The following is a 72089-nucleotide window of genomic DNA, read 5'->3' on the forward strand; positions in this document are numbered from 1 at the left end:
GTTGTTGGTATATAGGAATGCTACAGATTTGTGTACATTGATTATGTAGCCTGCGACTTTGCTAAATTTATTTATCAATTCCAGGATCTCTTGGCATAATCTATGGGGTTTTCTAGATATAAGATCATATTATCAGCAAAGAGCAATAGTTTGACCTCTGCTTTCCCTATTTGGATGCCCTCAATTTCCTTATCTTGCCTGATTGCTCTGGCTAGGACTTCCAGAACTATCTTGAATAGAAGTCCATACTACCCAAAGTGATTTATAGATTCAAGGCAATCCCCATCAAAATACCAATGTCATTTTTCTCAGATCTAGAAAAAATAAATCTACGCTTCATTTGGAACCAGAAAAAAGCCTGAATAGCCAAAGCTATCTTAAGCACAAGGAACAAATCTGAAAGCATCACTTTACCAGACTTTAAACTATATTACAAGGCTATAGTAACCAAAACAACATGGTACTGGGACAAAAATAGAGACATAGACCAATGGGTCAGAACAAAGAACCCAGATATAAAGCCATCCACAAATTGCCAGTTGATCTTTGACAAAGCAGACAACAATATTCACTGGGGGAAAGAATCCCTATTCAATAAATGGTGCTGGGAAAACTGGATAGTCACATGCAGAAGACTAAAACAAGATCTGCACATCTCACCACTCTCAAATTAATTCACAGTGGATAACAGACTTAAACCTAAAGCATGAAATGATAAAGATTTTAGAAGAAAATGTTGAAAAAATTCTTATAGATATCAGCCTAGGCAAAGAATTTATAAAGAAGACCCCAAGGGCAATCACAGCAACAAATAAATAAATAAATAGGACTTGATTAAATTAAAAGGCTTCTGCACAGTCAAGAAAACAATCAACAGAGCAAATAGACAGCCTACAGAATGGGAGAAAATACTCACAATGCTATACATCTGATAAAGGGCTAGTAATCAGAATCTACAAATATCTCAAGCAAATCAGCAAGAAAAAAAATCAAACAACTCCATTAAAAAGTGGGCAAAAGACACGAACAGAAGCTTTTCAAAAGAAGATAGACTAATGGCCAATATAAACATATGGAAAAATGCTCAAAATCACTAATCATCAGAGAAATGCAAATCAAAAACAAAATGAAATATCACCTAACTCCAGTGAGAACAGCTTTTATCCAAAAGTCCCCAAAACAATAGGTGTTGGTGTAGATGTGGTGAGAAAGGAACACTTATACACCATTGGTGGGACTGTAAATTAGTACAACATCTATGGAAAATAGTATGGAGATTCCTCAAAGAACTGAAAGTAGACCTACCATTTGATCCAGCAATCCCACTACTGGGTATTTACCCAAAGGAAAAGAAGTCATTTTATACAATGGACACTTGCACTAGAATGTTTATAGCAGCACAATTCACAATCACAAAGAAGTGGAACCAACACAAGTGCCCATCAACTCATGAGTGGATTAATAAAATGTGGTCTGTACATGCCATGGGGTACTACTCAGCCATAAAAAATGAATTAATACTTTTTACAACAATCTGGATGGAACTGGAGACTGTTCTCCCAAGTGAAATATCTCAAAAATGGAAAAACAAACACCACATGTGCTCACTATTAAATTGGAACCAACTGATCAGCACTCATGTGCACAGACGGAAGTAAAACTCAATGGAAATCATGCAGGTGGGAGGGGGGATGAGGGGATGGGTGAAATCACACCTAATGGGTACGATGTACACTATCTGGGTGATGGGCACACTTATAACTTTGACTCAAGCAGTACAAAAACAATCCATGTAACCGAAACATTTGTACCCCAATAATATTCTGAAATTTTAAAAAAGGGAAAAGAAGAAAATAGCAAGGCAAATACTAGAACCCCCTCTCCAAAATAAATAAGTAAAATAAAATCCCCTTCCACGGAAACATGTATTTTGTTTTTGATTCTGCAATTTAGGCACAGCTAGGCAGACACAACCTGACTGTCCTTGAGATATCTGGGACCTAAGCTGGGAATAACTGGAAGGCATAGGGGCTGGCAGGAACCTTTTCTCTCCTTTTTCATGCGGTCTCATGGCATATGTCTCAGTGCCATCTTGTCACTTTGTGTGTCCTCTCCAGAATGGTAACTTCTGGGTAGTCAGACTCCTTATATGGCAACTGGCTTCCCCCACAGTAAGCATCCTAAGAGACCTAGGCAGAGGCTGCAAGGCTTCTTGTGACTTAGCCTTGTAAATCCCAAAACATAACTTTTACTGCTTGCCATTGGTCGAGCAATTCACTAAGGTGAACCAAGACACAACAAATGAGGCATTAGACCCTGCCTCATGATGGAAGGAGTAGGAAAGAATTTTTGACCATCTTCAATTTACTACAAGATCATGCTTACGAATGCTTAATCTCATGCCCTACAAGTGACTTCTGTTATCAATTTAGTATTCGTTTGCCTGTGTGCCTTCTCTGAAAGTGGACTCCTACATGACTCTGTATGTAGGAATCTCTGCATTGGGATATAGGCTAGATTTTGTTTCTGTTTTCTTGGGATGTTGTAAGGGGTGCTGGGGGGCATGTGCTATAAATTCAGCAATTCTGCTGTGGGCTTTTGATTCTCCAACCCTAAAATTCTATTTCAACAATGAGGTTTCCTCAGGAGTTTTATCTATGACTAAGCACTAAAAAAATCCATGATGAGTGTTCTCAGTGGTTTTCATGGTGCTCAGAGTAACTATAATCACTTACATCACCTTATTTTTATTTCCCAGCTGTCCCATGAGGTCAGTACAGTAGAATTGCATTGTGCCTGCTTAGGCAAAATTAATTGATAATACTCTTATCCCCATTTTTCAGATGAGTTCAGAGGTTAGGTAACTCACCAAAGTCACTTAGCTAGCAACTGAAAAGCCAGTTTCAAATCCTAGTCAGCTTCGTAGCCAAACGCATGCCCTGAACTCCTTTAATTCATCTTAACTTTCTAGGTGAAAAAAATGAAAGGTCAGAAAGCCATCTGGCATATTTCATTTCTCAGAGTGGTTGCAACAGGCACAGAAACATGTATCCGATTCCCATATTATGGAGTGTTAACCTCTCATGAAGAGTGTTTTGTGTTGCCTATAGCAACAAAGTTTATTGCTGCTTCCACTTGCGGGAACTACTTCCACAAGCTTAACATCTTGAGTAATCTAAGAGCAGTGGGAACATTATTGAGCAGAGAAGGTTGGAGAAAATCCAGTGGATTTTCTAGCAAACTAAAAGATAAACTGAGAAAAACCGTACCCCAAATTTGGAACATGATTTCAAGCCATCATGAAGGTGTTTTTTTGGATTAATTAACACTTCCCTCTCATTAGATCTATGAAGAAGCTACAGATGTATCATTGGGCTGATTCTGGAACAGGTCCTCTTTATCTTGTCATTTATTTCTGCATTTGGCTTTGATTCGATCCAACATTCATATGCCACCAATCCTGTCCAAATCGAAGCTGGACTGGTCACGTCTCTATTGACAAGTCGAGTCATTGATATCAGGCAGTTTTCTGGCCTTCTGTTAGGAATTGCACAACATTCAGAGCAGAGACCTTCTGCTTTGTGCTGCATGGACTTCTCCAACTGTGTTTCTATTGCCCTCGTTCTTTCTGTCCCCATGTGCTCTTGCTTAAATCCATGCAGGGCTGGAGTGTAGCTCTCAGTGCAGCCACAATCTACAAAGATAATGAACTCTGCTGGGACCCACTACAAAATGCTTTCTAAAAAAAAATGTCAGCTGCCTCTGGATGTCTGTAAATGGCCTTGACCCATGAATGTCTGCCATTGCTAAGGTAGAATGAGTTTGGGTAGATATCTTGGGCTTTAAGAGAGAAAAGAAAAAATTTAATCCAGCGTGTTTCCTGGAAAACTTTCCCCAATTATTCATGAATCCTTTATCTTACTCTTTTGTTACTAGCTTCATTCAACAAACATTTTTTGAGTCTTCTATACAAGGACATGCAAGGTCAAATAGAAAATGGTTCCTGGATCTACTCTCTGGGAGCTTTCAGTGCAGTGGTGAGGCTTCTATACTCTTGCTTTTAGGTGTTTTGTTGTTGTTGTTGTTGCTGCTGCTGCTGCTGCTGCTGCTGCTGCTGCTGCTGCTGCTGCTGCTGCTGCTGCTGTTTTTCTTTTCCCATTTCTCTCTTAGCCTCTTCCTGTTGCCCATTTTTACAGAAGTTGCTTCACTTAGGTTTTGCTGTTAAATTATTAAATCACTCTAAATTTCAATTATTGTTCTTACAAGTTTTTCTACTTCTTCTTTTATAATTATTGTTTCATTATAATGTCTATTCTTTTCTCTTTTTAATCATTTTCAGGGTCTTTATTTTACATGCATCTTTAGACTTTTATTATTTCCGGTGGTCAGGCTGTATTCTTTTTCTTTGTTGCATTTGGTAACTGTCCCTTATGGTATTTTATCTCCTTGTGTAGTTAGTATTTTTTTTCCCAGAAAAAATAACAATTTTTTAATGAATTAATTATCCAGCATACCTCTATAATAGAGTAATTTTTTATTGTGAGCTTATCTTTAGCTTTTGTTTTCTCTATAAGAGTACCTGCCGTCTTCAGATTTCACATTGATTTTGCTAATACCCTAGGGTTTCCCAGGCCTTGGACCAGTTTTTATGTTAATTTCTCAACTTGGTTTTTCTATACCTACAGGTGGTAATAATGCAAACTTTACATCTACAAGGAATAGAGGCATAGGTTTTTGATTTTTCATAGGCGCCTTTTTTATTTACCTGCTTAAGGCCAAAACACACAGCAAGTATCCTTATTGATTCAGTGAGCCAGTGGACAAAGTAATTCTGTAGCCGTCTAGTGGACAGGAAATTTCTGAGGCTTCAAGGTCTATGCAGGTGGCTCAGTTTGAGCTCTCACTTTGCATGGGCCTGTGGCCACAGCTTCTGTGTATGTATGGTTATGAAAGTTCCTGTCTCAATCCCTGGGGCCTATATCTAGGTTGATGTTCTTGTGGGACACCATGATACCCATGTGTGTTTACTACTCTGGATTTCATTTTCCTCTTCTCACCTGGAATTTGGCTGTTTCTCTTTCTTTCAAGCCAAACTTTGGGTTGTTTTTATTTTTTAAATTTGGGGAGGAACAATGTTATATTGTATCCAGGCTTTCTGTGTACTCTAGCAGGAAAGCTTTCTTTTATTTAGTTCTTAGTATTTTAAAAACTTAATATTCTTAAAATATTGAGTACCTGTAATATTTCAGGCCCTGTGCCCATTTATATATTGTCATCACTCTGAGCCTTTGAACTTTTTCCTTAGAAACAACAAATTAAAAGGTAGGTTGTTAGGTATTAACAAATTAAATTACAAATTAAAAGGTATCATCATTTAAATATTACAAATTAAAAGGTATCATCTCCAGTGATACTGGAGATGGGTACAATGACACCAACAAATACAGCAAAGAGCTGATAACAGAAAATAGGTGAGAAAAAATCTATTAAAAACACACACAGGCCAGGCACGGTGGCTCACACCTGTAATCCTAGCACTCTGGGAGGCCGAGGTGGGCGGATCGCTCAAGGTCAGGAGTTCAAAACCAGCCTGAGAGAGACCCCATCTCTACAAAAAATAGAAAGAAATTAATTAACCAACTAAAAATATATATAGAAAAAATTAGCTGGGCATGGTGGCGCATGCCTGTAGTCCCAGCTACTTGGGAGGCTGAGGCAGGAGGATCGCTTGAGTCCAGGAGATTGAGGTTGCTGTGAGCTAGGATGATGCTACCACACTCACTCTAGCCTGGGCAACAAAGCGAGACTGTCTCAAAAAACAAAAACCAAAACATAAAAAACACAGACACTCAAAAACATGATGTTCTGGGGCCAAATAGTGTGAACAAATCAACTGACACACCTATAGCATATGATGACATCATTATTACATCATAGTATAATGGCTGATATTCACAAGGAGGTTCTTGTTGAAGAATCTTCCTCTAGTGAAAACCATAGCTGCCCTTGTCATTGGATATTGAAAGCATTTTGATATTGAGTGTCAGCCACCTGAGGACTGTGAGAGTTCACACAACTACAGGTATGGGGATGGGAATTGTGTGTGGCAGTGGTGGGGAAATGTGAGTGAGTCACCAGGGAGAACATGGGTGGGGGATGATCTGTTGATGATCATTCATTGGGCTTGGGTTGTGTTGGTCATATCTGTCCTGCAAATGAGTTGAGAACTAGATGCTTCCCATTATCTGGAAACTGGAATTGAGTGGGAGACCTAATGGGGCACCAGTTTTAAAATGGGAATAAATGAAATTGGAGGTGGGTAGGAATAATGTAAAGCGGAGCTGAAGATAGCCTCATGGATTCTAGGGAACATAGCAAAGCCACCATTAAAGTCCCAGGCTGCCTGCAAGCCCTGGCTGGTAGCTCAAAATAATAGGCAAGAAGCCCAGCTTCACCTGAGGCCAGAAGCAGCCTTGACAATTTGCAAGTGAATTTCTTCAGGCAACCGCAACAAGACAGGCAGAGGGGTCATGAGGGAAGGGAAGACTTCTAGAAGCCATAGGATTATTGATCTCAGAGGAGCAAAGGTGATACCTGCCAACGCATTGGCAGCCAGCTAAGACAGTGCCTTCCTTGGCTGGGCAAGGACCAGTTCCAGGCTGCTGCAGAAGACATCGGTGGTGCTATTCTGAGAATGAGAGAAATCTAGGGAGGATGCTGCACCCCTTACCACGAGAGAGATATTAAAAGCAGCCCTGAGACCTGAGTTGGTGACCAGGCTGCATTGGCTGCAGGTGAACTTTTAAAGTGGGTAACAATTGCTTCCAGCAACTTTCTTTTCTGCACCTCCTTCTGCTTCTTTGGATGCTTTCTTCCTATCCTTTGCTCAGTTCCCTCGCTCTCTCTCTGGCCATATTAAACTCTGTCCCACCCTCACCATCTCATTAAAATCCCCAATAGATGCCAAATTCAGTGTAAATTTCTCTGTGCTCATTTTATTTAACACCATGCTGAGATTGGCAATGGGACTGTAGTGGGTTGAGGGAGGGCGGGCAGTGAGGGTGTAGAGATTATTAAAATATTTTATGTATTTTTGAAAGGACAGAAGAGGTTTCTTCCACTAGCAATTGGAGAACTGAGACCTCATGGACATTATGGTCTTGAGTTAGCTTGGCTTTAGGTGAGGCTGCTTCCTTCCCCAAAACCTGTCCTGGTAGAGGAAATGAGAAACATAGCAGTGGGTAACTCTTCTTCCTGGTGAGGACAGGACTCAGAGACCACAGGATGTGTGTTCCCTCCCTCCACCTCCCTGCTCCAGGCCCCAGATGACATTAAATATTAATTATTTCCATTTATGTAAATGACTTCTATTTTTGTCTCTCACCTTATGAGGCAATAAAATTGATATACATACACTGTTGAATGTGTCAGATTAAATGTAGATTGTTTTGGATTTCATCTTGAAGCTCTGCCACTTAACAAAGTCAGCCACTTGAGAGGGTTCACCACGTGATAGTGGGAAGTAGGATGTGTGATTGGACAGGTCTGTTCCACTTACACCTGCCAAGTCATATATGTTCACCAATCCAAAATTATTTATGGTAGCCAAAAAAAAAAAAAAAAACCTGGAAACAACTGAAATATCTATCAACAGGTAAACGGATAAACAAATTGTGATATTTAACATGATGGAATACTATCTAATATTTAGCATTAGGAAGGAAAGAGCTACTGATATACACAACAGCATGGACAAATTGTAGAAACATTATGTTGAGTGATAGAAACTTTGCATAAGAGTGAATACAGTATGATTTCATTTAATGACTTTCTAGAATCCACAGAACTAATCTATGGTGGAAAAAAATTCAGAACAATGGTTGCCTCTGAGGGTTAAGGGTAGAGATTTACTGGGAAGTGGCATGGAGGGAACTTTCTGGGTAAGGGTCATATTCTTTATCTCGATAGGGGTTTTCTTTGTCTTGGTAGGGGTTTAGGTTACCTAGTTTTGTGCCTTTGTCAGAATTCATCAAATAGTATATTTAAAGTGTGTGTGTGTGTTTCATCATATATAAATTTAGTCTTAAGAGAAAAAATGCCATAAACAAGTATTGAACTTTAGTTAATGATATGCTGCAGATGTCTTTGGGGGAAAGTGAACTGATGTCTGCAACTCACTTCCATATGCATCTCAAAATAAGATAGGTAGTGAGATGGATAAAGGGACGGATATGTAATAAAGCAACTGTCACAAAATATTAATTATAGAATCTGATTTTGGGATATATGGGTGTTCACTGTAAAATTTCTTCAACTTTTCTGTATGTTGCAATTTTTTCATATTAAAGGGAGAAAAGTAAACCAATTTAAAATGATCATCACTCAGGGACAGTTTGTGTCTGGAATTCTGAACCCATCCCTGACTGAGCTGCCATCACTGCTAGGCTCAGTGTTTGTATGCATCTTCTGTCCCCTCTTGCCTTCTGTCATCCTTATAGTTCAGGTTATTCTTTTGAATCACCTAGGCAACCTCTTTAAGCCTATTTTTTATCATCAGGCTTGCCTGGGGTGGGGTCATCTGTCCTGTCTGCCCTTCTTCCAGTGAAGCTACAGATAACTTACAAATGTACAATTGTTGAACAGAAATTATTGGAAAGCTACCTATGATTACAAATATTTCATTGTAAACTACCTATGATTACACTTGATTGCACAAAGAGAGAGATGCAGAGACTTAGAGCTGATAAAGTTGCAAACGCTACTCCCACTTTCCCCCCTCCCCGTCCCCTCCCCTGAACTCTATTGCATTTATAATGACACCATCTCTCACATCCCCAAATTGTATTGTAAAACCAGAAAACATACATCCTCTGGAATTGACATCCCCATCTCACGACCTCATTTGGCCAGAAGCTCAGCTGTGATTTGCCTGGAGGTTCACATCCCCATAGTGGGCTGGGCTGACACCACATGACCTTCCCACCATTGCAATCTCTTGCACATGTACATTACGCAGAACACCAAGTGTAGGTCAAAAGAGGCATCCAGGGAAACATTGGGGGGAAAAAGCTTCCTTCCTTTTCCATGCTTATTAGTTTGAAAATAGAATGCTATATTTGATATTTTCCATTGCTGTCTTAAACCTTCTGTGCAGGGAGATGAGACCTAAATAAATGAACATACATGTAAATCTTTATTTTGAGGCATGGAATTCTAAGTTAGCTCCTGCCATAGCATGTAAAGTTGTTTTTACCAAACAATTTAGTTGAAATGGAGGACTCCAATTTATTTGATCTCATCTGGGCCAAAGTCACTTACAGAGAAGGCTGCTGGCCTACATCTCAGTTTTTAAGGCAATCAGAAAGCACTTGTGCTGACAGTTAAGATGTGGCCTGGAGTGCCTCTCTTTCTGAGGGTATGAGTTAGCCTTGAAAGGAAAACCAGGTTTCAACAAGGAGAGCCAAATGCCTTTGTGTTGCTTAAGATCTGAGAATAGACATGAAACTCTGTTTCTGTGACTGGGCTGCTTTAGATCATTCATTCTACAAGTATTTATCAAGCATCTACTATGTACCAGGCATAGTTCTTGGATGCTCAGGTCCTTGTATGTGGTCCCTCATATGGCTCTTTCATTTCTGTGTAGTTCAGCTCTTCTGCGAGGCTTCAGTACTGTAGGCTGGGTATTGTTTTATTCACTCCAGCAGTTGTTTTTTTAACCTCTGTTGTTCCACTGGGTGATTTATCAGGCCTCTCATGGTTGGTTAAATGTAGATATCTGTGACTGTGACCAGAGCATAGAAATAGCCTGACTGACAGACCCTGGGAAGGTGGCAGGAACAGCAGCTGTGAGCTTGAGCTCCTGCTAGTTTGCAGCTGCTAACCCTCCTACTTGAAAAGCCAGGTGGGGCATGGTGGTGCCAATCCAAAAGACACCTGGATCTGGGAAGTGATGAACTTTCTTTGCTGTGACCTTGGATTTTGAATACTTACAATTGGTCAGTCAGCTGGCTTTACCACACTCATATATTGCTGGCTTACTCAGGTGGTGAGCAGTCTCCTTTATGTCTGCTAACTTGGATAAAATGCCCAAAGTTGACTTGTTGACTGCAATTGGCAAAGGCGGTGAGACTACAGCCCTGTGTTTAAGCCTGGGGTCTGAGAATGGCCAGACTCCCCAGGTGAGAAATCTTTACTCCTCCTTATTGTTTTGCCATCTCCTTTCTTTGCTTCCCCACTCCAGATTTCTTCACCCACTCCAGATTTCCTCCTAAGAGCCAGTCGACAGTTATGCAAGTGGGCAGCCATTAGCTTGCTGCAAACTTAAGACCAGACCAATACTTGAAACCCTTTCTTGAGGACCTGGCTCTTCTTCAAGCCACTTTCATGTACTTAAAAAAAAGTTTTACAAAGGCTGGTGTACTTTGTTTTCCTTGAGCTTAAGTCTAAGGATGCACAAGCATCTGTGTACATTGGTGTGTGTTCTAGTGTGTGCATATGTGTTTGCAGGAGGAATGATTTTTCAAGGTTCTAAGTGTGAAAAAGAGGGGGAGTTCAGCATAAAATAATGGTAACCATGAAATGTTAGAAGCACTGATGGTGGAATGATGTTGTTTATATCAGTTAGCTCTCGGTGTGTAACAAATCAACACCAAATTTAGTGGCTTAAAGCAACAATCATTCATTTACTTAAGATTCTGTGGCTCCTGCTCTGAGCTGGCTCAGCTGGGACTGGATGATTTAAGATGGCCTCACTTGAATGTCTGGAGCCTCAGTGAGGATGGCTGGGACAGTTGGGATTGTTGGAGCCTCTCTTTCCACATAGTCTCTCATTCTCCAGTAGGCCACCCTGGGCTTTTTCACATGGTAGTGGAAGTATTTTCAGCAGCAAAAAAGAGCAAACCCCAGTGTGCATACATTTGCAAGCCTCTCCTTACATCATATTTGCCAATGTTCTATCATCCAAAACAAGTCAAGTGATCAAACTTACGATTCAGTGAGTAGAGAAAAAGACTCAATCTCTTGGCGAGAGGAGTTGCAAAGAATTTGGAGCTTTATAATCTACCACATTGTGGATGATGACATAGGGAGCATGGGTTTCAGAGATGGAAGGCACGATCAAGTTATAACTCATCTGCTTAATAGCCAAGTGACCTTACACAATCACTTATCTCTTCTGAATTTCAGTTTTCTTGTCTGAATATGAGGAAACAACACTTAATCACTAGATGAAATGAGATCTTTCATTTATCTGTTTTTGTAATAAGCATGTGCTAAGCTTATGTGCCAGGCCTAGGCTATGTCATGAGATACAGTAGTGACTATCATGATCTCACTCTCATAGAGATGCCAATATGGATATTATTTGTATAAATAGTTGGAAAACTACAAATCATGGTACAAGTTGTCAGTACCAGTAGTATGAGTCATATCCTGGTAGCTCATCTTCCTTTTCCACTTTTATCTTTTGTGACATTTACTCTGCCACCACTTCTGGTACACTATGAAACTCTAAAGGCCCATCTTGCCCTAGTAGGGAGTCACCCTATGTTACAGGATTGTGGACAGAGTGTGGACTGGCCTCGCACTGCTTTTGTGAGTTGATTGAACCATAATCATCGTGGAGGGAAAGCAACAACTTTGTCAAGCCTGATTTGGAAAAACGCCATAGATTGTTGAAAGCTGAGGAGATGCCAGAGATGATCTAGTCCAATTTGTTCATTTTATAGACAAAGAAACCTAGACTTCAAGAGGGTAAATGACTTGTACAAGGTCACATAGCTTGTTAGTGCCGATACCAAGATTCCTAATGATATTGATCTCAGTGATTTTGTGCCTGTTTCTGTGCCTGCCTTCTGTGCATGCACACAAATACACATACATGTGCTTAGGCTTTTAATAGAAAAGGATGATGAGTGGAACCTGTTTTCTTAATCTTCCACATAAGTGAAGAAAATAGTCTTCTTTTATCTTTCCACATCTTACCAAAAAAGGCAAGACAAATATTAGTTGATCAAAACTTATATATATCTTTAGTTTAGAAATTATTAATTATTTCCATTTATTTTTCATAATAGGGAAGGACAGTGAGGGATTTAGGCCAGATATTTGAATCCTTATTTTAAAGATGTGGAAACCAAGGTCTTGAGAGGTTGAATGAGTTTTGTGAGATTGTAGGATTAGTAGTAGCAGGTTCGGGATTGCATTCTTTCCACATTATGGGTCCAGTTGAAGATAGCTGGCCATTACAAATCAGTTGCTTCTGGGGAATAAAATCAACAAAAATATGCTTAAAATTATATTGATTAGGTTAAATAATTCTAGAATGGGTATATGTGATTTGCTGTTGACACATGCACAAATAAATAAATTAGAATGACTCTAGATGCAGTGGTATATATAATTATTAACAGAAAAAGAAACATCTTTGGGTCATTGATAACTCTCTTTTTGTTTCTATTTGCTACACATCCTGGGTCTGTGTTCCCTTTTATTTAAATTTATCACTGACATATGCATTTTGGAAAAAAAAACTCCCAATGCACCTAGTATTTTATGGATTAAAAAAATTTCTATGCAAAATAATTTAATGTACCAACTTTAGGAGTTACACTTTAGACAGGACATGATGAAACAATACAGAGGAAAACAATTCAAATCAACTCTGAATAAGCTGGAAGGCAGAACTTCCCCTAAAGTCCTCTTCCAAAGTGAAGATATTTGTTTTCCAGTATGTTTGTTCATTTATGCAACATGGTTTTCCAACCTGGGGAAAAATGGGGTCTCTAACTTCAATTGTTTTTAACAATGATTAAATTAATTAGTGATTTTTTTTTTAATTGAGATTTAGTTACACATAGCAAATCCCATGACATTTAGGAAAGTTTCAGAGTTGCAATTATGAACCCTAACAAGATCTAAAACCTCTCCTCATCATAGTTAAGATTTACTAGACTGAGTATTAACTATGTGTTCAGCACAGCACTATTTCACATGAATTATCTTATTTGTCCTCATGATAACTTTATAGGCTGTCCCCATTTTACACATATCTCCATTTTATCCATGAAGAAACAGAGGCTTTGAGGGTCTAATGACTTGTCTCACTAAGTAGGCAACCTGAGATATGAATTAGAATGAGGCCAACTGATTTTGGAGTCTCATTCTTAACCACTGATGCTGTAAATCTATCAGAAAGAAAAAGTAGAAACCAAGCATATATTTCTCTATACCAAATTCATGAGCTCTTCCCTTTTGGAAACATGACTTTTCTATGATAGCAAATGCTGGCCACCCTAACCTGATAACACATCTTTGGGAATGGCAAATATCATTCTAGAACATATAGAGGGGAATTTAGCTCAGCAGATGCCTAACTTCAGCAAAGGCGGGCAATTATCTCTTTACAAAAAGGCCACTGATGATCTGGGATAAGTAAGACCTTGTTTTACTTCCCTCACCATCAGGGGATTCTGATGGGCACATGAATCGTCTGGAGGTCCTATTAAAAGAAAGATTCTGATTCAAGGGGTCTGTATGGGGCCTGAGAGTCCGCATTTCTAACAAGCTTCCAAGTGATGCTGATGCTTCTGGTCAATGGGCCACACTTTGAGTAGCAAGGCATTAGTAACCCTCCACGTGCTTATCTGGAGTTAACCTTATCTGTGCCTCGGTTTCCCCCTCTGTAAAGTGGAGTTAATACTAATGACTCTCTCAAAGGATTATAGTGTATTAAAACAGGCAGAGTACTTAAAACACGGGTTGGCACATGGTAAGTACTCCATAGATGCTAGTTATCACTATTTTTATTCTTTTATGCCCTCACATTTGTCTTTTTGAATTTCATGCCAGCTTAAACCCACAGGCCATATATTAACAGTAGCTCAACTTTCAAACTACATTATCCTGGCCCTTCCCCTATGATATTGGAATATCTGTGTAGCAGTGAATTAAGGCAGCCCTCAGACTTCCACACACGTCCCTTACATGTGCTGCAGGCCTGGCCAGGCAGCCTGTAATTCCTTCCTTTCCCCCTCACTTTAGTTCCTCCCCATGTGTTCATGGTCTTATAGAACCTTAGCATTGAGGTGGGTTTAGGGGGTCAATTAGCTCCACTTAATAGGAAGGGGCTTGTGCTATACCTGCTACATAAGGTCAGAACTTGGGCAAAGGAAGGGAGGGACAAGACAGTGTCCTTCACAGATAGAGACTCAGAATGATTCAAAGCAAGTCCTGTCTCTGCTCTCTGCCCATTTCTGCTCACTGGGCTGAGACTTCTCAGGAAAAACCCTATGCCCCCTAAAACTTTCCTTCCAACACAGAAAACTGCCTCCTCTCTGGGCAGCTTTCAAATTTATGGAGCAGGAGTCTCCAGATTGGGGCATAAAAATGGCAGGAAGTAACGAGACCTCTATTGAGATAGAATCAGGAAATAATAAAACTTATGTTTATATTTATTTTTTTACCTAAAACAGGAAGAAATCAAACACAACCAAATATCTAATACCTAGATTGGCTTAAGTGCATGTGTGTAATTTCTGTATACATCTATTGGCATATGGGCCTAAAATGTTTTACCATTAGGTATGAACAATGTAAAATGTTTGGAGATCATGTATAGAGATTACGAAGTTCACTCCTTCATGGATGGAGAGATAAAATGTCTCTGTGCCACAGACAATTCTGCTGTTTACCACCCTTTCATTTTCTTCCTGGGAACCCAGGAAAGGCTCTTTTCCAGTTCCCTTGCATTAATGAGAGGTCATACATCTAGTTCTGGCCATCAGAAATGGGGAGAGCTGCTTCACTCTGCTCCCAAGCTTAATTTGTGAGACCCTCTGTTTGCTTTGAGTCTTCTCAAGTCAGCTGGTGGGATGCAGATGGTCTCCCCAGCTTCCAGGGTAGGGTGGAGCCATCAGTGGAAAGTACTAAGTCTGATCTAGGTAAGAGGGGTGCTCCCCAGAAAAGCAACTCATCTAGGAATACCTGTGATGGACTTTATGGGAGCAGGCAATAAGCATTCATTGTTCAGACACTGAGATTTTGGGGTTTTTTTGTTACTGCAATGTAGCATCTCCTATCCTGACTTATACAGTTTCCTCTATAGCTCATCCTCCTCCCTCAATTCCATTGCTTGGATGTCTCATTGACCCCAGTTAAAGACCTTCTGGATCCTGGACATTTAACCTTGTAAGGTCTTCAGTATCAGGGAGGCTGTAGCTCAGAGTAGAAAGTAAGAAATCAGCTCATGTGTGGTGGCTCACGCCTGTAATCCTAGCCCTCTGGGAAGCCGAGATAGGCTGATCATTTGAGCTCAGGAGTTCGAGACCAGCCTGAGCAAGAGTACGACCCTGTCTCTACCAAAAATAGAAAAGATTAGCTTTACATGGTGGTGCATGACTGTAGTCCCAGCTACTCAGGAGGCTTCAGCAGAAGAATCACTTGAGCCCAGGAGTTTGAGGTTGCTGTGAGCTAGACTGACGCCATGGCACTCTCGCCCAGGCAACAGGGCCAGACTCTGTCTCAAAAAAAAAAAAAAAATAGAAATCAAACTTTGAAGTCAGACTACTTGCGTTCAAATCCCAGCTCTACCATTTACTAACAGTGTGATGTTTTAAGAAGCCATTTAACCTCTTTCTCAAGTTATTTCCTCATCCAAAATAAAAGATAATATTAGTGGTTTTATAACGTTGATAGAATAATTAAATTTTAATTAAAAAATGAAATCCTTGCAAATTAAGTTAACACAGTGCCTGACATTTAGTAAATGCTCGATAACCGTTAACTTCTGGTATCGGAATTATTGCAACTGCAATGCTACCTTCGTTCTCCAGCCACAAAGTCTTTCTTACATTAAAAAGATAAATATTGGTTCCCTTCTCCTACTTGTGTCACTCTCCTCCCATTACCTTTCACAAACCCCTAGCCCTCAGGAGTCCCCCCCTCCAAAAAAATGCCATTACCAGTCCCTGACCCCACACACCAGAAATCAGAGGCTGAATTCCTAAAGGGCTTCCACTACCCTAATCTCTGTCTCTTGACTGCATCAACAATATAATAATCAAAGCACAAAATCCCAACAGAAGCCTGATTAGAGGTTACCTTGCCTCTTCTGTAACCTGTAGATCTGTAGGGAACTTAGCAGGACTGCCTCTGTGCTATGGTCTGAATGTTTGTGTTTCCCCAAATTCATATGTTGAAATCCTAATCCCTTACTTAATGGTCCTAGGAGGTGGGAACTTTAGAAGGTGATTTAGTCATAAAGGTGGAGACCTCATGAGTGGGATTAGTGTCCTTATAAAAGATATGCCAGAGAGCTCCCTCAACCCTTCCACTGTGTGAGGACTCAACGGAAGGGCACCATTTATGAACCAGGAAGCAGTTCTCACCAAACATTAAATTTGCCAGCACCTTGATCCTGGACTTCTGACCTCCAGAACTGTGAAAAATACATTTCTGCTGTTTATAATCTATTCAGTATATGGTATTTTGTTATAGCAGCCTGAACAGACTAAGACACTCTGCCGTTACTGGGGTTGACTTATCCAAAAATTTTTTGTACATTAAATGGAAAACTATCTCCTTCTTAACTCAGAATAAGCTTACTATTAGTCCAAGACTTCTTCAGTAAACATCAGAATCCCCTGGATAGCTTATGAAAATGCAGAGTGCTGGGTCCCATCCCAGTGTTTCTGATTTAGTAGGTCTGGGGCAGGGAACGTGAATTTAGCATGTCTGACAAGCTTCCAGAAATGCAGATGCTGCTGGTCTGTGGACCACACTTTGAGTAGCCCTGTGTTAGTCTATTTGACAGCCTTGCAGCTACTTAAAGACAGCAAGTGGATCCCCCACTGCCCTGCTTGATCACCTCTTCTCCATGTTGAACATGTCGGGGCCTTCACTTTTCCTTATCTTGTGTCAGACTCTGTCCTTGGTCCTGGGTAGCCAAAGATGGAAAGTACTTAGACCCTGTCCTCAAGGAGCTTACAAATATGTAGAAAAATAGAGAGAAAAAATCCATTATAATGTGACCACAATAAATATTTCCTCTGTACTCATCGTGTGCTGTAACCATCCCCAAAGTCTTGTGATTCAACAGTGAGGAAGATGGCGTAGTCCTTATGTCATGGAGCCCTCAGGCCAGTCGGGGAGACTGAACGAGGAAGAGGAAATTGCATTCCAGTGTGATAAGGGTGTGGAGAGGAAGAGCCAGTCAGCTCTAGAAGCACAAAGTAGGGACCTGAAACTCCAATGTGCAGCTAGAGAGTCAAGGTAGGCTTCCTGGTGGAGGTGATTGCTAGGGCAGGACACTGAAGAGAAATAGGCATTAAGAATGTAAGGGATGAGGTGGGAGATTTAAGCAGAGTGAAGGGAGGTACAGGACCATGGTGCAATTTAGGCTGGGTGGCAAGTGCTGTGTGGCTGATAAGAGAGTGCTGATGGGGCCCTGCAGGATAGGGGTGGGCTGAGGCAAGACTGGAGAGAAGCAAGGGAGAGTGGGAGAGACTGGCCCTTCCTAGGTGGACGTTAGTGAGCCCTGCCTCCCCTGAGAACAGCTGAAATGACAGATCAAGACCTCACACCTCACCCACTCTCCATTTGAGGGATGGAGGGAAGTTTTGCACCACCTGTTATCTGGACACTTGTAGCCATGACTTGTGGTGGAGGAGAGCTGGCCCAGGATTACACATTGTCCAGAGCCCCAGCAGGACGTGTCTGACCTGGGAACCTCCTTTCAGCATTCAGGCCAAGTGCGCTGCAGTGTGTCATGAGTGTGCTACGGTGTGTGAGCGAGTGAGGTAGCAGGAGAGTTAGCAAGAGTTCAAGGGCAATTTAATGGACAAAGTCTAGAGGGAGGTAGAAAAGATGAAGCAAATTCAAGGTATCCTATGATGCTCTAGTCTAATAGAGAGGTTAGAGAGTCTGGGCACCTGGGGGAGTGTAAAAGTATAGATGGGGGAAGGAGGGGAGAGAGAGAGTAAAGTGGAGAGATAGGGAGTGAGAGGGAGAACAAGGAGAGGGAGAGAGAGTGAGCAGGGGAGGGAGGGGAGAGAGAGAGAAAGGGACAGAGACAGAGAGCCAGAAGAGGGGAGGGGAGGGGAGGAGAGGGTTGGGGGAAAGAGAGAAGGAGAAAGATGAGGAGGAGGAGGTGAGAGGGAAGGGAGAGGGGTGGGGGAGGGGAGGGGAAGGAGAAAGAGAAGGAGAGGAGAGGAGAGGAGAGGAGAGGAGAGGAGAGGAGAGGAGAGGAGAGGAGAGGAGAGGAGAAAAAAGAAGGGAAGAGAGAGAAGCAGTCTTCCCAGGCAGGGGCAGTGCTGAAGATTTGACTATGTTGGTTAAGTAAATGAACACCTTATTGGGTTTGGAACAGAAATGTTTTTAAAGGAAGGGATCCTGAAGGTTGGGAGGTCCTGGTAGAGGGAAAAGAGAACACAGCTTCTACATGCAAACAGACCTGAGTTTGAGTCCCATCTCTGGCACTGAGATGAGTCCCATCTCTGGTCACTGTGTGACCTCAGGCAAGTTTTTTAAATTCTCTGTGCCACAGAATCCTTATCTTTGAGAGAAAATAATGAAAGCCAATTCTCAGGGTTGTTAGCAGACTTAAAGGAGGCTCTGATGTACAGCTCCAGGCTCTTAGTTGACACTCAGGAGGTGTATGTTCCCATGCTATGTCCTCCCTTGGAATCCAAAGAGAACTCAGTCATGACCTCTGTCAAGCTGAGAAGGCCAGCTTGAAGAACTGAAATGCTAACGCTGAAAGACCCCTAATGCAAGGGACTGTCTCCTACTTTAATCCTCTGCCAAGCTGAGTGTGTAAATGTTCAGTTGTTCCGTGAGCTGACTGTGTGCCTTGGCTCAAAGCAGAGCAGATGGTCTTCGGGAGTGCTGTGAAAGAAGAAAGGCTGGTGCTTGGAGAAGTGAACTTTGATGGAGAAAGCATCCCCCTTTTCAGAGCAAAGAACAAAGCTAAGATTCACTAATAGGAAGACAGAGCCCTGGGCCTTGTACTTAGCAAGAATGTAAAAGGGTTTCTATTTTCTTTTTTGTAGACTCCACCAAAAAGGTGAGTGTGTTGCAACACATTGTAGACTAGGGATAATGATTTGCATATCATTTTATAGTTTGAAATAACTTTCATTTACATGGTTTTTTAGTCATTCAACAAACATTTACTGAGTGCCTAGGTCGTGCCAGACACTCATGGGCTTGGGTATTCACCAATAGTACTCTTAAATTGGCTTTCCTTTGGGCATCCTCTTTGCCTTCTGTTGATGTGAATAATTAGGAGTGACCCTAATTTCTTTTCCACTTCAGCCAGGCCTCAGGAAACTTCCATTTGCATTCCTTCCCCTTCGGTGCTGCCTGAGTGGTTAGCTAGCTGTAGATAGTCAATCCAGTTGGTTAATGAACTGAGCAAAGAGGTTAAGGTCACAGTTTTGATCCTCAGGGGCCGATTTACCTCTTCACTTGAGCGCACTGTCCTTTTTTCTCTTTTCCAATGTGTATGCTTCCTCCCACCTCAAGGCCTTTGTGTCATTTTTTTCACTCTGCCAGGAGCCGTCTTGCTTCAGGTCCTAGTTATTGAGATTCAATGTCATTTCCTCAACCAAGCCTTATTCTCTCCCCGGACCTGGTCAGATGCCTCAGTTCACATTCCCATGGTTCTCTGTACTTCTCTCGAGTGGTCTTTGTTAGTGTTTATGATTATACACTTATTTTTATCTTTATTTGATTAATGTAAGCCTCCTTGTGTCAGTTAGGGTAGCATGTAGCTGCAAGTAATAGAAAATTTGGCTGATTGTAGTTTAAACATATGAGGTTTACTTATCTCCTATAGCAACTTTGGCAGTCCAGTATAGGTGTAATGGCTCAATGATGTTGTAGGGGCTCAGATTGTTTTTCTCCTCTTTCTCTACTGTCTCTAGCAAGTACATTTAATTCTCATGCTTACAAGATGACTGCTACTACTCCAGGCATAGCATCTGTATTCCAATCAGAAAGAGGGGTCAAGAGGAAAGTGAGCATCCATTGATTACTGCTTATGTCTCATTGGCCAGAACTGGTTCACATGGCCACTCCCAGCTAAAAAGGAGTCCAAAAGTTGTTTTTCTTGTTGTTTTGCTTTTATTTAGCTTTCACAACCTATAGAGTAGAGGCAAGCATAGAGAAATGGTAAGCCACATAAAATGGACCAACCTATAGTGCCTTCCACATGCCCTTACTGAACTTTAATATCTAAGATGGAAGAAACCATGTTTCTTTTGTTCACTATCATAGTTTCACCTTGCACAATGTCTGTCTCATTGGAGGCACCCAATAAGCATATTATTTAATGTAAAGGAATGAATAAATGAATTCCCACAGAGAGCATCTCCCACTTTAGATTTTAAGAGGAAGTAGACAAGGATCAATGGCTCAGTGGCATCTTACCACCACGAGTAAGAAGAATTTAAAAGAGACACCATCAGGGGCCCCACTGGTTTTTACACTGCCTTTGTATGAATTAGGAAAGGGTACCTACCCCTTCCTTAAGACACATTACTGCCATCTACTGGAAAATTATCTTAATAAAATTATATTCCTGCGATGTGCAAGGTGTCCCCTTAGATGCAGTGAGGTCATTCACCAAAAAACCTACATTCCCCTGTACAGCCACCTTGCAAAAAATATAAGCACATGTCACCAGTAGGGTGGATGCAGCCAATGAAGGAGCCATCATACCTGTCTCTTGAGGCCTAGAAGGAAGTACTTTCCATGGAGCGAGCCTAAAGATTTTACTAGGGCTGATGAGAATTGCCTTATGTAAAGACTTATTCTGAGGCAGCAGGGGTGTGGTGAGAAGACCAAAAGGTGTGTTTGACTCTTGCTTCTCAATTTCTGCCTCTATAATACTGTAAGAATCACTTAATCCTTCTAAATTACAGTTTCCTCCTCTCTTAATTGGGGACAAGAACATCTGCCCCAAGAGATGTGTTGAATACTCAGTAAGATAATGGATATGAAAGGGTTGGGAATCTGCTAAGCATTGGAAAAATGTAAGTTATTGTTAGCATGGAGAGCTAACAGGAAACAAATAGTGAGTGAGTGTTCAAATCTTATCTCTACCACTTTCTAGCCACATGACCTTTGGCATGTTACTTGATTTCTCTGGGGCGCAGTCTTCTTATCTGTAAAATAGGTATGATGATATTAGAACCTACTTCCCAGGAAAGTTGTGAGAATTAAAAGTGATGTGTTCAATAAATGTTAACCACCAGCTTTAAGGCAGTTGTGCCTTGCATTTTGCCTTTAGTATTACATTGAAATACTTATTTAAATTACCTTGGCTTTTTGAAAAGAAAAAAGGAACATAAAATGAAATAGAATAGAAAGATTTCTAGGCCTTTTTGTGAAGAGAGCTAAGACTATAGAAAAAAAAGGGGTTCAGCACTTTTTTTTTGAGACAGAATCTTATTCTGTTTCCTGGGATAGAGTGCCATGGTGTTAGCCTAGCTCACAGCAACCTCAAACTCCTGGGCTCAAGGAATCCTCCTGCCTCAGCCTTCTGAGTAGCTGGGACTACAGGCATGTGCCACCATGTACCATGCCCAGCTAATGTTTCGTTTCTATTTTTAGTTGGCCAATTACTTTCTTTCTATTTTTTTTGGTAGAGACGGGGTCTCGCTCTTGCTCAGGCTGGTCTCTAACTCCTGACCTTGAGCAATCCACCTGCCTCGGCCTCCCAGAGTGCTAGGATTACAGGCGTGAGCCACCGTGCCTAGCCTCAGCACATCTCTTCAATTCTGGATCTGTTGTGATGTCTCTGAGGAAATCCTTCTCTTCCCTTTCCCACCTCACACCACCTCCAAACACTCTTGACCAAATGTGGATGCTGGTTCTACCAGCTTATAGCTGCAATTTCTCACGGAGTGGTCTGTGTGATTGATTTTGTGGGAATGTCACATGATTTAGAGCAAAAAGTAACTGAGGGGAAAGAAAGGCCAGGCAGGCAGGCAGAGTAGAGTGGATTAGCCAAGCAGAATCTTGCTTCCCACGTGCTCTGGCTCTCCCCTTCCACTCCCCTCCTCCCTACAGCCCCTCCCAGGATGGGGTCCTGTGACTGCTGAGAAAATCCACTCCGATTTTGGCACAGTGCAACAGGAGGGCAGAGGATTTTTAAGTAAAAAGCAAGTAACAAAGGTGTTAATTCAACTGCTATCTAACAGCTGACTCTCTTATGCACAGTCTCCGTGAGCCTGTCTTGTCCAGTCACGGTATTTTACCCTGTCCTCTTTTCCATTTGTCTACTCTTCACCCTCACTCATTTCCCTTCCCCTAATCTCTTCAGGGTATAGAATTAAGGGGGAAACAAGAGGTTTTTTCCTTCATTTCTCATATCGCATTTCACTGGAGTAAACAGCCCTTTGGTTTCCTTCCTTCTGCCCCACGAAGGCTATTTTAGGGAAACTGTGCTGAGCACCTGAAGTACCTGATCTTGGTTGCTCCGTGGCCTGAAGCTGACATCTTTTGTGCGTGTCATGGTTTATGGTAGAGTGGTTAAAAATCAGCTCCCATTCTAGTGACTAAATTTTATTGACTTTTCCAGGGCCTGTGGTGGGACTGACATGTCCCCTATTTAATTACTTCCTCCTTCTTGACAGCAGATTGAGTTAACCAGAGGACACGCAGGTGGCTCCGGGGCCAGGGAGCTTGGAGTGGCCACGGCTCGGCAGCTAAGAGGGGCCAGGGCGAGCACAGGCCTGGGGATATAACAACCTGCTGGCAGTCGTGAGCTGTGGTTTTACGGCTGCACTGGGGGCAATAACTGAACAGTGGGGCTTTTGGACTAATTTGAAGACTACTTTGCATAAATCCCAGCTGCTAGCCATATGTCTGACCCTTGTAGAAGGGAGGGTGTGTTTCCCTAAGCTCTTGTTTCCTTCTCTGGAAGTCAAGACTAACCAAACATTTAAACGCCCAGCCAGGGTCTTTGGTGGAAGAGGGTCAGTCACAAAAGCTTGAGTTGATTTAATCGCAGCTTAAATTCATATTATGTTTTACCAGATTTTCTCTTACAATAATGTTGTGTCATTTTGTCCTCACAAAACCCCAAAATAGAGGCCAGGTACAAAGCCTCCATTTACCCTTAAGAAGACTGAGACCCAGAGAGAATGAGACCAGTAATAAAAGCAGAAATTATGGAGTTTACTACGTGTCAGGCACTCTTTTAAACGCTTGATGGATATTCGTTTTGTATTTGTATCAGCCTTACGAGGGAGGTACCATTATTATCTCTACTTCACCAATGAAGGAGATCAGCCCAGAGAGGTTACTTAATTTGTCTAAGATCACACAGCTAGTAAGTTGTGGAGCTGGGATTCAAACCCAGGCGGTCTGGCTCTGGAGTCTGTATTTATAGCTACTATACATGCTGCCAGCCAGCTTGGCATTGACGGAGCTGGAATTCATGTGCAGGTACTCACACTCCAAGTGCAGGTTTTCCCCTGTGCCACACCACTCTTCTGAAATTTGCTCCTTAAAGATCCTTTATTCCTGGAAGCATTAGCTGCAGCGATTTAGATTTGGACTCTTTTCATCTGGTTTAGAAAAGTCTTTCACTTAAATTTATTTAATTAGTCCCTACCTACCTACTTACCAAGAAGTCAGAGGCATACCCAGTCCAAAGGAGTTGTTATGGGTAAAGGAAATTACTCCCACACTAAGGCTTTGGAAAAATGCAGGTATCCAGGTGTCAAGGGTCTGGCAGGCTAATACCTGGAATGAGTATTTTATTTCCCTATTTCCTGGGAAGAATGGGTGTGGTTATCACAGCCTGGCTGATTTTTGTGAGCATGCGCACTCCAAAGTTTCACACACCCAGAGAGTCTGCCTCACCCTTTGGGAGGAGGTAATTTCAGTCCTGATTCTCCTGACAATTAAGGGCCCCTTAACTGAGGCGGCCTTTTAGGCTGTGGTAAGTGTGAGCAAATCAGGTGAAAGGGAGGGAGCTGTTTTAATGTGATAGTATCTCCAGCTGCCCAGACTAACTTTCTCACAAGAGAAAAGCAGTAAAAGCTGTCCTCCACATTCATCAGTGACCCCCACAAAACCTCTGGATGAGTCCATATTTTTGTATTTCATAGCCCAAACTAAATGTAGGCCATACTCCAATTAGATTTTGTGATAATGGCCAAAAAGCAGGATTATGACTCCCATTTTCAGTTCTGAATAGCAATTTTCTTTCTTCATTTGCAAACTAACTCCATAGCCAGGCAGTGGCTAACATAAGACAAGGAACTGAACACAACTTCGGCTGAGAAAGCACAATAGGAAAGTGTTGGAAGGGGAAGAACAAAATGGTTTCGGTTATAGTAAGCCTTTGTCATATTTACTTAAGTTTTTTGGTAGCTCTCTCTCTAAGGTTGGATTTCCCCAGAAGCAGACAAGGTTTTGATGCAAGAATAATAGTTTATTTGGGAGGTGATTCCAGGAAGTATCATTAGAGATGGAGAATCGAGACGAGGAAGAGGAGAAAACCAATTTAGAGCATCAAAACAGGCTACCACTGTGGGCAACTGAGACTCAATCCTGCTGGGGACCTCAGGTAGACAGTGTGGAACATGACTTAAAGCCTATCTGAGGGGCAAGGAAGCTAGGACATTTATCCACCATCTCCTGTTGGTCATTGGTTTAGAGTTGCCCTTATATGCATTAACTCATTAGCACTCTGGCCTCTCTCACCTATGGGCTGAGAGTATCTCATTTGCTTATAGTAAGAAGGCATCAGGCCATATGGAGACAGTGAGTGCCAAGGTTATATGGACAGGGCACTGACATCATGTACTGTTCTCTGCTTAAGAGCCAAACCAGTTTATGGAGGAGGAGATGAAGGAAGACAATATATTGTAATTAGGATTCCTTCAGCTGCAGGTGATAAAATCCCAACTCAACCTAGCTTGAGAAAAAAATTAATGTATGTGAGTTATATCACTAAAAAGTCCAGGTAAGTGGTCTCAGGCATAGCATAGCTAGCTCCTGTTGGTTTAGGGTTAACTCACAGGCACTCTGGCATCTTCTTCCACTTATGGGTGTAATAGTTGCACAAGCAATGCTGTTAGGGCTCTGTCTTCTCTCCATCTCTCATTCTGCTCTCTTCTATGTTGGCTTTATTATCTGTCTGGCTGAGAAGATAGTGGAAAAGATGGCAACTCTAGGCTTACGTGATCATTCTTCCTCCTGACTTCATAGGCCAAGAGCATTTTTCTAATAGCTCTGGTTACAATCTTGGGGAACAAAGGAAATAAAATCAGTATGTCAAAGAGACACCTGCACTTCCATGTTCATTGCAGCATTATTCACAATAGGCAAGATATGGGATCAACTTAAGTGTCCATCATTGAATGAATGGATAAAGAAAATGTGGTATGTATATATATATACGTGGAACACTATTCAGCCTTTAAAAAGAAAGAAATCCTGTCATTTGCAACAACATTGATGAACTTGGAGGACATTATGTTAAGTGAAATAAACTAGACACAGAAAAAAAATACTGCCTGATATCACTTATATGTGGAATCTAAAATATTTGAACTCATGGAAGCACAAAGCATAATGATGGTTACCAGTGGCTGAGAAGGGAGGAGATTTGGAGAGATGTTGGTCAAAGGATACAAAATTTTAGTTAGACAAAAGGAATAAGTTCAAGAGATCTATTGTGCAACATGGTGACTATAGTTAATAATAATATATTCTGAGTAATAGGGTATTGGGCAGGTGGGAGGGGGGAGGGGGGCGGGTATATACATACATAGTGAGTGAGATGTGCACCATCTGGGGGATGGTCATGATGGAGACTCAGACTTTTGGGAGGAGGGGGGGAAATGGGCATTTATTGAAACCTTAAAATCTGTACCCCCATAATATGCCAAAATAAAAAAAATAATAATAATTAAAAAAAAATAATATATTCTGGAAAACTATTAAGAGTATATTTTAAGTGTTCTTACCACAAAAAAATGGTAAGTATGTGAGATAATGCATATGTTAATTAGCTCAATGTAGCCATTCCACAATGTATACATATTTCAATGCAACTATGTACAATTTTATTTTCAATTAAAAATTATATATATATAAATATTTAAAACTCTTGGAGAGGGCTTTGATTGGCCTATTGTGGGCTCATGTGCCTATGCCTGTATCAATTGATGTAGCCAGGAAGATGAAGTACTTTGGCCACATTCAGGTCATGTCTTGAATTGGAGAGGATGGTATCATCCTACCCAAATATTATACCCAAACAAGCAAAATTTTTGGGACCTAAGGAAGGGGTGGTTCTAGTAGTGTGCTGATAAGCCAGCTTTTAAACAAACAAGCAAACAAAGGCCCTGATTTGTAGCAGATTTCCATGGTATAGATACTTCCACCATGACTAATTTCAAGCTACCAACATGATGTCATTAAACATGAGATTAGGAAGAAATGCACATAATAGACCAACTTGAGCCAGTGTGAGTTAGCTCCAGCATGTCACTGGGTGATTCCCCATAAAGAGGAACCCTGGACAGATGGTGTGGCTACTATAGCTATAAACAAGAGGGCCAAGGTCTGTCTTGTAGAGCCTTGGTAACCCTTCATGACAGGACATGCTTACTTTGTTTGGTATGTATGATGATTGGGATGGACTGGCATATTAAATAAAACAAGTGGTCTTTTTAGACCACACTCTTCATCTTGCAAGCATCTCCAGGAAACACGTAACTGACAATTTGATGACTTTAAAACAATGTTCAGCAACATTTATCCCATTACTGTATAAGTTCCATGCAGGCATGGATTTTGCTTTGTTTGTTCAGTTGCTATGCCCCAGGGTCTAGAAGAGAGCTCAGGAAAACACATAAACACTCAATACTTGCTACATGAATGCATGAATGACCGATTGGTCCACAGAGTTAGACACATACCTCAATACCACAAATGTATCCACCTCCTGAGTAACCATTGTCTGGTACATGGTGCCCAAGTTGCGCAGACCTCATTTTGCATTTCATGGCTGCTGTGGTAGGCCCTCCAGTTTTTCTCTTCCTGACCCTGGGAAGGCAACACTGCTTCCTGGTGTGAGGAAAATGCAACTTTGGCCCTTTGTCCTGTAATGGCCATTTCATTCTCTTTGCTCCTTGATTTCTCTAACTTGGTGGTGCTTGTTGTTTTAGGTCAGGAGGGGCGGATCTGCTTTCCTGCCCTGAGGCTTAGCCCTTCCCAGGCAGGGGCAGACCAAGATGGTATCTCCTCATTAAGTTGCTGGGAGCCTGCTGGGGCTTGTCTGATTAGAGTCTCCTTACACATTGGTACAGAGAACTTTCTGCCTTCGCAGTTCTTTTGTTTCAAAATAATAATAATAAAAAAAACATAGCTAGAAAGCTGCAAGGTTGGACAGTTGTTGCACACACACACACACACACACACACTCACACTCACATGGAAACAGATTTGCTGATAACAGGAAAATGAGAAGGCCTGAAGCTGAGGGAGCATTTCAAGGTCACAGGCAAGGAGGGGCCTGCGGTAGTGGTGATGGAAAAGATGAATAGACAACAGTTGAATGCATTATTTAGTGTGTTCCACATCGCAAAGCCAAGAATGGTTCCTTCGCACCAGAAGATTTGATGTATCAGGCCGACTGTCTCCTCAGAGGACAGCCCCCGGTCTCCTCTTGAGTTCATGGAGACGTGGTTGTCTAGGTGACAACTGTCAGGCAAGAAGCTGCAAGCTGAAGAATAAAATCGCCTTAGCTAATAGACCGGCGTGCTATTATGTACCTGAAGGTTTAACTGCTATATTACCCTGAAAGAATCATTTGGAAGGAAGGAAGGAGCTCGCTTTTCCCTGGGCTACATCAGTGAATTCAATTTCTATTGAAGAGAGACTAGCATTTTAAAAACCACTGTGTGTGGAGCTTCGGGTCCTTTTCTTCTTTCGGTGAGAAATGATTTAATAATGAACTTACAACTGCAGGGCCTCCAGTCAGCCCCCTGGAGCCCTGGAAGAGGGAAGAGGCGGTGTGCAGGGCCAGGGGCTGGCAGGCTCCATCCTGTTCTGTCCCTGCTCGGGCCCAGGCTCTGTGACTGAGGTTACCCCAGAGCAACTTGGTTCAGACGCATGTAGAGTCTGAGCGATAATTTTCCTCCCTTACAAGATTGCCGGGTGCCTCTAATTAACGGTTGTGAATTCCTTAGACGGGGTTGTTATCAGATGGAAAGGGGCTAATTGTACTGGTCACAATAGTTAACCTTTTCCAGAAGGAAGGGTATGTGTGTGCGTGTGTGCATGTGTGTGTGTGTGCGCATGTGAGCCTTGGTTCTTTCTGCCAATGAGGCAGAAAAGCTTGAGAATCGTCGTAATTCCTTGGCATCAAGACACCAGAAAATAAAAGATTGTATTCACTGAGACTTATTTACCAAGCCAAGAGTGGCCAACATTTACTGGGCTTTTCCTAGCACTAAGCACTTTACCAACTCGATCACATTTAACCCTTAGCATCCCTGAGTCTTAAATGTAATGGTTATTATCCTCAGTCTACACATGGGGAAACTGAGGCTTAGTGAGGTAAAAAGAGACTTGGCCGAGACTCAACCTGTACCAGCAACAAGTGAGGGCCTTTTACATTCTGAAGATCGCACCACAGACTGAGGGCTGAGCAGGAAAACTCGAGCTTCCTGCATTAAAAGGCACGTAGAATCCCTCAGCCCTTTGCCAGGGTTTTCCCACCCTCTGAGCATTGGGGCAACCTCCTGCCTCACCTTCTGCCCCAATTCCTGGCTCTGTCCTGTATTTTCTTTGGCTCCTTTCTTGTACTAAAAACAATATCTCTGTTCTATTTCACTGTGACTCAAGAATTTGGCCTTCAAATTGACTACAGTCCCTCAGAGGCAATCCTAGTAATACATGCTGATGTTGGTCTCCTACCATGTGCTGTGTTGCTGAAGAGACAAAGATAGTAGCATCAAGACATTGCTTTGAGGAAGTCTAGTCTGGAGAGGGAATGAGATATAAAACTACACACCAATACTGTATTTTAAGTACAATAATAATAATGAAAATAACAACAACAATTATTTTTAGAGTATTTCTTATGGGCCAGGTATCATGCTGAACACTGAAAACAAGCCCATGAGGTAGATACTATTATTATTTCTGTTCTAGAACTGAAAAAAACTAGGGTATAGGGAGGTTAGGTCACTTGTCAAAGGTCATACAAGTAGTAAATGACAGAGCAGGAATTTGAACTAAGACAGTCTGTCTCTAAATTGGATGTTATTAGCCACTGTGCTATATTGTATGTCTGTATTGTATATATATAGACCAGAATAAGAGCATGTATATATTATATAGGAAGCCCAGATTAAGAGACACAAATTCCTTCCTAAGTAGAACTGTTCACTGGAGGAGAGAGAAAAGGTAAAAATAAGAAAGGGAAAATGGTCACGTGTCCAGAACATTATTAAAGACACAGCCCAGACACTGGGCTCCTGCTTTTGGCCTTATGGCCTATGTCTAAGGTTGCATAACACATCACTCCAAAGCTCTGTGGTTTACAATATAAGTAATTGTTTATTATCTTCCATGGCTTCTGTGAGTAAGGGTTTCAGAATTGGCTTAGTTGGGTAGTTTTTGACTCAAGATCTCTCACGAGGTTGTACTTATATATCAGGAGCCATCCAATATGGCCCACTCACATGGCTGGTAAGTTGGCGTGAGCTGTTGGCCAGGGACCTAAATTCTTCTCAATGTGAACATTATTCCACAGGGCAGCTTGGGTGTCCTCATGACATGGTGGCTAGCTTCCCTATAGCAAGGGATCCAACAGATCAAGGTAAAAACCATAATGCCTTTATGACTTATATGGAAGTCATACATGGTCACATCTGCTGTATACTATTGGCCATATACACCAGCTTTTATTCAATATGAGAGAGGACTACAAAAAGACAGAAATATCAGGAGACTGAAATCATTGGGGAATATCCTGTAGTTCAACAATCTAAGCTTAAAGTTCCTATACACTGAATGTAAAAAACTGTATAAGTGTCCTCATTTGCTACAAACTTGCTGTTCCAAGCTATAGGCTTTTAGGATCAAGGAGCCCAGTATTTTATGAGAAGATGGCATTTTTGATATCTTAGAAGCCCTATGGCTCTGGATAAAATGGTGGCTTTGATGAAGAAGGAGGAGGTGAACTCAAGGCTAATAGGGAAACTGGGAAGAGAGGCTGGATCTGAAGACAGCTGTAGGTTTCTTGGTAACTAAGCCAAGGTGCTAAGTACCCTAGAGATCTACTGTCATTTACACAATTGTAGAGGCACACGTTCTGGTCCATGAATATTATGGGAACAAAATCTACTCAATCAGAGTCGCCTACTTCCAGACTAGAAGTATACCTGTTGATCACGTGTAGAAGGAAGCCACCAGCAACATTTTAAGTAGAAGAACTTGGATCCTGCTTTCTTCCTTCTACTTCAGTGCTTTGCACATACCTGGGGTATGTGCATATGGGAATATCAAAGCAATTGATGAATAAATGGCTATTCAATGGTAAGTTAGAATATTTTATGGGAAATGAACATGAATTTAATAGACTCAATATTTTATGGCATCCTAATATGTGTTGAGCTAGATACCATGTTAGATACTGGAAGAAAGCAGTAACCAAAATACAAGTCCTTGTTCTTATGGTGCTTATGAGAGACAGGTGTTAACGAAATAATAACACAAATAAATGTATAATTATGAACTGAGATAAGCACCATGAAGGAAAGGATGTGGTATCAGGAAATTAAAAACAGGAAACACCAAGGAAGTGGTGCTTGAGCTGAGATCTTGAAGACAAACAGGTAAAAAAGGAAGGAAAAATATTTTGGTAGAGGGAACAGCATGTGCAAAATGTGTTTGTGGAACTGAAAGGACCTAGTATGGCTGAAGCAGAGGCAATGAAGAGGGGGTGCTGATTATTATCCTAAACAGTGTGCAGCCATTGAAAGGTTTTAAACCAATACAGTGGCATGATCAAATTAGTGCTTTGAAAACATCCATGTCTGTCATATGGAAATTGGATTAGAGAAGGCAAGATTGGAGGCAAAATAACCAGCTAGAAAGGCTATGTGTGGAAGAGAGATGTTGGTAGTGAAGATAGTGAAAAGAGAGTGGAATTGAACTATATTTAGAATGTAGAAGTCAGAATTGGAGGTTCTAAGAGGTAAGAGGAAGAGAAAGAGGGTGATCTGTGAAAGACAAGTTAGGTAGAGCAAGTTAGCATTTAGTCTGCAGAAAGAGGGCTGTGTCGTTCCTGAGGTGTTTGAGCAGTGGTCTTTGTTGCTAAGAGGCATTGACCATTTCTACGTATGGTTCTGGTGTATAAGTACCTGTGGAGCTGTAAGTAATAAATCTGTAATGATCAATATTACTATTCTATCAAACAACAGCCATGTCATGTCACCAAGTGCTCCCTAGAGGCCTTCATTGAGTAGAACAATTCTTCTATTTGTTTTAATTGTTTTTGTATAGTTTGTAAAACAGGACAGGTTGTATCAAGGATGGGTTTCCAGATGCAGGCTTTAAGAGGACAATCCTCAAGAGTGACTTTAGACTGCACATCTGAAATGATAACTGAATTTAATTTAAAAATATAGGTAGGTGTTTTAGTAAGCTGGAACTGTTATAACAAAATACTATAGACTGGATGATGTAAACAACAGAAATTCATTTCTCACAGTTTTGGAGTCTGGGAAGTCAGGTTCAGTTCTTGATGAGGGTCCTTTTCCTGGCTTAAAGACACCTGTCATCTCTCTGTGTGCTCACATGACTTCTTCTTTGTGCACTCACTGAGAGAGAGAACTCTAGTCTCTCTTCCTTTTCTTATAAAGACCCTAATCTCATTGTGCAGACTGCACTCTTGTGACCTCATCTAAACCCAATTAACCTTCCAAAGGCCCCACCTCTTCATACCCTGTCACATTGAGGGTTATGGCTTCAACATATGAATTTGGTGGTGAGAGGACACAAACATTTAGTCCATAACAGTTAAGTTTCAACAGGAAGGCATAAGACCAATAGAATGAATTAGAAAGTCCAGAGATAGAACCAATTAAACATAGGAATTTAGTTGTAAAGGTGGAATCCCAAATTAATATGGGAAAAGATGGACTGATTAATAAATGGTGTTAGAACAACTGGTTAGCCATTTGGATAAAATAAAAATGAGCCTGACACAGTGGCTCATACCTATAACCCAGTGACTTGGGAGGCTGAGGAAGAGGATCACTTGAGGCCAGGGGTTTGAGACCAGCTTGGGCAACAAGAGTGAGACCCCATTTCTATAAGAGTTTTAAAAATTAGCTGGTGTGGTGGCATGCCTGAAGTCCCAGCTACTTAGGAGTCTGAGGTGGGATGATCACTTGAGCTCAAGAGTTTGAGACTGTAGTGATCTATGATCATGCCACTGCAGTCCAGCCTGGGTGACAGAGTGAGATCTCATCTTTTAAAAAGAAGGAAAGGAAGAAAGAGATGAATCTAGTCCTTATATAACAGAAAAAGTCCAAATTTGATTCAGGATTCAAATGCAAAAACATGAAATCTTAAAACTTATTAGAGGAAAACATGGAGAATTCTTACACAACTATAGACTAAGCAAGCCCTTTCTAGTATGACTTGAAATGCAGAACCCATAAAAGGCTGATAAATTTAATTTTTTAAAATCAGACTAAATTGTCCATGTGGAAAAACATACAATAAACAAGATAATACAACAACAACAACAAACAAATGACAAACTAGAAGAAAAATTGTCACCAACATCACAAGTACAAACCTCCCTGAATAAATCACTAAGAATAGCACCCTAATAAAAATGGACAAAGGATGAAAACAGATAGTTCACAGAAAAGGAAATGTAAATTGCTCTAGAAGTTATGAAAAGTTGTTCAACTTTATTCATAAGAAACACAAAATGAAACTATACTAATATACCATTTATTTTTATCTATCAAATTTATAAACAAAAACAAACTCCCCACAGTTTATTGAAAAAGCTATGGGGAACAAAGATGCTCATACCTTAATTATGGGGGGTAAATTTGGTATGACCCCCCCCATGGCAGAAAACTTGTCAATACTCATCAAAATTACAACTGCCTATTTTATTTTGCCTAGCTATTCAATTTTAGTATTTTATGCTATAGAAATACTTGCTTTCTTGTGAAACGATGTGCACACCAGGCTATTCATTGCAGCATTATTTGAAATAGCAAAAGATTGGGCACAACCAAAATGTGCCTAATAATAGAGGACTGGTTAAATGAATTATATCACATACTTTTGATAGCTGTAAAAATGAATGAGGGAGATCTCCATCTACTGATATGGTAAGATCTCCAGGATATACTTTAAAATGAAAAAAGCAATGAGCAGAACCATTGTATACTCTTTGCTATCTTTAGGATGTAGAACTGACACCTATACTCATATTTGCTTGTACATACATAAAGAAATTAGGGAATGATTCTATAATTTGCATTTTTCACATTTTAACATCTATGAAGTAGGAATGTCTTCCATTATATGGCATTTTAGAGTTATAATTAGCCATATTATTTGCTTTTTTAGTGGTATATAAAATAATGATGCATCTTAAAATTGATGACATTGTAGATTTGATGGAATACAGTAATAATAGTGGTTACCTATGGTGAGGGAAGACTGCAGAAGGGGTGAGGAGGAGTCTCTTCATTTATATACTCTGTAATGGTTTTTGTTTGAGCCATGTAAATTTATTGCCTATTCAAAAATTGAATAAATAATAATATTCATAAAAATGAGATAATAGGCATATATATATATAGAGAGAGAGAGAGAGACAGACAGACAGACAGACTGTAGATTAGTTCCTGACATCTACGTTTTCCTGTAGTGATGATCTAAGTAAGAAACTCAATTCTAATATATTAAAATGGGACATAAACTGCCCTACACTTGGCATGTGCTAGTTGATGAGACATACCCATGTGCTGAGCTGATCTGGGGTCTCCTGGGAAGCTGTTGTTTCCTTGGCACTACTCCTGGTTTGGCCAGTAGGCAGAACGTGTTACTTTTCCAGATGAGACTAATGTAACTTTAGCTTGGGAACCAGAAAGACATTGTGTCATCATAAAGCCTTATGAGAGGCGGAGATCCTGTTAAGGCATCTACTGTGACCTAGTAGACATTTTCAGAGCTCTCAGACAAAAATCAATGCTTGGACAAACACAGAACTGAACCAAGATCTTGCTTTTACTTTTTTCTCTTTTCAAAAGACTAGATAAGCTCCAAATTAGATAGGTTTTTCTTTCTGGCATTTATTTTAGTGATGAGAGCAAGTGCTTCTCTTCCCCTCCTCCCCACTCCCACAAACCTTTATCAGCCTCTTCTGGGTTAAATGTAGTTTCTAGGTAAGATGTTAACAAGAAGCAGTCTAATAAATGCCACAGGAAGGGCCAGATGGATAGCATTCTGAGTTGTGTTCCAAATACTTTTTAATGAAAAATAGAACTGGGAGAAATCCCAGCAGGTCTTTCTTTTTGTGAGAGGAAAGGCTCATAACTTTATGGAATGCCTAGTTTCAGTTTAAGAAAACAGGATTTTACTTCCAGGTTCTTCAGTAAATAGCTGGATGATTTCTGGGTACTCTTTTAGTGGCTCTTCTGCTCAGTTTCCCTACTGAAAAATGGATGTGATAGTACTTTTTCTCTTTCCTTAAAGGGCTGTAGTGAGAATAAATGATGTAACATGTGGTAATTTAAACATAAGTCTATCTAAGTACCACAGGTAGAGGCCAGGTTCTATTTTTGCCATCATTTGAAGGGGAGTGGGACTTTTTGTTGCATGGCCATTAGACAGAGACTGATTATGTCTCAGTGAGAGAGTCCTCTTTCCCAAATGCACTGCGTGACAGTTAGGAAACATCCCTGAACAATGACAACTGGGAACAGGGAGGGGCTAGGCCTGTCACCACCTGATGAAGTAACAACAATAATAACCAAATGTTCTTCACAAAAAACTTTCGTACTCTTTACACCACATCATCCTCTCAATAGTCCTTGAGGTAGGCATTGGCATTATTATTCTTGTATTACAGCTGGAGAATCTGAATTTGAGAGATGAGCTGGAATGTGGACCTAGATTTCTCTGGCTCAAAAATGTGTGCTGTTTCCATAACACTGTCCTGCCCCCTTTCCTCTATGCTCTGAATTGATCTCAGCAACATGTTGAAGAAGCCACAAAAGTGGGGCCCTGGGCTGTTCTGGGGACCAGGGATAGAAACAGAGAATTGGGGGGAAATGGAAATTTTTTCTACTTCTAACACAGGTTATTAGCATACATGTACCAGGACATATGGTAACCATCTGAAACTCATGCCACTTCAGTCATTGCCGAAATTCAGCCTGGGCAACAACAATCTACCCAGGTTAGAGAGCATTGCAATATCCTAGTCCCCTAAAATTTTGCTCTGGGAGAGAATGCCCTTGGCAAATGGTGATGGAGAGTAGCAGTACATCTGTTGACACACAAAATCAAATGTCAGTAAATGTGTGGCACCACGATACTAGTTGACCTCAAGTGACTTTAGGCAGATTGTGTCCTAATATTACCATAGATGTCACCATTAATGATCTGGCCATGTGAGATTATGCAAATGAAAGGGACACCCACAAAAGGATCCAACTCAGTTTCATAAATCAGGTGTTTCTATTAAAGAGACAGATAACCAGTTCCAGCTGGTGGTGGGTAGAACTAGACCAGGGATAGATAAATTATAGCCTTGGGAAAAATTTGGCCTCTGACCTGTTTTTGTATATAAAGTTTTATTGAAATGCAGTCATGCTTATTTGTTCATGTATTGTTTGCTTTTGTGCTATAATGGCACAGATGAGTGGTTATTACACAAGCTGTATGGTGTGCAAAGCCAGAAATATTTAAAATCTAGTCCTTTACAGAAAATTTTTGCTGACATCTGTGCTAGACAATAAATGTGCAGGTAAGCTCAGACTTGTGAGCACAGCCGAAAGGCCTGGGCACATCCCCTGCTGATGTGACAGAGGAAGATAAGGAGAATAGGAATCTTTGGATAACCACACCTAGAGAGATGCTCCAGGGGCCTGGATCCAGCTGAGAGGGGGCAATGGTCCCATGGATTTAAACATCAAAGAGTCCTAAACCATATGTGTATAGTATATCTATTTTAGTAAGGATCTGAAGAGCCTCAGAGATCCGGCTGACCACTCAGTTGACTGTCCTCTCTACCAACTGCTACAATGTTTGAATGAAGCTGAGGCAGAGTGAGGCCTTGCTAGGAGACTATTGTGAGTGATGTCCCTGGGGCATTGGAAACCTCTCTTAGATGGTTATGTGACTTGACAGGTAGGCTTCAAGGTATGGTAGAGAATATAGTGATAGTAGTGAATCAGTTTCTCATAGCCCTGGAGGAGGCTCTTGAATCAGAAACCCAAACAAGTAGGTCTTTGAGGGAACTTCAGATCATTTAGGCCAAAAGAATGTAAGCACCTGCTCAAGAGCTCACTACAGGGTAAGTAGTGAAGTCTTCTAATCTCATGATTTCCCAACATGCCCTGTGACCTAACATTGGTCCGTGGCACATTGTCTCAAATACCCAGTGGGCTGACGGAGTGTCCCTTATGATCTGGACCTGCTAGACAGAGATGGCTGTTTGAGGGAAGCCACAAACCCATGGTCATGTCTTAGCTCAGTTTCTCACAGGAGTTAAGGGGATGGTGAGGATCATGAGAAAGCCTTTGTAGACATATGGGAGAAGACAGAAGGAGCTCTCTGTGATGGTTGGTGTATGGCTCTTTCATAAAGTACTGGAACAGTAGTATAGCTGGGTCGGAGCCAATGGTACAGGAGCCAGGACAAATAGCCAAAAGAAGGGGAAGAAAGGAAGCACATTCTAAGAATATTGCCAGGGTCTACACCCTTGCATAAGAAATCATCCAGATCAAAGTCAGGGTTACTAAGTAGAAATAAGAACAACCTGGGGAAGGTAAAGAGTTGCATTCTAAATGCTGGGATGGTGTAGACAGTCTGAGGTCATGACAACAATCTGAGGCATGTTGGATTAGAGATTCTAAGTGATGGTAATGTAACAACTCTCCTATTATAATGATTGCAGTTCAGGCTGACAAGGTTCCAGAATGCCAGTGTTGTTTTGCAGGTGACTTTGTAAAAATCTAGAAGAAATATGTGTAACATTGGTTTACATGGTGGCCACTATTGCTATAAACATGTAAAAGGATAACTAATTATGAACACAGAGCCCCGGTCAAAGGGTTTCACAGTGGCTACAGAACTTCCTAGAGGTTCAGATAGTTGAATAATTGAGTGCCACAATTCTATTCAGTGACAACCTAGGCACCCACAAACAAACATAAGACCAGGTCAACAGAAGACCTCAGCAGCATGGTGAACCAAAAGGTAAAAAAAAAAAAAAAAAAAAAAAAAAAAAAAAAAAAAAAAAAAAAAAAAAAACCTAAAGAAGACCTTGAGAATAGGATTTGGAGATACCCCACTGAATGTGGAGCTCTAACCTCAGCTTTCCTCACTATAGGTCAGTTTGAAAATCTGGCCACCCCTTTAGATCAGGGTATTTGAGTAAAAGAGAGAGAACATGTGTGCTCAGAAATTAAATTCTGAATAAAGTGTTATGTTGAAAATCAATCTATTTTGTCTTGCTCCAAGGCAGTTGAACAAATTTATTGTATACCTGTGGGCACTGTATTCTGTAATATGTACTGGGGTTATGAAGATGGATCAACACAGTCACTTCCCTATAGGGCCTTCTTGTTTAATAGGGAAACCAACACATACACAGATAATTTTGATGTAATTTAGTAAGATCCAGAGGGTTTAGGGAGCACAGAGGAGAGTCACATAGCTCAGCATAGGATATTATGGAAGCTTCTGGAAGGAGAGGATTACTGACCCAATAGGGTCAGTAATGAGATAGTGAGGCAGGAGAAAAACCAGAGGACATAGTAACCAAGAGAATGGAGAAATTCAAGAAGTAGTGAAAAGATAACCATGTCAAGTACAGCAGATAATGACAAAAAAGTGTTTTGTCACATTTTTAAATGAGAACATCATTGATGATTTTAAGGATAGCATGTTTCAGTGGAGAGGAGGTGGGGCCAATAGCCAGTGCTGAGGATGGAATGGAATTGAGGAGTGGAAAGAGCTAGCACAGACCACCCCCTGAAGGGCTGGGTTGGAAAGGGAAGGAGAAAAATGAAGTGGTTGACAGTGGTCGAAGAAGGTTAAAGAGAGGGGTGAGTTTGCATGCGAATGTGTGGTAAATTTTTGTTGAGTTTGGTGGTCTGGACTGCGAGACATTTATCACGTCTTTAGGCTCAGAAGAAAGTGAATAGAAAGAATGCAATGACAGAGGAAAGAAGCAGGATAACTGATGGAGCAAGGCGCTGAGCAGGGACCAGCTGTGTGAAGATTGGAGCTTGCTGGGGCCCCAGTCTCTGTGGTGTGGAGAAGGAACTGCTTTGTGTGTTTCCTTCTCTGTCCAGGTCACTCCATGACATATGGAACTGATGTTTATGATCATTTGATTTTGCAGTCCTTGGTTCTGTGCCTGCTTGTGGGAGGAGTGCACCTGTAAGGTCTTAGAATAACTGGGAGGCTGGCCATAAGGGCAGAAGGTAGAGTTGGAGGGATATCCTGACTTCCTGCAATCAAGGTTGGGCACCTGATTGATCTTGCTATGCCTAAGAATGGCTCTGCCCTTCCTTTACAAGGGTTTGTTCCAGACCATGCAGCAAGCCAAGGTAGGAGTCCTGCATAAAATAGAGGACTCTACTATAGCCATTGTCCCCGCCATGCCTCAATTGCCTCCTCCTACTCCCAGTTTAACAGCCCACTTGAATTGCCTGCCATCTTCTCAGCCTGCCCCCAAATGCTGTGAAGCTGTTCAATCCCACTTCCCCATGACCCCAGGCTCATAGATGTCTCCATCTACCCCATCTCCCAACTACACTCCTGTCTTAATGCACTTCACTTGAATTCAGTACAATCACAATAACCTTTGTTTTAATCACTCTCTTGGCATTTATTATCTACTGCTTTTCTATTGCTAGTTTTTCATGTTAGTATATCTTATCCCCCTCTCCACTCAACAAAACAATGATCTTGAAGGCAGGATGAAATCTTGCACATTTGGTTTTGGCTTCCCCGAGCACCATCTCATAGTAGCTATTAAATAAACACTGGTTTATTTGGCTCAACTAATGGATAAAGCAGGCATGAGGTGTGCTCTACCTTGGGGCAAGCTGATCCTTTTCTGGCTCCTGGAATACCAGAGTTTTGAGAGCAGCCTCCCTCTCTGGGAGCTAGGAAGAAAATTACCAATAAATGTGACTTTCTTATTGAAAAGGGTGTGGATGATGATTAACAGCTACTGATTAGTGTTTCCTGATTGCCTGGGACATAGTGCAGGAGAGAATTTGGAGAAGGATGTAAGATGGCTTCCAGGTCTCCTAAAACCCCAAAGCCATCCACTCCTCCTGCATCCTGGCCTTGTTTCTAGACACTGATTCCTGCTGACGAGGCCTGCCAGCACATAAGTGGTCCCACAAAGCAGAGGGCATGATCACCCAGCACTCATTCTGATTGCACTTGATTTGTCCTGCTGCAAAAGCAAAACAGGACTTTCTTTTTTCCATCTGATTTATGGAGCAGGAAAAAAACAATTATGTAAGTACATATCACAGAGATAAGTACAATTCTTTCTTAGGCTTTGTTGGAGAATTTTCAAAATTTGTGCTTTGTGAACTTGGTCTTTGCTTGCTGAATCAGTTGCACCTGGTTACAGGGCTGAAGCATGGAGAGTTGGGAGGCTAAACTCTTTAAATTTGGCACAAAGAAATCCCTTCCTGGGATTTTCAGTGGTGGAATATTACTGGATGAGTAATGGTCTTGAGCATCCTTATTAGGTAAGATGTTTGGTCTTAAAACTGGAACAAATCAAAAGGCCATTTCATTGCTTCTTGTGGTTAGATGTGAATTAAAATCATGGATTTTCTAATTCACTCAAGGCCAGACTATTCTTCATTTTAAGCCTTGATGTGCTTGCATTTATCTTGTTTTCTTGGGTGGTTTCTCACACTAAAAAGGAAAATGCAACACATGGGCAGTGCAAAAAAGCTTTCAAGGCATTTTGTTATAAAACTTAAAATTCCCTGTTCTAGCTTCATTTCAGGCTACACACCAGGCACCCTTTATATTACACCTGGAACAGGCCTCTTATTCCACCCCTTCTAAAATACCACCAGATGCCACCAGTGTAGAGCACAGGGTCACATATTTAAAATAATTAGGGAACACCTAAAGGTTAGGAAAGGCAATGTGCTTATCTTAACCACCTGTTCTGCTCTATCTCTTAACATCAAACTGGGGATTCCAGAGCACGGGTTTAGTTCTGTGATGTTTAGTCCCAAGGATCGAACTTACTTCCCTATTCTCTCAGACACCATCAGATTCCGAGATGTGAGTTCTCTTTACTTCAAGCTAAAACCAACATCCTGATCCCACATGGAATGACTTGGGTAGCAATTGATGGTATTTATGTAACCACAGGAACCTATTTTTCTATGGGGCCATTTTTATACCAAAGATCCTGTTCTATTATCTCTGTAAATATCCTCATACTTGTCAGGTCATGTGTCTCATATCTGAATTGCAATATATGACCATTGATAGCATAAGACAGCAACAAAGCCACATTTTTTTTATTGTAATGTACAGCAGTGATTCTTAAATTTATGTGCATCTGCTAACCACCTGGGCCTCTTCTTAAAGTGCAGATTCTGGTTCAATAGGTCTGGGGAAGGGCCTGAGACTGTGCATTTCTAACAAGAACCCAGGGGATACCACACATAAAGTCAGTCTCCCTTAAGGTAAGTACATGTTTAAAATCAAAGATTCTAAATGTGGAACAGAACCATCAGAAGGCGTTTGGCTTCTGATCTAGTCTCACAGCCCCTTCTCCTTAACTCTCAGATCATCTACTTCTGACCCTTAGAGGACTTGAGTTATTTGGCTTTTAATTCCAAGATACAGGAACCTTTGGGATCTGCTTATTATTCGTGCTAGATAAATGCTATTTGTTCTTGTTGAAACTGATTATGAGTGTCCTTTGAATGTTAGGTTCTAAATATGTCTTGCAAACATAGTGGCACCTAACTAGTTTCAGTTCTGTCTCACCTCCATTCAATTGGACCCCCAAGGCCTTTATCAGGCCATACTATTTACCTGGCTTTGCATATAGCTAGTATCTGTACATGCTAAAACCTCATTCTATAATTCACCTGCTTACCAAATTCAGGTTCTCCTCACTTCATCCAAGGTGGAATCATAGTAAGTCAAGGCCAAAAGGGACGTCAGAGTCCAGGGCCTGTATAGAACCCTTGTAGATTATTCTTGAGCTTCCTTTGGACTTCTTCAGGTGACCTGCAGTGCCCTTGCCTTGGGAGGCAGCCTGTTCTATTGTTGTGATGCTCCAACTTGGAGAGAGTTCTTCAGTATCTTCAGCCACATGTTACCTCTCTGTAATTTCTGCTGTGGTTTTTGTTTTCTACAACAAGCCCTTCTTTTATAATATGGTTCTTCAGCCAATTAAAAGCTACTCTTGTGACTCCCTGTTTCTCTTCTCTATGTACAAGGATTCCATCTCTTTAATAATTTCTTGTATATTGAAATTGCCAGACCTCTGATCCTCCTGGTCATTAAACTCTGACATACTCGAGTTTGGCAATGTCTTCCTTACCCTAGTCTTCTCTGCTGTGAACTGACCAAGCCTGGTTCTGAACATTTGTGTTGACAGCCATGTTTTTCTGTTGCCTCATGTCAGGTCAAGAAAACCCATAGGGCTTTTTTAAAGGGAGGTGAGTCTTCCCCACCTGTACACTGAGTCCAGTACAGATGTTTACATTTATCTTTATGGATTTCACCTTATTTCTTTCAATCATTCCTTCCATTCATTTGAGATCTTGAGTCCTGATTCTCTCATCTGGTATATTGTGGCTTTCTCTTAGCTTTGGCCTCCACACATTTGCTAGGTCCAGCCCTTATGTCTTCATCATTAGAGATAAAATATGAAATGGACAAAACTGAATATGGCCTATCAGTCAATCTGTTTGCCACTTCTAAACTCTCCTCCATGATAGCCTACTTGTCATGAGGACACTCATATTCTATTGGACCTTTTTGATCATACATATCACCTGCCAAGCCAGCTTTCCATTCTTCTTATCACCTGTTTTCCTTATAAAGTGAGATCCAAGACCCTGGGATTTGGAAAAGGACCCAGAAACTTGAAGTATTAAAATGAAGTGGGCTCTATGGTGGGGAGTATAAAGGGAAGAGGGGGGAGAGAGAGAGAGAGAGAGAGAGAGAGAGAGAGAGAGAGAGAGAGAGAGAGAGAGAGAGAGAAGAGAGAAGAGAGAAGAGAGAAGAGAGAAGAGAGAAGAGAGAAGAGAGAAGAGAGAGACAAGAGAGAGAAGAGAGAAGAGAGAGAGAAGTGGAAAGGGGAAGGAAATACCATGCAGAGGAGGCTGGAAGGGAAGGGGACCCTTTGACCTCTTGGATGGTTGGAACTGCCAGTGTGGCTGGTCAGATGTGGTTGACTGTATGTGTGAGGTGAATGAATATAAATCAGGACATGCCTGTGTAACCAGTATGTAGACAAGCATAGCCTCTGACGTAAGCCAAGCAAGACTTAATTGTTTGACTTTCTTCAGGGAGGGTAATCTTCCCCAAACTGAACAGGTCTCATTTCTACTCATTGTTGGGTAATGGAAAGTCACAACTGAGTAATTAGAATGGCCCATTCATGATATGAAAAATCAAAACTCCAAGCTTGGCTTGGCATTAAATTTGCCCTGCCTGGCTCAGGTCTTTTTCAGACTGAGAGGCTGCAGTGAGGAGGTAGAGTGGAGGGGGTAGAACTTCTCTCTCCCTGCTCACCTCCTACTCCATTTGTTAGTTGCCCTTTAGTTGCAACCACTGTTGAAGCTGGGAAAGGTAAGAGAGGCCAGGAAGCAGAAACTTGTGGTTTGACAGAGTGGCATTGCTCTTTGGGGCCCTCGTTTTCAGATGATTAAAGAAGGGGCCCCAGCTGGCATCCCTGGATGGGCATGGAAGATGAAGAAAGCCAACTTTTCCCTTCCTGAGGTGTTTTTCTGGTTCTTTCAGAGGTTCCAAGGGCTGGAGACCTCTTTCCTATAGTTTTCTTGACCTCTGGTTGATATGTTGTCATGAAGGGTGGTGGCTCAGGATTGCTCCTCAGCTAGACATTTGTCAGGACACCTCCATCTTCTTTCTGCTGGGATCATCTTGCACTACTAGTTACGACCCAAGTCTGTTCCACATCAGCTCTTTCTATTCCCTGGCCACTTCTGATGTATGAGCCATATTCTCTCATCTCTTGTCCCAACATACTCTCGGAGTCCAGGGTCATGTCAAAATAGCAGCCACTACTGACTTGGCCACCAAAGCACACAATGGCTTTTCCCTCTGCCCTAGATGGCCCCAGGCTAGAGGCAAATCCCAACCCACAGTGTGCTTTAGCTTTTGTGGTTGTGAGTGAGGTCCCCTGTGGTTACCAACGGCAGGGAGTATATTGCAAAGCACCTTCAGGGCCCCTTACTGGGCTTGGGGTTAAAGAGTAACACCTTAATCCCTGCCTTAAAAGGGAGAGAAGGGGGCATTCACTGCAGAGCCATGGCTCTGTACACATCTGCTCACATACAATCCTCTATTCCCATGTTCTGGGCCTTTTTTATATTCTCAAAATGGGACGTGGGGTTCATGTGTTCTTGGGAACAGCCATGTAAGAAAATGGTTTGGTGTTACCTCCTGAAGTTAAGCATTCACACACTTAGGTACATCCCTAAGAGAAACACTGGCATATTCAATAGAAGACATGTACAGGAATGTTCACAGTAGCTCTGCTCCTAATGCAGGGTTGCCAGATAAAATACAGGATGCTCAGTTAAAATGGAATTTCAGACAAACAACAAATAGGTTGTTTTAGTATAAGCATGTCCCAGAGATTGCATGAGAAGTATTTGTACTAAAAAAAGTTCATTTTTTATCTGAAATTCAAATTTAGCTGGGTGTCCTTCACTTTCATTTACTAAATCTGGCAATCCTATCCTGAATCAAATGCCCATCAAAGGGTGAGTGGAAGAAAAAATTCTGTTATTAAATATATACACGCACTGGAAATTACATAAGCATCTAAATGAATGAAACACAGTTACACAGAAAAATATAGATGAATCTTAGTAGGATAAAATCTGAAAAAATAAGGCTTCAAAAAATTACATATAGCATGGTATTCTTTTTGTGTTGAAGTTAGAAACAACTAAAATAAAATCTTTGTGTATTTTTAAAGGAACATATCAAGTTGTAATAAAACTACATAAAAAGGAAGGAAAGGCAACAATGAATACATGATTCAAAATGATGATACATTTTCTCAAATGGAGAGACAAGTGCATAAGTTGATGGGATGATGAAGTATAGGCATTATTAAGGTCCCAAGGTCTTAACTTTTGTTTGCGGTAGTGGCTATGCTAGTACTTAGGGGGTATGCATGGACCGATGATGAGAATATGTCAATAACCAACACTTATGAGTAATCCAATAATCTGAACCTGATATCCAAAAATAAAATAAAATTTTTAAAAAAGGAGAAAGGAAAAAAAAAACATGGAGGTAGAGAGAATCCCATCATAGAAGCATACAGTGTTTGCTCAGGCAGGAGAGCACGAGGTATTGGCAGGGAAGATGCCTCTGAGAAAGCAATAGCTGATATGGGCCTTGAAGGATGAGTAGAATTTCACTAGATGGAGAGGAAGGGAAAAGTATTCCAGGAACAGCATGCCAGAAAGCAAAGCAGCACAACAGAGCCTGGCCTGAATAGAGAGCAGCAGTAAAGCTCATGGTGATCACAACCAGAAGTGGGTGACAGTGGTGAGAACAGAAGCTGGAGAGGTAGGGAGAAGGTCAGGGTTTGAAAGACCTTATGTCCCCTGCCAAGAGGTGTGGAACTTATTCTTGGGCCTCAAGGTGGGGAAACAGTAAAAGGGTCATGCAAGAGGCTGTTATTGTGGGACCCCAGAAAATTATCCTACCAAAATGTGGAGTCCCTCGGCTTCATGTATGCAAACTGTTGATAAAGCTGTTGCTTATGGTGGAGGGTGGAGGGTGATAAGGGCAGCAAGGCAAGTGCTAAAAAACCAGAGCCTCCTGGGCTTTGTGCATGCTGAGTGAAAAATAGGCAAGGGATGGATTATAATTATGGTTGAAAAATCATAGATCAGAATGACTGACAGCTCTGAGAATAGAGATCGTTATTGATTTGGTGGGAAAGGGGGGCTAGCAGAAAATGTTGGATAATTCTCCAAAGGCAATTCCAAGAAAAATTAAAAACCATTAATAAAGAAATATTAGTAGATTCCCTTGATGGTACCTTTGGATTTCTTGTGTCTTTCCTGCATCAGCCATTCCTCCCCCGCCAAACCCATAGAATTTGTTCTCTCAATTCATTCTATTCCATTCAGCAAAGTCTACTGCACATCTACTACCACATGCCAGGTAGAATGTCAGGTGTTAGAAATATCAAGATGAATAAACAATCACTTATGTCCTTATGGAGGTTACAGCCAAGCTGGGACACAAGCCATCAGCAAAGTATATGTTTGGAGAGTACTAGAATAGATACAGGTCACTACAGGAATATAGAAGAGAAGGCAATTGGGGCCACCTGCAGTGCTAAGGGTCAGAGACGGGGTGGCATTTCAGCCGGATGTTAAAGGTTGAACAAAAGTTGGACAAGCAGATGAGGGGGACATGCAAAGCAGAGAGAACAGTAACAGCCGAGGCCTGAAGGTGAGGCCACCTGGGGTAGGCTGGAGCCAGGTCAGGATGGGCCTTCTAGATCTTGCTGAGGAGTTTGAACTTTGTTCTACATGCAATGGCTTTTAAACAGGGCGGGTCAGGAGCAGATCTGGGTCTTTGGAACAAGTCTGCTTGCCGTGTGTGGAAGATGGAATGGAGGGGAGCCGAGGCTGAGGTCAAAGAGAACAGCCACTAGGCAGCTGCAGGACTTCCCTTGAGTCACAATGGGCCCATAGAGGAGCTGTACAGGTTGGGATCAGAAAAGGCCTGGGGTGTGAGGCAAGTTGCTCCCCTCCCTGGCAGCTGCACAGGTGGGCTATGTGTGAGGGACATCCGCCTGCAAAGAGGCCAGGAGAGGGAGTGGATTTGGGAAGGGCTGCAGTGACAGGAAGGGTGTTTCCACCGTATACTTGCCAAAAGAAACCTGTGACTCAGTGGATGGCATGTCTGATTGCCCACAAGACTTTATAGTCCCAGGTTATCCTGGCTCCTATCAACTTCCGTAATTCCACACTGCTTCAGAGGTGGGATGGCAGCCAAGGGGTGGGGTACATAATGCCTTTTCTCAAATTTAAATAATGTCTACATCAGCCACGAGCCTATTGCAGTGGAGCATCTTTGTAGGAGGCACATATCACAGGAAGACTGATAAAGGCCTTTTTTAAGGCCTGCAATTCTCACATCCTATTACAGTGACATTGCTTGTGTAAGAATTGAGTTCTATCAGTCCTGGGTAATATCAAGGCAGCCCCTCTTTGGAGAACCCCCACTATGTGCTGGGAGCTGGGTTAGACACTCTTCCTCAACATCTGATTTCTTCTCCAGGGCAACCACACGAGCTGATCGTTTCTAGCTCCATTTTACAGGTAGGGAAGTAAGGCTGAAAGAGTCCTAATGGGTTGATCATCAGATGGAGTCTAGAAATATTCTCCCTGTTCCGACTGGTGATGACATTGCTTGGCATCTGGCCCATGTATCGTTTTCTTTGTTAATGACCAGAACGCTGACGGCAGTCATGCTACATGAGAAACCCTCCCCTCCCTCCCGCGCTACAAAGACTTTCTCTACAGCACACTCGTTCCCAGAGCCAGATTTAGTTGCAAGGTCGTTTTAAAAACCAGCCACCATGGGAATTGTGTTAGTGAAAGACTAGGGCTGTGATGGTTTTCAACAATGCCTGGTGTTCTGTTTGCTTCAGCTGATACTTAACAGTCCAGCGGTTAGAAGATGGAAAATAATTATTCAGTCTAGCAGGGAGATTGGGTGATAAAAGGAAACTTTAGGCTGCTGATTAAATTGTTTATTTAAGCACAAGCTCAGATATGTCTTCAGGGTAATGTGGTGCAGGAAGAAGATAGGGATCTGTCCTCATCTAGAGACACCGACAAGGGTGGCCGAAATCCCCACCTCTGCTCACTTCCACAGCTGCCTCTCTCCGCAGCAGCGCCCTGTGTCTTTGTTTCCCACTTGGCTCTGGATTTTGAGGACTTTCCAAGCCTGGGATTGGGTGGAATGACAGAATGGTAGAGCTTTTCATTCAAGCTCCGCATTTTGCAGAAGAGGAAGCTGAGGTCAGAGAGGAGTTGCGACAGTGTTGACGAGGGCAGAGAATGTCCTGCACTCTGGGTCACTTAATTTCTGGTCCCGGGCTCTGTACACTGTCACGTGCTCATCCAAGTGTGAGTGTGCCACCTTCACAAGACATGTTTTGCCTTTTGCCCCTCCTGGCTCTTTTCTGCATTCTTTGCCCCCTGGTTTATGAAATAAAAGTCAGCTTTCTTTCATCTCTTGTTCTGTTTCCCCTTATTTTCTCACTCTTTCTCTGTGTTAGAACATGTATAATTTGTATATAAAGCATAATTTAAGCTATCACTTTGTCCATACTTTAAGCTTGTGCTAACCCACCTTTCTAGGAAATACTAGACCAGTGGTCAGCAAACTACAGCCACAGGCCAAATCCAGCCTATTCCTGTCTTGATAAAGTTTTATTGGAACATGGTCACCTTCATTCATTTACATATTGACTATGGCTGCTTTCACGCTACAATGGCAGCATTGAGTGGTGGCAACAGAAACTATAATGGCCCGCAAAGCCTAAATTATTTAATATCTGGCCCTTTACAGTGAAAGTTTGCCAACCCCTGCACTAGACAAAGATATTACAGGCTAAAATCTAATTTAGATGATTCCTTCTCCCAGAAAGCCCAGGCCTAACTTTATATCTGCAGAACAATAGGAGACCTGAGCCATGTTTACACTGAACCATTGAGAGCATGAGCATTCAGCTAGAATGTCGTGATTCACTGTTTTAGTTTCTAAACTTTAATTTTTGACATATTGAACACTAAGGAACTTCAAATTCAGTTCCCTTTCCCACTTTTAAGCCTTCAAAGCCTCCTCCCCCAAGCTCCATAGCCTGGACCCTCACAGCCATTCCAGCCTATCCTGCTATCCTGCCTCTGCCCCTTGGGGACTACTGGCTAGGGTCTGAGGGTCTGAGACATACGTTTGCTCTACTCATAGGTACTTTTTTTTTTTTGGAGACAGAGACTCGCTTTGTTACCTGGGCTAGAGTGCAGTGACGTGATCATAGCTCACAGCAACCTCAAACTCCTGGGATCAAGTTATCCTCCCACCTTAGCCTCCCAGAGTGTTAGAATTACAGGCATGAGCCACCTCGCCTGGCCCATATGTACATCTTATAGAACAAAAGTCCAGAAGGCAGATTTTAGGATTACAATCTCATTCAGTGTTTTAACACACTCCATCCCACAATAAATGAAAGTTCTTTCTTCCAAGAAGTGCTATGAATTAAGACATTCCTTCTGGCATTTTCCTTTGCATCTTGCATATGCTGACACGGGATCCTCTAGCTTGATTTAGATTTCTCTGATGCTCTCCTAAGCTTGTGGAATTTTGGAGGAAATTATTAAGTTCAGCCTCTTTTCCACCACAAGGAAGCTGAGACCCATGGTCAGGTACTCTTTAAAAGCCATGTTCTTTTCACTTGTCATTTCTTTGGTCATAAATGAGAGTTTTTCTTTTCTTTCTTTGCAATTTAATTTTTTTCCAATTTCTTTTCTGCATTCACATCTCTTTGTCTTTATTGTTTATGGTCTTTCCCTCTCTCTTTCATCCAGGGTACCTAAGAGCAGAATCTGCAAAGAGCATACTTTGCGGAAAGCTCTCCACACATTACAATACTCACATTTATTTACTCAGAGAGATTTTTCTTAGGTTGTATGAGAGTTTTCTGGAATCACCTGGAAGGTGAACTCCTAGTGAAAATGTTTGGGTCCACATTGTTAATTGAACTGTGGGCAGCCTAAATATCTTTATGCTACCTCTCTGGACTTCTCAGCCTGCTTTCTAGAGATGGAGAATGGACCTTTGCCACCTGCTGCCACCACTTCACCAGGTGACTGGTGCCAGTCCAGCAGCATGCTGAATCTGAGGATTATCACCTGGGAAGATAGGTAATCTCTTCTCCTGGGCTAAATAAGGGGGAAAATAATGCAAGGTGTGCGTCCTTAGAACATGGAGTTCCTCCAAGGATTAAGGCTAAGATGCTGGAGTCATTCCAGCCCCTGGAGACTCCCAGTGTTGGAATAGCACTGGGGCTCTCTTGACACCTCAGCACACGATGCAGGTTGACCTGATGTAGTGTGCTGTCCTTATTGCCTTGTTCAATGAAGGAGAAGAGAAACTGCTCCTATAAGATGGATGCTCCCAACACTTTCCTTTAGGCCAACCCCTAGATGTCACAGGGGAGGAGGAACTGAGGCCTGATGTCAAAGTCACTGTGGTGGCTTTGTACTGTAGTAACTAAGTTGGAACTATGTTTCCCAGAATTCCTTTCTTTTAATTCTTTGATTGGGGTTGGTCAGAAGAGAAATTTGCATATGATTTGTGGGTGGAAGAGAATTAGCAGCCATTCCTAGCTCTGACAGTCGGGAGGAGGGCTGGCAGGCGCTGTCACAGCTCACACGTGTCATCACTGATCTGCGGGCTCTCCTTGTTGGTGTAGGCGGTAGCCCCTCCAGCACCCGCCAGGCCTTCCCCCCTGGCTTCTCTAGGTCCTGGGGCCAGTGTGTGTGTGCAGCCACATTGTGGAGGGGCACCGGCCTAGCCTGCAGGTTCCCTGTATGAATGAAGTTGGAGATGATGAGAAACTGATGCAGTCCCCATTTGTTCAGGTGGGTTCTAGTTTGTCCTTGTTCTCCTCCACTTTACACACCTCTCTTCTTCCTGACTGCTAACCCTACTCTCTTCAGGGTCAATGTCAGACACAGAGCAATAGACAGACTGCTTGATCAGCTTCCATACCTATGGAGGGTTCGGTTCCTACCATAAGGCCCTTATTCTAGAGCCTCATAGTGGTTTCTGCTTCTCTGACTGAACCGTAATGGATACATTCGCATAGCCTTGCAACGAAACCCAAGTCCCCAGGCTTCCTTCCTGCTTCCAGTGTCACCTCTTCTTAGAGGCTCAGTCTGCATGGTGCATTGCTGGTGTTGATAAATGCTGAAAAGCAAATGTAGATGTTCTGGCCAAGGAAATCTTCAGAATGCCCAGGTAAGAATTTGTCATCAAAATGCCTAAGTCACCTTCCTATCCCCACATCACGTTGTGCAGGGTAGACACTGCTTGCATTACTCTGAGCAGGGCATTTCAGTACATAAGTACAACAGAGACTGAATCAACCCTAGGTGCTTAGACAAGAGATTCTGAGCAAAATCAGGAGAGTCCAGGATGCAGTTCATTCTGTCTCCAGAGGTTTCTCCACTTTCTATGTGGGAAAAGGGGGTGGAGGGGCGAGGTCAGGCAGGCTTTTATTCAATCACTCTGCACATGATGTGATAGGGGAGGAGAGAAGGTGTCCTTTCTGCAGTGAGCCTGGGGGAGTTGGTGAGGACACCTTCAAGTCACCCTCCCTCTTTCCATACATCTCCATCTCTAAAACATCCCCAGGATGGGAGCCTTGCTCAGATGATGCTTGCAGGAGGTTGTGTGGGAAACCCCTAGCACTTCCAAACAGGGAGAATTCAGCATCTCCCAGTCCTCTTAAGGCATTCTACCATTGCTGCGTGAGGTCTGAAGCCTGGTTTGTCCTTACAGCCACCCTCGTTGAAATGCAGGTGATCCAGAGACTCAGACAGTGGGGCGTCACTCTTGGTTATTAATTAAACAGGACCATATCAGAGACTAGGTGTTAGTTAAATGGAGAACCAGGGAGCCCCATGGGCCCCCAGAGGTGGCTGTTGGGATCCCAACCTGGCAGAAGGGGCTGATGGGGCATCTAGGACACTTGCATCCTGTGATTCTCTACTGCACTCAGGACTGGCTCCCTAGTATAATTAGGCTGTGCCAGGCACACTCCTACCTCAGGATGTTTGCACTCACTGGCTCCTCTCCCTGGGCCCCTCTTACCCTGGAGAGCCTCTCAGTGGGCCTCACTCTCTCACCCCTTCATATCTTTCCTCAAAAGTCACTTCATCTCCATCTCCAGGCATTCCCTGACCACCCTATTATAAATCACAACCCTCCTCCACTCTCCACCCCGCTACCCAGATATATTCTTACTATACAGGCATCACCTTCTAACATGCTACATAACTTGCTAACGAGAATACAGGCTTCACTGGGGCAGAGGTTTGCCCTGTATGTACTCTGGTGTATCCAAGTGGTGGCACATAGTGGCCACTCACTGAGGCCTTTGTCTTGCCTCACTCCACAGGGCACCATGAACAATGCATTTCCTGTTGAATGACACCTCCTGGAACACAACTCCATCAACTTCAATGTGCATAGCGCCCCCTAGAGTTGTGCAACTCAGCAGTACATAGCCCAATATTTGTTGAAAAGAGGCCACAGGCTGTCTCCTCTCTCTGTTCACCTTCCTGATCCACTGGCCTCTCTAAAATCTTTTCATGGGCTTCTGATTCTAAACCTTTTCATATTCTAAACCTTCCCTGTGTCAGGATGGAAGCTGGCATGAAAAAGCAGGCTGATTTTGTTTGTTCATCGTTTATGTTCAAACTTGGACATCTTATTTCAGAGATGTGAGAAAGACTCTTGATAATCTGTCTGCAGCAGTTTCTCCTAAGGGGTCTGCCAAAAACTGAGTGGGATTTCAGGGTCTGGTTTTCTTCGCCTTCTTCAGGTAAGCTTGTTTATAAAGAGGAAACATTTGCTCCACTCAGCAGATTTGAGAGACCCGGTGGGAATGGCTGTTTATTTGTCTTTTGATCGCAAAGCCTGGGGTTTGGCTCCAAGGCTGAAGGTCTTGAGGCCTCTTTATCTCCTCCCCTTGAGACTTTAATCTCTCCTCTGACATTCCTTTGGCCCATGGGGTGTCTGGGGAGTTGGGGGAGGGGTTGCTTGCAGGTGGACAAAGATTCCCTGGCCTCATCAGAGTATCTGTCCTTAGCCTGACCTCCCACCAGGGACTGTGATTCCTTTTGAGATCCTAACCTCTCCCTCCCCTTTGTCCTACAAACAACCAAAAGGAAGAAAAGACAAAGCCACCCACCCTTCCCAAAACCCCAGGAAACATTTATTTTGGGGAGTGAATCTTTTGTGTTTGAAGCCACATCTTATCACTTGCCTTTTATGGAATCTGAGAGGCAAAGTGAGGTGAAGGGTCGTGGCGTGCAATTCGCTCATTTTATAGATGAGGACAGGGCAGTCCACAGGGGTTCTGGGCCCTGCCCGAATAACACAGCTTCTCCATAAAGATTGCTCAGCCAGTTCCCTGGTTGTGTGACACCCCCCCAGGCAGTTTTCTGGGCGCCCCACAGCCCTGTGCAATGTGAGCTGCCCATGACTAGCCTTAAACCCCAGCGAGCAGAGACAATTTTCTTTGAATCAGCACGCACACCACGCAGCGGTCCCCACAGGGGGACATATTGAGAAAATGAAATTCAAATCACCCCTCTGGTACGCTTTTCACTCCTTTTCCTGATAACACACTGAGAGAAGCCAATTCTGTGGGTGAACATGTGGGCTTTTATAGGGCCAGGCAGCGAGGCCCTCAGAAGGCCACCCGGGCCTTTCTCTTGTCCCCAGGTGCTTCTGACAGGAGCCGCAGAGAGCAGCCTGGGGTTTAGAACGCAGGCGAGCCTCTGTGGAGGACTTTGCCCCTTGACTTGGGGCTCACTTCCCCAAGTAGCTGAAAACATTTTAGGGTATGTGGCTGCACCCACCTCCCACCCCCTCACTCGACATTAGGGTGTTCAGTGACCTGAGGGGACTGTGAACCAATTTTGAACTTGCTTCCTCAAGTCATTCAGCTTCACAATAGATTGCATGAAGTCTCTCCTTAAAAAATAAATAAAATGTCCTTAGCTTGGAGAAGTCATTTTACTCTCACAGGGAACTGTAAAGGTAAAAGATGAAACTACGAGAGCAAACCTTTGTGCTCTCTGAGTCTCCTGGAAAAAGAGGGCAGGCAGGGCTCGTGTGCACGAGGCAGGAGCCGCTTGTGCAGAAATGGAAATGCTCCCCCGTCTTTCCTTCCACACTAAGTTACTTCATTATATTTTCAGGCGAGCGAGTCATGGGTTCCTGGTGCGCGGTGCTGTCTTTTTCAATTAATGCTTTTCACAGAAGTTCAGGTTTTAAACATCTCCCCCTCTCTTCCCAGGTCTGTTACATTTCCCAGAATGGTTCCCAGTGCTGGAGATAATTCCTTTTCGGAGAACCTACATTTCTCACCTGCTGATTGCAATTAGCCACTACCAGCTGGGGCCTGGTGTGCAGCTGAAAAGCTAAGAAGAAGTGGAGACCACGCGGAACCCAGACAGGGCATACGATGTGCATAAATAAGCAATGGTGCCCATGTTTATGAGACGCTCCTGTGAATTCAAGGCTTTCCCACCCTCTGTATAGCCCTCACTCTTTGGGCTCTATGCTGCCCACTCCCCCCCCCTTTTTTTTTGTCTCTGTGTTTGTAGCCTACACTTAACATCACAGTCGTGAATTTACCAAGTCCATTTTGTTAGGCAATAAACAGCCTTGGAAGAAAAATGAATTCCGACTAGGACTTCTGTTTCAATAATGTTTGTGAGCTGTGGTGGATTCAGGCAGGCCTCGCATGTAGGGCTTGGAGCTGACTTTGACCATGAGGACTGGCAGGACTTGGTGAGGGTTCAAGGACCCCTAATCTGACTCTGTTATTTTATGGACAAGGACACTACATCCTAGAGGGGAAACGTGGCTTGTTCAAAGTCTTAGAGGAAGTCACAGGATTGGATGAAGTCCGTGTCTCCTGACTCTCCAGGTCCCAGCTCTAACCACTGAACTTCCTTGCCTTCGATCATCATGAGCAGCAGAGTTTGTGAGGAAAGCACCAAGGATATTGCCAAGAGCTAGACGGCAGTGTCTGATGGGCAATGTGGTCCCCAACCCAAGGGAACACTTCTTTCCTTCCTCAGGGGCCAGGCCGGGGCCTTTTCATCCAAGGTGGGTACCCATGCTTCCATGGCTCATAGCTGCTGACTCCAGTCCCCTGCCTGTCCCCTGAGGGGAGTGCTCTCAGCCTTTGGGGCTGTCTTGGGTTTGTGCTGCAGCAACAGTAGGGACCAGACACCCAGCCAGGGGGAAGTTAGCAGCTGTCTCTGCATGTTAGCTCTGCAGTATAAATGGAGAGAGGCCAACTTGGTGAGGTCTGTGGCTTCTGATGCAACCATATCTGCTTGCAGAGGTTGAGCTGAATCTTTACCAGCCCTCTCCACTTGGAGGGTTGGCCATTCCCTGCCCAACTCACCTTCCATCAGGAGAGATCACCTGGTAGGATTTAGGGTCAGGGAGTTGGGTAGGCTTCCAGGCAGAAGGTGATAAAGAAAAGTACCTGGACTTCAGACTCTAACCCCTGCTCTGTTCCATGGCAAGCATGTCTCTCAGCCTCTGCTTCCCCATCTGTAACATGGACACTCATAATGCATGGCACATTGGGCTTTCTGATAGGGTAAGGGAAGGAGACACAAGTAAAAATAGGTTCTCTCAAAGTGTTCACTTTCCTTTCCTCTAGTACTAACTCTCCATTTTACTGATGAGGAAAACAGAGGCCAAGGGAATTAGAGGAACTTACATTGCCTTCAGCCACCTGTCTGTCTCCTGTGAGGCACTCAGGGAAGAAACCACAGTGAGCTTCACTAACACAAAGTCCATTTTCCGAAGAGAATTGTTTCTACGTGCTGGTAAATGTTGAGCAACTAGCTGGCGGGGCGAGGGGGGGGGTAGGGTGGCGGAGGAAGAAAGGTGGGAGAAAGCTCTGATTTGTAAGGTTGTTGATTTTTGTTTTGAGATAAATGGAGATACATATGCTGTTGTAAGAAATATAAAACGATCCCCTCTACCCTTTATCCAGTTTACTCCAATGGTAAAATTGTAGTGCAATATCACAACTAGAATATTGACATGATATAATCTACCAATCTTTATATTTTCACCAGTTTTACTTGTACTTACTTGTGTGTATGTGGATTTAGATCTGTGCAATTTTATCCCATGTGTAGGGTTCCTATAGGTTGACCACCATAGTCAAGATACAAAACAGTTTCATAGTGACAGGGACCCCTCTGTTGTCATTTCCACTTCCTTGCTTTACCTCACCTTGTCCTTAACCCCTAACAACCTCTAATTTGTCCTCCATTTCTAGAATTTTGTCATTTCAAAATATTGTATAAATGAAATCATACAGTATGCAACCTTTTGAGATTGGCTTTTTTTCACTCAGCATAATTCTATTAAATCATTCAAGTTGTAGTGTGAATCAATAGTTTATTCCTTTTATTGTGGAGTAATATTCCATGGTATGTGTAATATATACCACAATTTCTGTAACCACTCCCCTATTGTAGGATACCTGGATTGTTTACAGATTTTGGCTATTTTGTGTAAAGCTACTATGAATATTCATCTACAGGTTTTTGTATGAACATAAGTTCCTATTTCTTTGGAAACTTTGCATTCTACTCAAGAATGTGATTCCTGGGGCTTATGATATTTAAATGTTTAATTTTATTAAAAAATGTGAAATTATTTTCCAGAATGGCTATACCATTTTATATTCTCCCCAGCAATGTATTAGTGATACAGGTTCTCCATATCCTCTTAGAATTTGGTCTTGTCACTATTCTTTATTTTAGCCATTCTGATAAATGTGTGGTGCTTTGTCATTGTGGTGGTTTTAGTTTGCATTTCCCTAATGGCTAATAAAATTAAACATCTTTCCATGTGCTTATTTGCATCTGTATATCTTCTTTGATGAAGTGTCTATTCATGTCTTTTACCCATTTTCTAATTGGGCTGCTGTTTTTTTAGTATTGAGTTTTGAGAGTTCCTTATATATTATAGATACTAGTTCTTTGTGTTGAATATGTGGTTTGCAAATATTTCCTTCCAGTCTGTAGTTTGGAAGTAAATACCAGTCTGTAAATACCCTCTTAACAGGGTATTTCACAGAGCAAAGGACATGAACAGAAATTTTTCTAAAGAAGACAGACTAATGGCCAACAAACATATGAAAAAATGCTCAACATCTCTAATCATCAGGAAAATGCAAATCAAAACTACAATGAGATATCACTTAACTCCAGTGAGAATGGCCTTTATCAAAAAGTCTCCAAATAACAAATGCTGGTGTGGATGCGGAGAGAGAGGAACACTCCTATACTGCTGGTGGGACTGCAAACTAGTTCAACCTCTGTGGAAAGCAATATGGAGATACCTTAAAGCGATACAAGTGATTCTACCATTTGATCCAGCAATCCCATTGCAGGGCATCTACCCAAAAGATCCAATGACACTCTACAAAAAAGACACCTGCACTCGAATGTTTATAGCAGCACAATTCATAATTGCAAGGCTGTGGAAACAGCCCAAGTGCCCATGAATCCAAGAATGGATTAATAAAATGTGGTATATGTATACCATGGAGTACTATTCAGCTCTAAGAAACAATGGTGATATAGCACATCTTATATTTTCCTGCTTAGAGCTGGAACCTGTACTATTAAGTGAAGTTTCCCAAGAATGGAAAAACAAGCACCACATATACTCACCAGCAAATTGGTATTAACTGAACAGCACCTAAGTGGTCACATAGGTACTGCAGTAATAGGGTATTGGGCAGGGGGGAGGAGGGTGGGTATATACATATATAATGAGTGAGATGTGCACCATCTGGGGGATGGTCATGCTCCTTGCTTGTAAAGTCTCATTAGAGAAGTCTGGTGTCATTTGAATTGGCTTTCCTTTGTATGTCACTTGCTTCTTTTGTCTTACAGCTCTTAGAAGGGCCTCTTTAGTTGATATTTTGGTCAGTCTGATGACTGCATGTCGTGACGTCTTCCTGTTTGCATTGAATCTCCCAGAGGTCCTCTGAGCTTCTTGAACTTGTATATCAAGATTTTGAGCAATGCCTGGGAAATTTTCCTCTATTATATCTTCAAATAGCTTGTCCAACCCTTGGGTGTTGTCCTCTTCCCCTTCTGGTAACCCTATGACCCTCACATTAGGTTTCTTCACATAATCCCAGAGCTCTTGTAGGCTTTGCTCTTTTCTCTTGTTTCTTTGCTCTATCTCTGTGATGGTTTTATTTAGTTGGAGGGTGTTATCTTCAAGCTCTGAGATTCTTTCTTCTGTTTGATCTACCCTGTTCTTGAGATTTTCCACTGTATTTTGTAGTTCCCTGAATTGATTCTTCATTTCCAGGAGTTAGGTTAAACTTTTCTTCATTGTGTCTACTTCTTTTTCCAGATCCTGGAGGTTTTTTGTGGTTTCTTTGTGTTGGTTATTGAGTTGTTGCAGCTCGGTGAGTGTTCTTATGATCCACATACGAAATTCCTCTTCTGTCATTTTGGTTGCCTGATTTGGGTTGGTGTCCGTTTCTAGGGGGCTGGTGCTCCTCTTTGGGGTTGTGTTTTCCGTTTGGTTCTTCATATTTCCTGAGTTTCTTCGGTGATTTCTTCCCATGTCTATCAGTTGTTGTTTCTTTCCTTTAGGTTTTTGTTTGGGTATTCACACGCCTTGTTTAGTTTCTGAGCCGTTAGGTGGTGTCTGTGGGTGAGATTCGACCACTCCCTGTATAATGAGTCAGTGGGTGCCATGAAAAGGCTGTGCAGGATGCCGGCCCTGTCAGTTGGTGGCGCTTGCTTGGAGGAACAGGCTATGCTGTTGATTTTGTGTCCTGTTATCAGCTCTTGTTCTGGGCGGAGCTGGGTTGGGTAAGCCTGCCCTCAGGCACCACCAATGTCGTTAGCAGGGGTCAAAGTTCTGTTCTCTGCTTTGAGGAAAAGCTGTCAGGGTGGGGCTGGAATGGTCCCGCTCAGCCAGATAGTCTGCTTGTGGGGGTGGGGCTGTCTGAGACCCGCAGTCTGGAGCGGGCCTCGCTTCTTTCCACCCTCCCCAACTCCGCAGCTACTCCTGGGCCTCTGCCAGCAGGCCAGACCACAAGCCACCAGGCCCCCCCGGACTGTGATGACGGCGGGGAGGTTCCCTGCACCGGAACGCCACCTTGGCTGGGCGCACAGCCTCCCTTTGGGGGGGAGGGTTGCCCTCTAGGACACTGATCTGCCCCTGGAGGCACACACACCTCAGCAGGCTGTTCACAAATATCCCTTCTGTGCCCCGGGCAATGCTAGCCCTCGGTGCACGGGATCTGGTCTGCAGGTCCGACCTCTGGGTCCCAGAGTTCAAACTGTATCCCCACCAGGGAGAGGAGTTCTGGTCCCAATTCACCCACAGGGAGCCCAAAGCTGGGTCTATGTCTCTCAGCCTCTGAGTTGGCACCGTTCTCCTGGGAACAACGTACCAGCAGCACCTGGGAGGGCTGGTGGGTAGGGAGCTCACTGTCTGAGTTCCCCTTAGTCAACTGTAGGGTCCCAAAAGGGAAGGTCCTGTTCCCTCGAGGTGCTTCTGGCTGGTGGCTGTATTGTCTCTCTGGGCAGCCACAGGTAGGATTGGCAGAGGGTAGGAGGAGGCAATATGGCGCCTGCCGCATGGCTCGGGTCTGTGCACACGGAGGTGCCCCTAGGGATTTGGGAGTCTGGTGCCATGTCCGCTACAGGCTCACTGCTAGCTGGCGGCAGCCGTATCTGGGCTGGTGTCCACAGGTCTCTCCACCCACTGGGGAGCCCACCAGCAGTCCCAAATGCAGGGGAGGGGAAAGGTGATTTATCCACCTACCCTTCCCGCTGGTCTCCGGGCTGCTCCGGTGGTCTCTGCTTCCAGTTCTCCTCCGTAGCCTCCTCCTGTGGAGTCTCCCGGGGTCTCAGGTAACCCTCCTTCCAGCCCTCGTCTGCTGTATGCTCGCCTTCTTGCTTCTTTTTTCTAATTTCTGCTAGAATCTGTCTTTTCTGCAGAGACACTCTTTCTGGCGGTGTTTCTCATCCGCCATCTTGATCCTCCCTCATAATTAATATAAACATTGGGTTTTAAAAACTTTTGTGATGTTTATAGTATTTTCCACCTTTTAAAATTTATAATTTATTATAATTTTTCATGCTAAGTAAATGCTCATTTTCATACTTAAAAATAATAACAAGCCTTAATACTAGATAGAGTGATGCCTCATACTTTACCTATTTCAAGATTGTCTTGGCTATTCTAGGGCTTGTGCCTTTCCATATAAATTTTATAATAAGTTTGTCTATCTCTCCAAAAAATCTTGCTGGAATTTTGATTGGAATTGCATTAAACCTACATATCAATTTGGGGAGAATCAACATCTTTACTATGTTGAGTCTTCTAATCCACTTACTGGAATGTCTCTCCATTTATTAGTTATTCTTTGATTTCTTTTATCAGCATTTTGTAATCTTCAGCATACGGATTCGATAAACGTTTTAAGTGTGCATCTAAGTATTTCTTACAGTGCACAGACCATGTAAATGTTTTGTTAAGTGCACACCTAAGAATGTAAATATGCGATCACCTTGCAGTAATGATATTGCGTTTTAAATTTTGGTTTCCACATGTGCATTGTTAGTATACAAATGTGTTGATCTTATATTCTGCAACCTTATTGAACTCAGTTTCAGGAATGTGTGTTTTTTTATTAGATTCCTTGGGATTTTCTGCACAGACAATCATGTCATCTGCAAATGGGGATAATTTTATTTCTTCCTTCATGATCTTTATACCTTTTATTTCCCTTGATTTTTATACTGGCTAGAACTTCCTATACTCTAGTGAATGTGAGTGGAGACAGTAAACATTCTTGCTTTGTTCGTGATCTTAGGGGGAGAGCAGACACTGACCACTAAGTATAATAGCTGTAGGATTATTGTAAATGCTCTTTATCAATATAGTTCCCTTCTATTTGTAACTTGCTGAGAGTTTTTATCATGAAGGGTACTGGATTTTCAAATGTTTTTTTCTATTTCTATTGATATGATCATGTGATTTTCTTTTTTTTTTTTGAGTTTTTGATATGATGGATAACCAGCTTTGCATACTTAAAATAAATCCCACTTGATTGTGATATATAATTATTTGTAAACATTGTTGATTAGATGTGGTAATGTTTTGTTGAGGATTTTTGTTTCAAAGTTCATGCGTTCATATTGCTCTGTAATTTTCTGTTTTTGTATTGTCTTTTTCTACTTTCAGTATCAATATATAATACTGGCCTTATGAAATGAGTTGGGAAGTGTTGCCTCTTCTTCTATTCCCTGGAAGAGATTGGGTAAAATTGATGTTAATTCTTTAAATGTTTGGTAAAATTCTCCAGTGAATCCATCTGGGCCTGAGAATTTCTGTTATTTTTTTGTTTTGTTTTGTTTTTGAGTTTTCAATTATGAATTCAATTTCTTCAATGGTTACAGTAGTAGTCAGGTTATCTATTTCATCTTGACTGAGGATTTCTAGTACATGGTTTTTGCAAAATTGGTGCATTTCTTCCAAATAGTCAAACTTATGAGCATAAAGTTGTTCATTGTATTTCTTTCTTTTTTTTTTTTAAGAGGAAATGAAGTCAGAATGTATTTCTTTATTATCCTATTTAATGACTGCAGGATCTAGTTGTTTTTATTTACTTATTTATTTTTTCTTGTTTTAAAACTAATTCCTTAACAGATTAGTGCAGGATCTAATTGAAATCTTTTCTTTCACTCCTGAGATTGGTGATTTGTGTCTTTTCTTTTTTTATATGTGTCAGTTTTGCTAGGGGTTTATTAATTTTATTCATTTTTCCAAGAACCAGCTTTTTGTTTCATTGATATTTTCTGTTTTCCTGTTTTAAATTTCATTTATTTCTGTTCTTATTTTTATTATTTCCATCCATCAACTTGTTTTGGCTTTATTTCATTTTTTCTTGCTTTTTGAGGTAAGAACTTAGATCATTGCTTTGAGATCTTTCCTCTTTTTTTAATGTAAGCATTTAGTGCTATAAATTTACATTTTACCAATGCTTTAGCTACATCCCACAAATTTTGATATGTTGTATTTTAATTTTAGTTTAGTTGTATATATTTTACAACTTTCTTTGAGACTTTCTCTTGGGCCCATGGATTGCTAAGAAGTATGTTGCTTAATTTCTAATTGTTTGGAGATTTTCTTATTGTTTTTCTGTTATTGATTTTAACTTTGCTTCCATTACAGATGAAAATTATACTCTTTATGATTTCAATGCTTTGAAATGTGTTGAGGTTTATTTCATGGCCCAGGATATGATCTATCTTGATGAATGTTCCATGGGTACTTGAGAAGAATGTGCATTCTACTCTCATTAATGGAGTGTTCTATAAATGTCAATTAAAGCCTATTGGCTGCTGGTGCTGTTCAGTTTTTGTATATCTTTGCTAATTTTCTGTGTGGTAGTTCTGTCAGTGAGGAGAGTGAGGTGTTGAAGTTCCCACCTACAATAATGGATTTGTCTATTTCTCCTTCCAGTTTTATCAGATTTTTAAAAATTTTGTTTATAATTGACATGCAATAATTGTACATGTTTATGGGATGCAATGTGATGTTTCAGTACATGTATGAATTGTATAACAATTGAATCAAACTAGTTAGCATGTCCATCACCTCAAGTTTTATCATTTCTTTGTGGTGATTACTTTCAAGATCCTCTTTTCTAGCTATCTTGAAATATTAACATATATCACATTATTATTAACTATAGTTACCCTGCAAAGTAATAGGACACCAGAACTTTTTCTTCCCATCTAACTAACTTTGTACCCATTGACAAACCTCTCCTCATCACATCCCCACCCTTGGCCTCTGGTAACTACTCTTCCATGCTCTACTTCTATGAGATTATTTTTTTAAGATTCTGCACATAAGTGAGATCATGTGGTATTTGTCTTTCTGTTCCTGGTTTATTTTACTTATCATTATGTCCTCCAGATTCATCCATGTTGCTGCAAATGACAGGATTTCAGTATTTTTATAGCTGAATAATATTCCATCGTGTGTGTGTGTGTGTGTGTGTGTGTGTGTGTGTAATCACGTTCTCTATCCATTCATCTGACACTTAGATTGATTACATCTCTTGGCTATTGTGAAGAGTGCTGCAATGAACATGGGAGGGTAGATATCTCTTTGACATACCTATTTCAACTTCTTTGAATATATACCTAGTAGTGAGATTTCTAGAGCATATGGTAGCTCTATTTTTTAATTTTTTTTAAGAATCTCTATACTTTCATCCATAATGGCTGTACTGATTTACATTCCCACTGACAGTATATAAAAGTTCCCTTTTCTTCATGCCCTTGTGAGATTTTGTTATTTTGGGGAGGGGGGGTTGATAATAGCCACTCTAACTGGAGTGAAATGATATCTAATTGTGGTTTTAATTTGCATTTCTCTAATAATAGTGATGTCGAGCATTTTTTCGTATGCCTGCTGGCCATTTATATGTCTTCTTTTGAGAATCGTCTATTCAGGTCTTTTGCCTATTGTTTTTAAGTGGATTATTTGCTTTTTTCTTTTTGTTATTTTGCTATTTTGAGTAGTTTGAGTTCTTTGTATATTATTCTGTATATTAACCACTTGTCAGATGCATAGTACGCAAATATTTTCTCCCATTCTGTTAGTTGTCTCTTCGCTCCTTGATTGTTTCCCTTGTTATGCAGAAGAGCTTTAGTTTGATGTAATCCCATTTGTGTATTTTTGCTTTTCTTACCCATGCTTTTGAGGTTCTTTCTACAAAATACTTGCATAGATCATTGTCATCAAGTGTTTCCCCTGTTTTCTTCTTGAAGTTGCATAGTTTCCAGTCTTACATTTAAGTCTTTAATTTTGAGTTGATTTTTGTATAATGTGAGAAATAAGGGTCCAGTTTCATTCTTTTACATGTGATTATCTGATTTTTCTAGTACCATTTATTGAGGAGACTGTTTTATGCCTAATGTGTGTTCTTGGCATTTTTGTTGAAAATCAGTTGGCTATAAATGTGTGGATTTATTTCTGGGCTTTCTATTCTGTTCCATTTGTCTATGTGTCTGTTTTATGCCAATACCATGTTGCTTTGGTTACTATAGCTCTATAGTATATTTTGAAGTCAGATAGTATGATGCCTATAGCTTTGTTCTTTTTACTCAAAATTGCTTTGGCTATTCAGGGTCTTTTGTGGCTCCATACAAATTTTAGGATTTTCTTTTTCTATTTCTGTGATGAATGTCATTAGTTTTTCTATAAGGATTGCATTGAATATGTAGATTACTTTGGGTATTATGGATATTTTAATGATATTAATTGTTCCAATTCATGGACATGGGATATCTTTCCATTTATTTGTATCCACTTTGGTTTCTTTCATGAATGTTTAATAGTTTCACCTTCTTGTTTAAGTTTAATCCAAGTTGGGGTTTTTTTGTTTGTTTGTTTGTTTGTTTTTTTTTGTCAGAGTCTCCCTCTGATGCCCTGGCTAGAATGCAGCAGCATGATCTTAGCTCACTGCAACTTCAAACTCCGAGGCTCAAGCAATCCTTCTGCCACAGCCTCCCTCAGCTGGGAATACAGGTATGTGCCACCACCCCTGGCTAATTTTTTCTATTTTTAGTGGAAATGTAGTCTTGCTCAGGCTGATCTTTAACTCCTAACTTCAAGTGATCCTCCTGCCTTGGCCTGCCAGAGTGCTAGGATTACAGGTGCAAACCACCGCACCCAGCCTCAAGATATCTTAATTATTTTTATAGCTATTGTAAAAGGAATTGGTTTCTTGATTCTTTTTCTGATATTTTGCTATCAGCATATAGCAATGCTACTGATTTTTGTATGTTGATTTTGTATCCTGCAACTTTACTGAATTAATTTATTAGTTCTAATAGTTTTTTTTTGTTAAGTTTTTAGGATTTTCTATATATATGTCATCTGAAAAAGGGATAATCTGATTTCTTCCTTTCTAATTTGAATGACCTTTATTTCTTTTTCTCGACTAATTGCTCTGGCTAGGACTTCCAGTACTATGTTGCATAAAATTGATAAAAGTGGTCATCCTTGTCTTGTTGCAGATCTTAGAGGAAAAGTTTTCAACTTTTCCTTATTTGGTATGATGTTAGCTTTGGGTTTGTCATAAATGGCCTTTATTGTGTTGAGGTATGTTCCTTTACCTAATTTGTTGAGAGTTTTTATCATGAAATGATTTTAATACTTTTTCTTCATCTGTTGAAATGATATTATTTTTCTTTTTGATTCTGTTAATGTATCATATTTATTGATTTGCATATATTGAACCATTCCTGCATCTCTGGAATGAATCTCACTTGAGCATGGTGTATTATCTTTTTGATATGTTGTTGAATTTGGTTTGCTAGTATTTGTTGAGGACATTTGCATCTTTGTCCGTAAGAGATATTGGCCTTTGTTTTTTATTGTTGTTGTTACCTTTTATTTATCCCATGAGTTTTGGTATACTATGTTTCCATTTTCATTTGTCTCAAGAAATTTTTAAATTTCTTCACTGACTCATTTATTTTTCAAAAGCATGTTGTTTAGTTTCAGTGAATTTGTACAGTTTTCAACATTTCTTCTGTTATTGATTTCTAGCTTTATTCCACTGTGGTCAGAAAAGATACTTTATGTAATTTGGATTTTTTAAAATTTACTAAGACTTGATTTGTGACCTAACATATGATCTTTACTGGAAAATGCTCCATGTGTTGTTGAGAAGAATGTATATTCTGCAGCTATTGGATAGAATGTTCTATAAGTGTTTGTTAGGTCCATTTGATCTAGAATGCAGTTTAACTTTGATGTTTCCTTGTTGATTTTCTGTCTGGATGATCTGCCCATTGCTGAAAGTGGGTATTGAAGTACCCTACTGTTATTGTATTGTAGTCACTCTCTTCATTTAGGTCTATTAATATTTGCTTTATATATTTGGCTGTTCTGTTGTTGGGTGTATATACATCTACACTTGTTCTAGCCTTTCCTGTATTGACACCTTTATCATTATATAATGGTCTTCTTTTTCTTTTTTTTTTTAACCAGTGGTGACTTAAATTCTATTTTATCTAATATAAGAATAGCTAGCTACTCCTGCTCTTTTTTGGTTTCTGTTTGCATGGAATATCTTTTTCTATCCCTTCATTTTCAGTCTATGTGTGTCTTTATAGGTAAAGTGGGTTTCTTGTAGACAACATATACTTGCGCCTCATTTTTAATCCATTCAGCCACTCTATTTTAATTGGGTAATTTAATCCATTTTCATTTAAGATTATAATTGATAAGTAAAAATTTATTTCTGCAGTTTTGTTACTTGTTTTCTGGTTGTTTTGCAGATCCTTTCTTTCTTTTGCCTCTCTTATTATCTTCCTTTGTGGTTAAATGATTTTCTATAGTAGTATATCTTATTTCCATGCTATTTATTTTTAGTGTATCTATTATAGGTTTCTGCTATGCAATTACCATGAGGCTTATAAAAACATCTAATAGTTAGATGTTAATATAAAATAACAGGTTACTTTAAATCAGGGGTCCTCAAACTACAGCCCGTGGGCCACATGTGGCCCACCGACGACATTTATCCAGCCCGGTGGGTGTTTTTGCCGCCGCTGCCTATCCTGCTTAGCAGCCGACTCATCCCAGGCTCACAGTGCACATGTGTGGAATGTGCACCGCACTCTCCAACGGCCCTCCAACGGTCTGAGGGACAGTGAACTGGCCCCCTGTTTAAAAAGTTTGAGGACCCCTGCTTTAAATTGATAGCAACTTAACTTTGATTGCAAAGAAAGAAAGGTAACAAACACACACTGTACAATTTAGCACCATTCCCTCCCCAATATTTCAACTTTTTAATGTTTTGATTCACATGTTTTTGTATTATCTCTTAACTAAATGTTGTAGTTATTATTGTTTTCTAATAGTTTTGTCTTTTAGTCTTCATATTTAAGATATAAGTTATTTACATACCAAAATTAAAGTTTCAGACTGTTCTAAATTTGTCTGTATTCTTACTTACCAGTGAGTTTTATCCTTTAAATGTTTTCTTTTAACACATTAGAATCCTATTCTCTTTAGCATTCTTGTAAGATGGGATGGCGTTGATGGATTCTCTTAGCTATTCTTTGTCTGCAAAAGTCTTTATCTCTTCTTTATGTTTGAAAGATAGCTTTGCTGGGTTCAGTATTCTTGGCTTTGCATGTTTTTGTTATTTTTCTTCTTTACTTCAGAACTTTTATTTAGTTTAGTTTTGTTTTATTTCAAAATATTAAGGAGGTACCATTTTTTGTTGTTGTTGTTACATGGATACCTTTTATAATGGTTAAGTCAGGGCTTTTAGTGTGTCCATCACTCAGATAGTGTTCATTATACCCAATAGGTAGGATTTTACCTTTCCTCTCATCCTCCTCTCCCTTCTTGATTTCTAATGACCTTTTAACATCTCTTTGTGACTGTGTGTGCCCGTCGATTAGCTCCCAATTATTAGAGAGTATATGTGGTGTTTGTTTTTGTAGATTCTTGATATTAGCCCTTTATTCGATATATAGTTTGCGAATGTTTTCTTCCATTCTGTAGGTTGTCTATTTACTGTCTTGATTATTTCCTTTGCTGTGCTGAAGCTTTTTGATTGAATCAAGTCCCATTTATTTATTTATGTTGTTGTTGTATTTGCATTTGGGGTCTTAGTCATAAATTCTCTGCCTAAGCTGATATCTAGAAGAATTTTTTTTACATTTTCTTCTAGAATTTTTTTTATGGTTCCATGTCTTACATTTAATTCTTTTATTCATCTTGAATTAATTTTTGTACATGGTGAGAGATAGGGGCTCTGTTTCATTCTTCTCCATGTGGTTATCCAGTTTTCCCAGCACCATTTATTCAATAGGGCTTCCTTTCCTCAGTATATGTTGTTGTTTGTTTTATCAAAGATGAGTTGGTTGTAGGTATATGGTTTTATATTTGGCTTCTCTTTTCTATTCCTTTGGCCTGTGTCTCTACTTTTTTTCCAGTACAGTGCTGTTTTGGTTACTACAGCCTTGCAATATACTTTGAAGTCAGGTAATGTGACGCCTCCAGATTTGTTCTTTTTGATTAAGATTGTTTTGACTATTCAGCTCTTTTTTGGTTCCAAATGAAGTGTATAATTATTTTTTCTAGCGATGTGAAATATATCATTGGTTTTTGATGGGGATTGAATTGAATCTGTATATCACTTTGGGCATTATGGACATTTTAACAATATTGACCATACCAATGCATGAGCATGAAATGTTTTTCCATTTGTTTGTGTTATCTGTGATTTCTTTCATCAGTGTTTCATAGTTCTTGTAGAGATCTTTCACCTCCTTGGTTAAGTATATTCCTAGGTATTTTATTTTCTTTATAGGTATTATGAATGATATGGAATCTTTGATTTGATTCTCCACTTGACTATTGTTAGTATATAGAAATGCTACTGATTTGTGTACATTGGTGTTGTAACCTTAGACTTTGCTGAATTTATTTTTCAATTCTAGGAGTCTTTTGGTGGAGTCTTTGGGATTTTCTATATACAGGATCATATCCTTAGCAAAAAGTAATAGTTTTACCTCTTCTTTCCTGATTCAAATACCCTTTAATTTTTTCTCTCTAACCTTATTACTCTGGCTAGGACTTCCAGTACTATGTTGAATATAAATCATTACTTTGGACACCCTTGTCTTGTTCCAGTTATTTATTTATTTTTATTTCAAGACTTTTAATACATTATTTCACTCTCTCCTTCCTGTTAGCATTCTGCCAAGAAATTTGCTGAAAGTGATATTGGGGCTTCATTGAACATAATATGTTTCTTTTCTTTTGCTTCTTTCTGTATTCTCTTTTTTTGTTTGTTTTTTGATAATTTAATTATAATGTGCCTTGGGAAATTCCTCTTTGGGTTGAATTTGATTGGTGGTTTCTAAGCTTTCTTTATGTGGATGCAGTCTTCATTTTCCAGATTTGGGACATTTTCAACATTATTTTCTTAAATATGTTTTCTAGGCCTTTCTCCCTTATCTCCTTTGTGATTTTCTATTATACAGAGATTTGTTCACTTGGTGGTGTCCCATCAGTTTCTTAGGTCTTCTTCACTTTTTTCTATTTTTTTTCCCTCCTCTGATTGGGTAATTTTATGTGTTCTGTCTTTAAGCTTACTGATTCTTTCCTCTGATCAAGTCCACTGTTGAAGCTATCTAATGAGATTTTCAGTTCAGTTACTATATTCTTTATTTCAAGGATTTCTATTTGTCTTTTAAAAATTTGTTTCTAATTCTTTGTCAAATTTTTTATTTGTTTCTGGATTATTTTCCAAAATTCCTTTTTAGGTTTATCACTTTTTTGTTTTGTACATTTTGAAGCTCTGTTGTTTGGTGCATACACATTTAGCATCACTATATCTTCTTGGGGGATTGATCCTTTTGTAATCATATGATGTTCCTCTTTGTCCCTAATATCCTTCTTTGCTCTAAAGTCTACTTTAACTGATATTAATATACCTACTTTTTAAAATTAATGTTAATATGATGTATCTTTTTAATTCTTTTACTTTCAATATACCAATATCATTGTGTTTGAAGTGAATTTATTTTAGAAAACATATAGGTGAGTCATGACTTTTTATCCACTCTGTTGAACTGTCCTTTAATTGGTATATTTATATCATTTACATTTAAAGTAACTTCTAATATGTTAGCCTTTTGTCTGTCATTCTATTATTGGTTTTTCGTTTGTTTCTTAATTCTTAATTTCTCTTTTCTTGCCTTCCTGTGGGTTACTTGAATATTTTTTAGGGTTCCATCTTATTTTACTTATACTGTTTTTAAACATATCACTTATATAATTTTTTAGTGGTTGCTCTAGGTGTTATAATATATACATATAACTTATAGCATGCTGGTATTAGTATTTCACTGCTTCAAGTGAAGAATTGAAACCTTACTTTTATTTATGTCCCTTCACCCTTCTTACTTTTAAAATATCATTGTCTTAAGTATTTTCTCTACATTTATCAAGCACCACAATAGATGTTGTTATAATTTTGGCTTCAACCATCAAATATAATTAAAGATACTCATGAGAAGTATACTCTATTATATTTGCCCTTATTTTTACCCATTGCATTTTTCTCTGAAGTTCCAATCCTTCTTTTATAATTTCTTTTCCATTCAGAGAGCTTCCTTTAGCCATTTTTTAAGGGTAAGTTTGCTAGTAATACATTCTTATAGTTTTTCTTTGTCTGAGAATGTCTTTATTTTTTCTTCATTTCTAAATGATAGTTTCATCAGATATAAAATTCATGATTGACAGGTTTTTTTCTCTCAGCACTTTAAAAATGGTGTGTCACTTTGAAGGAGTTTTTGGTGGCCTCCACGGTTTTTAGTGAGAAATTTACTGCCATTTCAATTGTTGTTTCCTCCAGGCAATGTGTTGTTTCTCTCTGGTTGCTTTTAAGATTTTTTTCTTTGTCTTTAGTTTCAAGATGTTTAATTATCATTTGTCTTGGTATGAATTTATTTAAGTTGACCCATCTGGGGCTTACTTAGCTTCTTGAATCTGTACTTTTAGGTCCTATAACAAATTTGAAAATTTTAAGCCATTATTTTTTCAAATACCTTTTTAGTCCCATGTTCGTTCTTTTCTCCTGGGATTCTGATGATATTAATTTAGATCTTTTTCATTGTTCCAAAGATCCCTGAGGCTCTGTTATTCTTTTTTCACCATATTTTTCTCTATTGTTCATACTGAATAAATTTTATTGCTGTTTTATAATATCAAGTTCACTGAATTTCTCTTATGTCATCTTCACTCTATTATGACCACATCTAGTAAGTTTTAAAATTTTGGTTATTGTATGTTTTAGTTCTATAATTTCCATTTGGTACTTTTAAATATAACATATATTTGCTGTGTTTTTCAAACTTTTGACTTATTTCAAAAGAATTCATAATTATTTCTTGAAGCAATTTTAGGGTGGCTGCTTTAAAATCTTTGTGAGATATTCTAAAATCTGATTTATGTTGTTATTGATGTGAGTTGATTATCCTTCTGCTTCAAGTTGTGATTTTCCTGGTTCTTAGTATGATGATTAGTGTTTTATAGTATCTTGAGCACTTTGGATATTATTTAGGGACTTTCCATTTAAACATCCCCTTCAGGCTTATTTTATAGGTTCTGTTCTACTTTTTGCAGGCTGTAGTTTCAATGACAATTTAATTTTCTGAACTTTTGTGATGTAATTCTGATCTGCTTCATTCATCTTATTCTGCTTGAGCATTTTTTAGATACCTGCTGGTGCCACTTGCAGGAGTGAAGGGTACTTCCCTGGGTCTCTTAGTATTATTAGATGGGGAGTAGGGGATGCCAAAATTACAAGAAGGAGAACATTTCCCCTGGCATGTTCACTGGTCACCTGGCACCATTTGGCTTCTTACTCTATTTCTGCAGCTTCCTCCAGGGTAATGAAGAGCCTACCTGGTTGCCTTCTGCCACTAAGTGAATGATCAGGAACCACAGGGTCTGAGTGGCTCTCTGCCATTAAGTGGAGGGTCAGGAAACACTAACCCTAAATCATCTTCTGCTATTGGGTCAATGGCTAGGAAACATGTTACCTATTCATCTCACTGGTATTTGTAAAAGCTCACTTATTGCTGACTGGTGTGGTATGTGGGTGGAGTATCCCACTCAGGACCCACTGTTGTCCCTGCTATGGATACATTGAGCCTACTACTATTGTGGGTGTGAGGCAGGAAATGGGTTGACTTCCCAAGATCTACTAGTACCACTACTGTCAGTAGATTGGCCTACCACTGCTACTGGGTATGGATCTTCCTGCCAAGTCCCTTCTGGGTTTCTATCTTCCTGGTTAAAAAAAAAAAAAAAAAGGAAAGATAAAAAAGAAAACCCAAGGAACTTACTATAGTGTTGTTCTTCAAGTCCTGAGGTCCCTAGCCAGTTCATTTTACTCTAGCCAGCATTCAGAATCCTTTTGATTATTTTTTCTTGACCTATTTCCAGGATATTTAGGTTGTATTTAGAGGGTAAGAGTAAGAAAAATTTGAGTTTATACCCTTGTCCTAGAATTGGAAGCCATTTTTTTAAACCAAAATTATTACTCAAAATAGGAGTCTTTTCTGGGTGATATACAAGTGTTTATTTTATATTATTCTTTGTATATTCCTGTGGATTTGAAATACCAAAAATGACTGAATGTCAGGTTATCCCTGATATAAGGTAATCTCCTGTTGCCATTACACTGTCTTTTCTATTTTAGTTTATTATGTTTATTTTGATCAATGAAATACTTGTTTGATCAAGACACATTAACCAGAAATGGTTTCAGTCAATTCTGGTTTTGGAGGATCATCTGACACAATAGATTAAAAATGAGGCAAGTAAATTTAATGCATATTTAGTCATTATGCATGGGAGTATGGCCTCACAGTTGCAAGGGGCAGATGTTGCTGTAAGCAAGTCTTTTAATGGTCACTTTAAAAAATAATGCAATTAGTGGCTACCTTTGGGGATGGTAAATATAAACCTATAGAACAAATTTATTTTTAAAATTGTCCTAATATGAAGATGAGAACAACTTGAAGTTTTAGATATTTCCGGTGATAGCATCATGCATACATTAAAGAGTATGTACTTCGACTTTGAGGGAAATGAAGATAATATGACCTGCA

The sequence above is a fragment of the Microcebus murinus genome, chromosome X (assembly GCF_040939455.1).
Source record: "Microcebus murinus isolate Inina chromosome X, M.murinus_Inina_mat1.0, whole genome shotgun sequence".
Taxonomy (NCBI): Eukaryota; Metazoa; Chordata; class Mammalia; order Primates; family Cheirogaleidae; genus Microcebus; species Microcebus murinus.